Here is a 72,089-nt window from a genome sequence, read left to right on the forward strand (position 1 = left end):
CAATGAAGATGAGGTGTGCGAAGAATTCTTTCAAATTTCTTTGCTTTCTAGAATAGATTATTGTGAAGAACCTTTACGTGACATTTTTGACAACCCAATATTCATTGATGATCATGAAGATTGTTTATCCGTTTGGGAAGACAAATTCATCTTCGAAGAATTCAAGGAGGACATCACAGAAGAAGTCTCATCTGAATGTGGGGACTCCATAGTTGTCAACAATAACCTCGCATATGTCATTAGTAAACTCATCTTGAAGGACAATATGGAGATAAAAGAGTCTATTTCAGATAAAATTGAATATAATAAGGATCAACAAGAAAATCATTTTGGCAAGAAGTTAGAAATTGAGAAATAAATTTCTCATGACGAGCCTTTAGAGCGTTCAATTATCTATTTTGTTCCTAAATATGAGTTGACCACATTAGATATTTTGCGTATGAAAGTCCTGAAACTTTTTTTGGTGTCATCCTAAGTTAGAAGTTCTAGAACTTGTAAATTTTGAAATTTCTAAAGCTTTATGTTGCAAAACTCAGGTAATTCCCCATCTTAGCCATTTAAATTTTTTGAATATGCATGGCCATTCTATTTCTCTATTGCCTGAAATTATAAATTGCAAACATAATTATTCTCACACATATTTAATTTTTTTTGCATTGCATAATTCATTTTTTTTCCTAGAAATAGAGTCTCCTTTGATTTTACTTTGAATTTTTATAGGGATTCTAGAGATTTGCATAAGAAGAACGAGGCTCTGAAGATGAAGCCTTTCGACCCCAGAGGGGAAGATAAAAAGCATCCAAATCATCAATTTAGTAAAGATGAATTGGATCTAAATCCAACTCATGAGACTCGATCAAGGATGTGATACCTTACATATCCAATGACATGTAGGACTATTCGAGTCCAATTGGATCTCCTAGATCCATTATGCTTGTTAAATTTTAATTTCTGATATTTTTTGCTTTTACCTTCTTAGAAATCGCATTGTTATTTTCGATTCCATTTTGGCAAAGTTAGGAATCATATTAAATATTTCTTTTTATTTTATTTTATTTTTATTTTTTACAACTTTTATGTTGAATCCAAAGTAATATATATGTAAAGATCCAATTTAAGTATTGGATCTTATAACAAGATCCAATACCACTACCTAGATCCATATTGGTGTCCTAGAGTTGGACCAATATGGACTTGGGTCAATAAAACTCAAAGCTTCACCTAACCAGCCACATCAGCCCATCCTCATTGGGCGTGATTGAGGTGCGGCCCAGATGGCCCAGTTAATACAAAAGGGTGTTGTGTCATTGGGCCAACTTGAGCTACAATCAAATTTGGGACTTGTTTAAAATAAGCTCTATCATTGGCCTCAAGAGAGGCTACCTCTCATGTGGCCAATGAGAGAACTTGCTCTCTTTTGAGCCCCTTAAATTCTAGTAGGAAAGTTGGTGAGGAGTCTTTTGTCTATTCTTTAAAAAAAATGTTGGAAAAGAAGGAAGAGAAACCACCACGAGGGTGATGAGAGGAAAAACATGAGCTTAATTGGATGTTGGTGTGTGAAAGCTTGTGAAACTAGTGCTTGTGACTGAACATGTGAGGGTTGTGGGTAAGAGAGAAAAGCTTGTGCATGAAATTTGAGTGTGAGAGCTTGTGTGGGTGTGTGAGAGACAACTAGTGGCCTAAATCTAGTCTTGTCAAAGAGCATTTGGATCGTGTGTGAGACCTTGGAGAGGTCATGAGAAGGTAGTGATGTCCTTGTTTTGGTCACTGAATAAAAAAAAACTGTGAAAGTGAAGTTCAAACCAGTGTGGTCTTAACCTTGTGTTGTTACTGAATTGAGGGTCATGAAAGGCGTTGTTCGCTGCTATTACCATTTCCATCATTTGGCTGCTTTCCTTTCTTCGATATTGATATTCTATCTTGAATCATGTTTTTTTTAGAAACCTTGTTTGTACTCTGATATTGTTTGTCATATTCATGTTGTTATAGATTTGTTGTCATTAGACTTTGTTTGAATGTGATCTGAGTCACGAAAATGCTTAATATATTTTTTGACAGAGTTCGGTAATGTGCTATGTTCTCCTAAATAGCTAAACAGAAAATTATAAATTTTAGCTTATTGGAAAGCTAACGTCCAGGTGAAGAACTTTCATGATTATCATTTTTGTTGAATCCATTTTGTTACTAGTTTAAAATGTCTAGCAATCCCTATTACTTGAATGTTATCTAAGTTTCTGAATTGCTTACTACATTTCCTAACTGAGTCCAATGTTTGAATCATAACTTGATCCATACTATTTTGTTTATCGATTTCTTTTATGTTCTGGAAAGATAACATCTGAATGAACAACCTTCATGTTTTGGAAAATTAGTGAATCATATGTTTACTATTTCAAAAGTTAGCTTGTTTATTGCATGTTAAATTACCAAATCGTTATTTAATTTAGTTTAGCACATAAAATACCTCCATGTATATTGGAAATAACTCCCTATGGTTTTACCTAAAGATTCCAATCTTTGGTTCATTGTAAAGATAAGACAATTTCCCATAACTTTCATGTTTTGAGTTTTTCGAAACGTTGTCATTTGTGGGTTCAAAATCCCTCCTAAAATTGACAGATTGTCCATCAGTTAGACATCTGGCAACCTATCTGTCTTGTCCGTGAGTTCTGACCATAACTCTATCAAACCGACATTGTGTCCTTTATAAACCCCTTTGTTCTGGGTCTGTTAGGATTTTAATTCCAACTTTTGAGTCTGAAGTCCGCTGAACACAAACTTCACCAAATCATTCTATTTGACTCCCGCGAGTTGGACTCGTTCGTCGAAATATAGGCTTCCGCGCATTGAGATCCCTTTGGATCTCAGATTGTAGATCGGCTTTGTTGTTGACTCCGCATCAAAAAAGGGGGCAAACTTAGCAATATGATTTATTTTTAGTTTTTTTTAGAGTTACATGTTTTTTATTTGATTTTATAGTGTTATGCCATGGAAGATAGTGTTTGATATGGTTCATATTACTGTTTAATTTTTTAGTATTGAATAGAATGTATTTTGATACCACTTTTACTAGGCTTTCATTGTTATTGAAAATAATTTATTGCTTTTTAATCATTCTATATTTTTTTTTTTTACTTATTTGCATTATTTTGGGGGAATTTTTTGAGATCAATTTATGTTTTACATTCCTATTCAAAATAAGTTAACTATATTGGGGTTTCATGTGTATGTATGTATATAACATATACATATGTGTTTGTGTATATTGTGTTGTATCACTTAGCAATATTGTTTAGTTTTGTTATGCTTTTAATATTGAAATAGAAGTGTAAACTTGTGGTTGCATATGTGTGTCATGTATATACATAGTGTGTGGGTGTGCATGAATTGGGGTTGTCATATGTGTCCATCTTGTGTGTGTACATGTGTGGATTATGATATATTCTTATATATAATCTAATTTTGGTATTTTTTTAATTTGTGAATATGTAATGATTGATTAATGAGATTCTTTATGTAAGTCTCCAGCACTCATGTGTGTGTCTGATATATACATGTGTGTGTGATGAGACATGGTAATATTATTTATTTTTTGGTATGCTTTTAGAATAACATATTTTTCATTCTATTGTATTCCTTTTTAATGTAAATATATGGCAAATGATGAAGTGTGATATGATGGTAAACAAATTATTATATCTTTTGAACAAGTTAACCTTCAAATGTCATAATTTTTACAACATCCCTCCACACAACAAAGTAATGGAGATATGGTTGAAGAGGTTGTTCCAATTGATAAGGAAACAAGTAGAGATGGTGCCCCTATTGCATAAAGAACTAGGTCAGGGAGACCAACCCAAGATAATGTAGTGTTGAGAGAATAAGCTAATTGTAAGGCTGAGTAAACGAGTGGTGGTAGCGTCACACCAAAGACTAGAACCCTAAGATTGGTAGTTTGGGAGGATTCTAAAATTAAAAGTACAAAAAATAAAATGAATGCTATAAGGAAAGAACAAGTAATACACAAGTATTGTGAAAAAGTTTTTATTCATGGCAAAGGAGGGTCTACTACTCAGTTTCAAAGGCATGCGAAAAAGTGTACAAAATATTCAATAGAAAAGAACAAGCAATCTATATTCATCTTCCTAGCGATGGTAAATATAAATGTAACCTCACTATTTACAAATATGATAAAAAATCCACAAGATATATTCTTGCTAAAATGATTACTTCTCATGAGTACCCATTTAGTATGGTCGAACATCAATGATTCAATCATTTTTGTCTTGTTTTAATTCCAAAATATGAAAAGATCTTGTGGAACTGTTAAAAATGAATGCATTAAGATGTTTAATGATGAAAAGAGATGTTGAAGGTGTAGTGGGAAGATTTCTCGACCTCCAATCAGAATCTTGGTTATTTATGTATTACAAAAAAAATATTATGGCTTTTGTTCCTCTTGAGTCACCCCATACCAGGGAAGTCATAGCTAATAGTAAAAGAGAATCTCTCATGGATTAAGACATATAACAGAAAATTTGTACCTTTACCCTTGATAATGCATCATCAAATGATATTGTTGTTAGATATCTAAGCACATTTTATTTTCTTTGAGAGATGCTTTATTTTTTGCTGGTAGGCTTTTTCACATGAGATGTGTCCATGGGATGAATTTATTGGTCTCAGATTTTACTCCATTTTGTCAGAGTAAGATCTCCCTAATGGGAGATCATTTTTTAAATATGTAAAAACGATCTTCTTTATATGCATGTATAATTCATCTCTGTAAAATTTTAACAATTTCTATGGTAGATTTCTATTTTTTTGCATTTAAACCCGAGACTCTGTCTATTTGCAATTTCAGGCGTTGCTCAGACTCATGATCAATTTTTTGCAATCATATCTCTCTAATGGGAGATCATTTTCCAGATATGTAAAAAGGAGTTTTTTTATTAGAATGTCTAGTTTATGCATGCCAATTTTCATGAATTTGAATTTCCTTTTCATCTGCCATTTAGATCAAAAACCAAAATCCTGTTATTTTGCTTTGTCAGGCTTTACACAGGTTTTGGGTCAACTTTATTGGATTGGATCTCCCCAATAAGAGATCATTTTTAAGATCTGTAAAAAGTATTTTTTTTCTTTGCATATCTAGTTTTCCTTTGCAATTTCTTATCAATTTCTATGGACATTTGATATTTGATTCTAGTAAAAAATCAGAACCCTATCATTTTGCCCCATTAAGCATTACTTAAATTTTATCTCATTTTGTTTAGATTAGCTCTCACTAATGAAAAATCATTTTCAAAATCTGTAAAAAAATTTTTTTACAATTGGTGTCTAGTTTATCCATGTCAAATTTTACAAACTTTCATATTCATTTGCTAATTCAATTCTGCTAAAACCGGGACTGGTGACAGAAATTCAAGTTCTGTAACAGAACTATTTCCTGAGATGGAATAGTGACTTCCTAAAGTCACCATTTCCAAACCAGAATCGATTTTTTATTTCTGTAAATTGAAGTTGTTTTTTGGTTAAATCAAGCAACTTTGACCACAAATTTAGAAAAAATTGAGTCGGTTTAGCCTCTGAAACACTAAAATTACAGAAACTTGTCAGCTAAAATCTAATTCTTTGTTTTAAAAATTAAGTCTCTAAGGTTTTAGTCATATCTCAAGTTTTGAAAATGATTTTGATATTCTGTAAAAAGGATATGTTTTTATGATGTGTTATGAATTCATGTATTCATTTTTAGCTCAATTTGAGTTGTTTTAGATCTTCATTCACCTGAAATGCTCTGATAGGTTTCCTTGTAAATCCAGATTTCACAATTTTCTGTTCTTATAGTATAAAAGACCCAAATTCAGGTTTTTCTTCAATCTTTTCTTGCATTTTTTAATTCTAGAGCATTTCTAAGGTTGTTAGGAGTCTCCATATCAATTTTTCTAAATTTTTATGGTCATTTGACCTCTTATTCATTACATTTTTAAAAACTGATTCTATGAAAACCTTGTTTCTTTGTTTAAATGAAGTTAAATTCAGCATTTTAACATTTTTAAATTCAATTTTCAAATATAATTCCTATATTTCATAAATTAGAAATGGTTTTTATCAAATTAAAATGCCTTAGATTTATTTTAAACAAATTTTAAAGTTTATTTGCTTTTTATTTAAATCATTTTCAATATATTTTCATAAAATCCTCAATTTCGAAGTTAAATTCAAGTTTTAAAATGAATTTAGATATTTCAAACATTAATTTCAAAAATTTGAAACCCAAAAACATATTTTCAATTTTTTTTTGCAAAGGTCATGCATCATTTGCATTTATTTTTAATTTTTCTTTATTTTTTGGGGCATAAAAGGCTAATTTTGGTTGTTTTCTTCAATTTTCCAATAATTGAAGAAAAATCCATAAAAGCCTACACTTATTTCTAACAAGTTCACACATTTGGCAGGAATTTTCATTTTGTTATTTTCTTTTCTAATTATTATATTAATTCAAGGGTTGTAATAAATCAATTAATGAGAAATTTATTTTATACTTAGTTTAGAATGAATGAGCATATAGTTTAATTTTAAATTTCCCTGATTAATTATGGTATTTTTATTTTTATTTTCAATTACATTATGGTGAAACACAAATGGCACATGCACCATTTTAATAGAGGATAAATAAAACTAAGTAAAGTTCATATTTGTGGTCATAGTCAGAATACAAATAATACTTAGAATTGTTATTCTTTATTAAATAAAATTTGACCTACACTCTTAGGTTATTTTCAAAAATCATCATGTTTTTGAAATTCATTCATTTTCTTCCTTTATTAGAGTTTAAATAAAGATTTAATCAAAGTATATTTGTGGCCATAGTCATGAATATATAAAAAAATTAATCTTGTTTAAATTTTATAAAGGCACAAAATTCTCTTTTAAATTTCAAATAATTTTAAATAAAATTCTTTCAAAAATTCTTTATAAAATAATGCATTCATCATTTAGGATAGAATTGCATCATTTCAATATTTTTCATTTTCAAAATTATTTAAAAATATTCTCAAATCCAAATTATTTTCTAAGTGATTTTTGAAATATTTTTCCAATTTTTTTTCAATTTTTTTTTCTTTTGTTCTAATTCATTTTTTAATCATTTTCAAGTTTATTTCAAACCATTTTCTATTTTATTTCAAATCATTTTCAAGGTTATTCCACTTTATTTTTAAAATATTTCTAAGTTTATTTCATTTTATTTTTAAAACTATTTCATTTTCAAATTCAAAGTCATTTTAAAATTCTAAGTTCAATTTCAAAGTTCAATTTCAAATTCTAAATTTTAATTTTGAAATTCAATTTCAAATTCTAATTTCAAATTTCAATTTTGAAGTTTAATTTCAAATTCTAAATTTCAATTTCAATTTCAAGTTTTAGTTCAATTTCCATTTTAAATTCAATTTCAAATCCCATTTTAGGATCAAATTTCAATTTCAATATCAACTTTAAATTTCATTTTCGAGTTCAATCTTAATTTCCAAAGTGATTTTCAAAGTTTAATTTTGAAATATGTTCAATGATTATTTCATTCAATTTTTCATATAATTTTCAAATTTATTTTTAATTATTTTTTATCATTTTTCCAAGTTATTTTCAATTCAATTTTCAAAGCAATTTCAGAGTAATTTTTTAATTCATTTCAAAATGATTTCAAAAATTTCTAAGTCAATTTCAAAACATTTCATTCACAAAGGTTTTCTAAATATTTTCTAAACCAATTTTGAAGTTCACTTGGAACACAATTTCAAAATATTTTTTTAAGTATTTTCAAAACAAAACAAATTTCTGAAGCATGCATCATATTTTTCAAAGTTAAAATCATAGCACAAGTATGATTCTATGTGGATTTAGGACTTAGAATAATTTCTTAGGTAAATTTAGGCAAAGTAAATGCATAAATTCAATCATTGCCCCTGGTAAAGGCACCAAGAACGGTTGAACCTCATACCGACGAGCAAGCCCCTTCTCCCAATTTTCCCGCATTTTCAAAAACAGAGGTGAGTTATTTTCAAAAATCTTTTTCAAAAGGTCAAGTGGACCTTGCAAGGGTTTTTCTTTCCTAAAAAGAAGAAAATTTTTTGCAACGATCACAGTATGGGAGACTCAACTAAACTTCTATATTCTCTTCCAAGATTATGGGTTAACAGAGTGCTCATCTTGAGCAGAATGCTCATTGTTTTGGTCTCTTAACTTGACATTTCCTCTATAAATTGTGTATGCGGAAAAAGTTGTTCATGGCTCATTGGTTTAGTTTCTGCGGGAATATTTTGCTGACTCTAAAAGAGAGTTACATCGTGCTAGCTCTAGATGAGAGTTACAACATTGAGCTAAGGTGCCCTTGTGAGGATGAGTGTCCAGGAAGACACTTTGAAGGACTGCTTTGGGGTGATATGCAAGAAGGCATCCCCCCACTTGAGGGCTAGTTTGGACCGTTGAAAAACTACAAGTTAGTACCTTAAGAGAATTGATATCCCTGTGGCACACATTTGTGGTTGTTCTTCTCTATGAGGACCATGAAGGGCTTGGAATTTCTCTTGTTGGGGTTGGAAGGCACCCCAACTATGAGCATAAAGATGACAAGTTTGTCATGTGGGCGAGAATGACCCGCTTGTGTATGAGACTGCACTGAGGTCTTATGAGTAAAGAATGCTCAATATTGATGGAGCAGAAGACCGATATCTAAGTGATCGGAGGCGCGTTAAGGAATGGGACTTGGCGTATTAAATATTGCATTGATGGTGGATGAAAACTGAAACAAGTTGAGTAGGGTAAAGAAAATAAGTAAACTAACGATAAATACAAAAGGAAACTGACATATCTGTTAAGATTGTGTTCTTACTTGCATTGGCATTGTCGAGTACGACAATGGTTTGGGTGGGGAAGAAAGTCATGAATCGATCATTCGGAATGAGACAGTTGCAGTGCTGATCTCTACTTAGTAAAAAATGCATCGAGTGTATGGACGTGCAGTGTGCACTAGCTTGATCGGTGACGTGTGGTGGTAGCATGGCACGTGATAGGCAACAATATCGTCGTTAGTGCATCATTGTATGGCGGCACATACATGGAGCGTTGTTTGGTTAAGTAGTGCCAGCAGATCATAGGATGTTGCCTTTAAAGATTTGGTTAAGAACCTCTCGACTTGTAGGAGTCCCACGGGTAACAGTTAGACGTACGAGAGTGTGTGTGGGTTAGGGTTAATTCCCACAGAAATCACCTAAGGTGATTGTAATTGAGTATAGTGACTCAGGGCTAGGCGAGTGAATGCCTGGGCACCGACAAATGAGTCTAGGTGATGCTCTTCATTATAGTGTTCAATCATCTTCGGATTGGGGGGCACAAGGTCTTATTCTTTCAGTAGTGAGGTTTTGTTATGGTGTGCGCATGGAGTTGCAATACACTACATGACACGCAAGGCTAAGGCAAGTTTATGCTATTTTCTAAAGTGATAGCTCGTATGGGACAACTATGCATTATGCAGTATGGACTAGATAAAATTCGCATTTGAAAATGCGCTTGATCAGCTTTCGCTAGGCAACTGAGCACGAGGTGGTGTGTAGGGTGAATAAAATGATTCAGCACATGACAAAGTGTTGGTACGCATCCTTTGGCAGTTAGGCTGGTCAGGTTGAACAGTATGGGGCATCGCGAGTTTGCAAAGCATTCTATGTCCGTGACAAATTAGTGCCGAGTGATTGAAAGGCTTGTTGTAGTAAGGAAGGACCATGACGCCACACTGGCATATGAAAAAAATAGGCCTATCACAAAATGAGTGACATTAACCTGGTGAATCGACTTACCTTTTTGAAAGAAATCATTAATGGCACGTGAGGTGTTTGTGCCGACAATGTCCCAAAAGTGGCGGTAAAAACATCCAGAGAATCCATTAGCGGCCAGAGCCTTGTCTCCACTAGAGTAGAGGAGAAGACCGCGAGCTTGATTTCATCATCAGCGACAAGTGCAAGCAAAATCAAGCTCATGGTGATTAACCAAATGGCCAGCTGCCAAAGTATGGAACATACCTCACACATTTTGGTCTCTAGCTGTGACATTTTTAAACAAGGATTTTGCTTCAAGACGCTATAACATGGCCTTGATATAGTACCCGGACATAGGTCCAATCGTCAAAACTATGTCTAACCTTTTGCATACACTAGCATGATTAATTTACTTCACCATATATGCAACGACCATTAGTAGTTTTATGAAGAGGATATAAAACAACAAGAGTAATGTAAAAAAGCTGCTTAGCTATCAACTATTTACAAAATGCAGACCAATGTTTGGGTTATTGCATTCAACCACTTGTTTTGATGCATTTCAAATACCTGTCTAAGATCCAAAATGATATTTTTGTCCTTTTTCTATAAAGCAACTCATTTTGTGTCATCTTATTGTCTTTGTTATACAAAACAATAACGAGGGCTTTTAGTCACTTTGTTTGACTAAACAAAGTTCAATTTAGGACCAAGCGTCTTTGAAGCATAAATTTTAAAGTAGATGGCCAAATGTAATTACTGAAAGCTTTTTATAAACTAGGCAGTTTTTTTTATAAATTACTCAAATGGCTCCTAAATGAAATATTCCCTTTCTTTTTACGAGTAAATAAATTTTTTTTTTACTCCAAAGGGCAACAATGAAAACTCAAAAGAATCACATTTTCCAAGATGTTGGAGGTTAACCCGAGGTCTCAATTTAACAGTTTTCAGAAAAAGTGCGGCCTATATCAGGAAATTCCAAAAAGTGTCTCTATTTTAGAATTATATGCAAAAGGTCTAAATGGAAATTTTCTTAACAAATTTCAAATCCACGGCAAGCTTCCCGCTCAATAAAATCGTAGATATGGCACTTGTAAAGCCTAATTTACAAGACATCTCTTGAGGCCAACTTTTGAGCCAATTAAGATTCGTTTCCCGTATCCATTTCACCTCCCGGTAACTATGAATGAAACATTGAAACCTTTTTACTACATACCTGATTGACTGTTATAACAAAAGCAAATGTATAACAACCTCCACAAATGGAATGCATGTTTTTATCCTAATTTAGCACAACAATTGGATAAAAATAAATCAGTTTCATATAAAGATGTTAATGGCTAATTTCCTAAATGTTATTAACAATAGTCCAAATATCAGAATATTACAATCCTCTGTAGCTGCTTACTTTGGAAGGAATATGCGGATGATTGCAAAGATAACTAGATGTTTGTTGGTTCCATAGTTAAAGAAGCAATGGTCCCTCCTAGAAAGGGAATGTGAATGTTCTTCCACATATGAGAGGAAAATGTGATGGATTTACTTTTAGCTGAATTTTTGTTTCACAAAAAATGAATAATGTTACAATAGTAAAGGCAGCCTATCTATCCTCTCAGACAGTCAAAAACTCAAAAATTTAGAACCCTTCATGACACAAAATGAGAAATAAGATGGTCCCACTAAGCAAACTATCTGCGGAAATGGATATTCACAACAGTCGGTTGCATGTAGGTTTGCTGAATGGAAATCACCAAGGGAAAGACCGGGTGGAACAAGAATGAACAGATCCTCTTAAGTCGATCATCTCCAGTGCCAGCCTCTGGACCTGTTATACAAGCAAAATTTCTGGTTCAATTCAGTCTTTGTTTAGTTGAAAAGTGGAACTCAAGCCATTGCAAGTTTTATGCTCCATGTCAGGCTATGGATAGTAATTGGTTCCACCACTATACGGAAATTGAAACTATGATACATCAAGCCAATTACCTGGTTTTATCTTGAACCTGAGAGAATTTGGAGGCCTCCTTAAGATAAACTTGATTGAATGCTCAGTCGATTGCCTATGACGGTCTGTCGCTGAAATCAACTGCAACATCACAAACAGCTCTGAACATACAATATGATAACACATTTGCTTCTATTTTGCTACATAAGGATGAAGAAATGGAATAAAAAAATCCTACCAATGAAAGATTTATGAAAGTGTAATTTATGCAACATTTGAGAAAGAGTATTTCACTATATGCACCTTCTCATCAAAGCGAAAAAGTGATTGATCAAAGTAAGGGGAAGGGCTTTGTGATTGGCAACTGAATGGTAATGAAGACAGCGTCTTCTTCACAAACTGCATGTGAAAAGGTAAAAACTGAACATGGCTCTTAAATGTGCCAAGCATAAATATATAACACTATGAGACAGTAAGGCATGAAATTATTTATCCAAGCATTTAAAAAGTAGGCCAATGAAACAACTAAATTAAAATCACTAACTAAATCATATAATAGATATCAAATGAGTAAGCCAAAATATGCTGTGAAACACAACTCCTTTCCATTTACAGTTATTAACCACAAGCACATATTTTTATGAAGAATTTCAAAGATCATAGCAATACAAGCCCAAAGCATGCTTACCAAGACCTGGGTAAATGTAAGCCACGATATAGCTAGTTGAGAGAAGTAAGCACCCACGTGCAGTTAGGGGAGGCCTCAAGCAGCTCATTAGTGCCCAAATATGTGAAACCATGATAAACCATGAAAAATGAGTAACTGAATAAGTCGGTATTTTGGTGACACTACCTCTATCCAGCATTTCAACATGCACCTAATTAACTTTTCTGTTAACATGAAAAAAACCATCTGGGTTGGTGCTAGACACTCAAAAATGGCCTAGCCCCCTTTATGAGATTTCAATTCCTATATTAAGGTTTATCCCCAATAGGATTTTAAACACTGTTAGTTACCAAACTGACAAGTGAGGTAAATAGTAAAATGGTCTGAGCTCCACCAATCAACTCTAGAATTCTAGCAGGATCAAAATACTAGAATTGTGTTCAACACCCTTGAAGTTAAACTTGATGGTCGATGCTTTGTTTACAATTTTATGTAGTATGGGCATAAAACACTGCTTTGAAGTATTTTCCATCCTTGAAAATGCCATTAAGTAGTGCTGATTGTAGAGCACTTATGAACTACACTACTATTATGTTGCATGTTATTTTATTGCATAAAACATTTAAGTAATCATGCGATCAAGTTGCTCTTTTCCACATATACAAAATGATTTAACAAGTGCACTTTCTGATTTCCCTTTTTGAAGGTGGTGCAGATGCTTTTTCACTGGGTTGATTGCATTATACAGTGGAATTGGAATTGAACCAAACCTTACATGTGTCATGAGCTTTCTTTCTCCAGCAATAAAATCATGAATTTTTTTAAAGCTTATTCTTCAATTTGGAATCCAAGGCATCACAAGCCCTCACTACACATCTTCCAATAAGCAACAAAGATACTTGTATTCTCGAATATAATTCCTTAAATTTCTTATGAAAAAATTACAGTCAGAACATTTTTTTTTTACCTTTAAACTTTGGCATCTATTACATGCATTGCAGAAGGTTGGATGACAAAAAACTGACCTTCTGGGGACAAGCTTGGGCGCTACTCACTAAAAGGTCGATTCAGCTTGTTTCTTTGATAAGCAAACTGTGCTGGCTCATTTATTTGAAGGAACCAAGCCAGAGACAAAGCTTAGGCTCATTTAAAAGCTCCATAAAGTTGTTTAACATGTCAAATTACACAATGTATTCATGTATAATACACACACACACACACACACACACACACACACACACACACACATACACGAGGAAAAGGTTATGCTGCAACAGTGATTGTGTCGTTGCAGAAAAAGGTCATGCTACAAAAGTGACTATGTCCTTGCAGAACAGAGTAAAGTAAGTCCTGGCACACTACCAACTCTTTTGCAAATGTGGAAAAATCCAATATCAGGAAAATACTGGGTGATGCATAAGGGTGGAAACCTGTTTTAGGTTGGCTGGTATACCTGGATGAATCTCATTATTTTGACAAATGCATATGGACTTCCTTTCTCATTGAGAGAGAGAGAGAGAGAGTTGCTTTCATATTTGTTTTCTTCAAATCTGTCACCTGGGTACAGGTACGGCATGGCAATTCCAAAAAATGTGGGTACGGGGACACGGTTATATATATATATATATATATATATATATATATATATATATATATATATATATATATATATCACATAAATATAAAACAACAACAACAACAACGCCTTCATCCCAAAACAAATGGGGTCGGCGATATGAACCAAAAAAGAAAATCATTCTGGGTCTTCCACATGAATCCTTCTCCTCCAATCATTTCTATGATTCTATCCAATGCCATGTCCTCGGTGAGGTTCAAAGCATTCATATCCTTTCCTATCATCTTCATCCAAGTCTTTCTAGACCTACCCCGACCTCTTTTAACTAATATATTTTCCCATTTCTCCATCCACATAAATATAAAACAAATTAAAAAAAATGAATATAATCTAAATATATATGTTATATCTAAAATATATATTATATACTGAAATATAATTATAAATTATAAATTGAATACAAACTTGCATGTATGGAGGGTAAAATGGCAGTTGACACGGGGACACACGTGTCGACATGGGTATGGAGGAAAAAATGGAGTGTCCAGATACCATAGCTTCAAATAGATGCTAAACATGAGCATAACTCATTTGACTTGCTCACAAAGATGATGGATAACCAATATACCAACAAATAAGATCTAGAGTTCATTTGCTTCAACACAATCAAGCATCTCTCTCTCTCTCTCTCTCTCTCTCTCTCTCTCTCTCTCTCTCTCTCTCTCTCTCTCTCTCTCACACACACACACACACACACACACACACAAACCCCCTTCTCAAATGGGCACAAACACAAATGTGCATTTAATACAAGTATGAGACAGCAATATGCAAATTTTTGAACATTACAACATGGAAACATGGATTTTTTATTATTTAGTTGATAAAAGATATTACTGGCATTTTAATTATAAAAATATATTAACTATTAAAAATGGTTAAAACTATTAAAATTTCTAAAATTAATTTTTTAATGTCACATATGAGTTGCATGTGCATATGTCATGCAGCACCCCATGGACACCTTATATAGCATGTCCCCATGAAATAAAGACACACACACACACACAATATTTTCATGAGATTTTCTTTAAATGATATTAAAGGCAAATTTTTTAGACTTTAAAAATCTCAGATATTTCACAATATACTATATGCTTCTTTTTACTATTTCAAACATAGAACTTTCTCAGATTCTCAGTTTGCTTTAAACCATGGTTGCCAGTTGAGGAAGCGAGAGCGGGAAGCGAGGCACTTTCAAAATTTTAGGAAGCGGGGAAGCGTGGGACCACTTAGGACCGATTCGGGAAGTGTCTCGGAAGCGTCTCGGAAGCGACCTAGGAAGCGTCTCGGAAGTGAGAGGGAAGCGAAAAAAATAAAAATAAAAAATAAAAAATAAAAAATAAAAAAATTTGAAAAAAACAGGGGAAGCGAGGGGAAGCGTGATGAGAAGCGCGCTTCCCATGGGAAGCGCGTCCCCCATTAAAGGGAAGCGCGCTTCCCAAAAAAGGGGGATGCTTCCCCCCACGCTTCGGAAGCGCGACGTTTCGTGCTTCCCCTTTTAGCTAGGCGCTTCTGGTAACCCTGCTTTAAACTATTGCATTTTCTACTTGTTTATATTATTGCACACGAATAATGTGCCTTCTGAATTTTTACAAAACTTTTGCAAAGTTATTTCTTAAAGCCAAACATTATCAATGATTTTCTTAAAGAAGTGACTGTTTTCCAGGTTACCTAAGTACTTGACCATGATATACATAAACATGGGGTTGATTAGGGTTCAAACCATAAATGAAAAAGTCATAACTTCAGATATGTCAGATGTATATATATAGAGACAGAGAGAGAAAGAGAAACAATCTTTTCAATGTTTGAAAAAAAAATCACTCCTATATCTGATTCAATGACATATGAAACTGTGTATGCTCCTGCTCCAGACAAAAATGCTGACAACCATAAACTATGGGTTGTAACCATAGTCACTGATATCACGATATTACCAGTATTTCAAGGTCGGCCAATATTTTCCTGATATTTTTACAATATTTTCAAAATAACACCAGAGTAAAAAAAGCATGATATTATTGTGAAATTTTCTCAAGATTTTCAAAAAATATCTTTTTTATATTTTTAAGTATTTGTTTTCTATTTTTGTTTTTTATACTTTAAAAACTTTTTTAATTATTTCTTTATATTTTTGCAAGAAAAATACTATAAAAGCTTTTATTTATTATCTTTTTTATTATTCGTTATATTAATTTAAAAAATTTAACTTCAGATATCTTTTCCAGTTTTTCTTGAGGAAAACAACTTTTTGATAAAAAAAACTCCCAAGAAAACACTTGCTGAGAATGATACTGATGACTGTGGGTGTAACATTTAGTTATCTACGATACACCCATAGCTTATGATTAGGAAGATGTAGCACAACCCATTCTTTTAATCTGGAGTGAGATCCTTTTATATTTAGAATTTAAGCAAAAGATTGCATTACGTAGTACAATATAAAGATTCAAAATTATTGGATCCAATGCAATTGAGAAAAGGGGGGTAGATGTATAGGAGGAAAAGTTCAATTACCATAGGAAGCAGATGTTCTTTAAGATTTGGCAACTAATGTGACAGTGCTAGTTTGCAAAACACTTGAGAGTTGTGACCTTCTTGGGAAGGTTTATAAGAAATCTTATTTATTTATAATTTTTCCCTACCTAAGCCCACTGTCAAGCGCGCCAAAGGGGTTTGGCGTAGTGGGATGGGGCCTAGGCCGCTAGGCAGGCGGTCTAGGTTCAAATCTCATGGGCATCACCCCTTGCACAAGCCAAAGCATGGCAACTCCCAGCGGGCAAGGGGTAAGCCCACAGAGTTTTACGCTGCCAGTATAGTGACCGCAAGTATGGCAGGCAGAGCCGCGCGGCTAGGTCTCTGTTCCTGGGGGCGGTTTCTCTATGTACAACAACAACAACAACAACTACGCCTTCATCCCAAAACAATTGGGGTCGGCGATATGAACCAAAAAAGAAAATCATTCTGGGTCTTCCACGTGAATCCTTCTCCTCCAATCATTTCTATCCAATGTCATGTCCTCGGTGAGATTCAAAGCATTCATATCCTTTTCTATCATCTCCATCCAAGTCTTCCTAGGCCTACCCCGACCTCTTTTAACTAATATATTTTTTCATTTCTCCATCCTTCTAACTGGAGCATCATTAGGCATGTCCAAACCACTGTAAGTGATTCTCTCTCATCTTATTTTCAATGGGTGCAACGCCTACCTTCTTACGCATCTCCCTGTTCCAAATCTTATCTTTTATTGTATTTTCACACATCCATCTAAGCATACGCATCTCAGCTATACTCATTTTTTGAATATGATGTCTCTTGGCAGCCCAACATTCCATACCATATAGCAAATCGGGCCTAATAGTCGTCCTATAAAACTTTCCCTTTAGCCGCAATGGCATTCTACGATCGCACAACACTCCAGTTGCACTTTTTCATTTCAACCACCTAACCTTTATCCTATGATTTACATCTCCATCAATTTCTCCATACTTTTGAATGATAGATCCCAAATATTTGAAACAATCATCCACCGGTATTTCTTGCTCACCAAGTTTCACTACACTCCCATCACTACTTCGTTGCTTACTAAACCAACATTTCATATATTTTGTATACTTACTCAACTTAAAACCTCTTGCTTCCAATGTCTGTCTCCATAATTCTAACTTAGCATTAACCTCAGCTCTAGACTCATCAATCAAAACAATATCATCAGCAAACAACATACACCACGACACATTTTCTTGAATTGATCTCGTAAGCTCATTCATCACTATAGCAAATAGGAAAGGGCTTAAAGCAGATCATTGATGTAACCCAACCGTTATAGGAAAATTGGTTGTCACCCCTCCACAAGTGCGGACATTGGTTACTACTCCTTCATACATATCTTTAATTATACTAATGTACTTGAGAGAAACACCTTTCTTCATCATTGTCCACCAGAGAACGTCCCTAGGTACTCTATCGTATGCTTTCTCCAAATCAATAAAAACCATATGCAAATCTTTGTTCCTCTCTCTATATCTCTCAATAAGTTGTCTAAAAAGATGTATAGCTTCTATAGTTGATCTTCCACGCATAAAACCAAATTGATTCTCTGATATCATGACAACCTTCCTCAACCTAGACTCAATCACCCTCTCCCAAAGTTTCATAGTATGACTCATGAGTTTTATACCACGATAGTTTGTGCAATCTTGTATATCACCCTTATTCTTATATAGAGGCACCAAAGTACTCTACTTCCACTCATTAGGAGTCTTATTTGTCCGCCAAATCTTGTTAAAAAGATTTGTCAACCATTTTAAACCTTTCTCTCCCAAGCATTTCCAAACCTCGATAGGTATACCATCTCAGCCAACTGTCCTTCTTGATTTTATTTTCTTCAAAGCCTCTGCAATTTCTTTCTTTTGAATCTTGTGCATAAAGTCACGATTCATCTCATGAAAAGGAATGGAGAAGTCTCCAAGATCCTGAGCATAACTTTCATTAAATAGCTTATCAAAATAATCTTTCCATCTCTCCTTAATCTCTTCATCTTTAACTAAAACCCTTTGTGTTTCATCTTTGATACATCTAACCATACCCAGATCCCTCGATTTCCTATCTCTCATCTTTGCAAGCCTATAAATATCCTTCTCGCCCTCTTTGGTATACAACTTGTCATAAACCTCCTTATATAACTTATCCCTCGCGTTTCGAACTACTTTTTTAGATTCTTTCTTTGCTATCATATATTTCTCCAAATTCTCATTATCACGACTCTTACTTAGATTTCTATAACACTCTTTTAACCTTAATAGCTAATTTGACATCCTCGTTCCACCATAATGTATCCTTACCTAGCGGTGCACCGCCTTTAGACTCACCCAATACCTCCTTAGCCACTTTTCTCATGCCACCCGCTATCTTATTCCACATTGATTCTAAATCATCCTCGAGACACCAATCAGCTGCCTTAACTACCTGCTCTACAAACATTCCTTGTTTAGCTCCTTTCAGTGCCCACCACTTAATTCTAGGATCTATCCTATGTCTATCCCTTTTGCGGCATTGTCTAATTCTAAGATCTAAAATTAAGACTCTATTTTGTGTAGCTACACTTTCTCCCGGTATAACCTTACAATCTATGCAACAACCCCTATCTTTCTTTCTAAGTAGGAAAAAAATCTATCTGACTCGTATTAACCCCACTTTTAAATGTCACTAGGTGAGACTCCCTCTTCCTAAACCAAGTGTTTGCTAAGATCATATCATAGGACAGACCAAAATCTAAAATCCTTTCTCCACTTTCGTTTCTTTCTCCTATATCATAGCCTCCATGGATACTCTTAAATCCATCCCTACTAAGGTCACCGCCGATGAAAAGCTTTTCTCCATAAGATATCCCTTGTACTACTCCATCTAAATCTTCCCAAAATTGACGCTTAATGGAATCATCTAAACCTACTTGAGGTGCATAAACACTAATAATATTAATAATATTCATACCTAATACTAATTTAATAAGTAAGATCCTATCACCCTTCCTACGGACCTCAACTACATTATCTATAAACTCACAACTCATAACAATCCCTACTCCATTCCTATTCCTATTTATTCCTGTATATCAAATCTTATATCCTTATGGTTCTATCACTTTTGCTTTCTCACCTACCCATTTGGTCTCTTGTAGACATAAAATATCAATATTTCTCCTACACATAACATCTACTAACTCTACCAACTTACCAGTTATAAATAGTAAGTGATGAACCCTATAATTGTATGCCAAAAATAAAAGCCCACTGCCAAGCTTTTATTTGTTTCACATTTAATCTTGTTGCAAAACCTTTGGATAAAATCTAACAAAAAATAAAAATAAAAGAGGATGCTAGATATGGATTTAATTATTACAGATTTGTAACTTTTGTAATGCATACTAGATATAATTTTACTATCAATAAATGAATTTATATTGCATTACATAGTACAATATAAAAATTCAAGTGATATCAGATCCAATGCCACGGAGAAAAGCTGGGTTCCTATATAATAGGAGGAAGCTCCAATTACCTGAAGAGAAAAACATTGTTTAAGATTTGGTAACTAATGTGACAGTGTAGTTTGCACAACACTTGAGGGTTGTGACCTAGTTGGTGTCAGATTTCACTAGAATCTGTCACACGTGAAAAGAGAGATGAAAGAGAAAGGAGGAGCTGCGGATCATGACCTAAAACATGTATATATATATTCTTCGTTTACAGTATGGGTCGGGTCTGATATATTATCCAGACCCGGAATACAAAATAACAAATATAAGTAAAGAATACATAGACAAATAGACTTTTTCACCCCCCCTCAAGTTGATCATGGTTTTGAACCATGAACAACTTGCCTTTAAGTGTCCAAAAATGATCCTTGGTCAAGCCTTTTGTGAATATGTCTGCAACTTGTCTCTCTGTGTTAACAAATTCGAGCTCGATCTCTTTTTCTTTAACCTTTTGTCTCACAAAATGTTGATTTATCTCAATGTGCTTGGCACGACTGTGATGAACCGGATTGAATGACATGTTGAGAGCACTTTTATTACCGCACAACAAGACAAACTGAGATATCACTTCTCCCACTTCAATTAGCAAATGCCTGACCCATGTGACTTCAGCAGTAGCGGCAGCCATAGATCTGTACTCAGCCTCAGTACTTGATCTAGCAATGGCCTTTTGTTTTTTACTGCTCCAGGATACTAAGTTTCTTTCAATAAAAATGCAATATCCTGATGTAGACCTTCGTTCATCTGGATCCCCTGCCCAGTTTGCATCACAATATACAGTGATCTCGTGCATGTCCTTGCCAGATGGTTTTGGAGAATATATCAATTCATCCCCAACTATTCCTTTCAGATATCTGAGTATCCTTTTAACAACCTCCATATGCCCAGTACGCGGTTCATGCATGAACTGGGACACCTGATTGATTGAATAAACAATATCAAGTCGAGTGAATGTGAGATACTGTAACATCCCTATTAGGCTACGGTGCCTAGTGGGATCCTCACACAAGTCTCCAGCATGAGCACTCAGTTTTTGGTGAAGAATACTTGGAGTCCCTAGAGGTTTACAATCCTTCATACCTCCTTTGGTTAGAACGTCCATCGTATACTTGTGTTGGGTGAGAGTCAACCCACCAGCTCGGCTATCAACTTCAACTCCAAGAAAATAACGCAGGGCACCAAGGTCTTTCATTTTGAATCTCTGACTCAGTAGTTTCTTTACTTCTTTGATATGATTCTCAGAGTTTCCTGTGATGACAATATCATCAACATAAATTAGCAATAAGGTGATCACATTTTGCCCTCTAAAGATGAACAATGAGTGATCTAGTAGGGAGTGAGAAAAGTCATGCTTCTAAATCTCAAGAGAGAAGCTATCAAACAAAGAGCGAGATGATTGCTTTAAGCCATAAATAGCCCTTTTTAGTCTGCATACATTTGTCTTACAATCTTCCTCATAGTATCCAGGTGGTTGTTTCATGTAAACTTCCTCCTTCAAACCAGGGTTACCGGAAGCGCCTAGCTAAAAGGGGAAGTACGCTTCCCCGAAGCGCGCTTCGGAAGCGCGGAACGTCGCGCTTCCGAAGCGTGGGGGGAAGCGTCCCCCTTTTTTGGGAAGCGCGTTTCCCTTTAATGGGGGACGCGTTTCCCTTTAATGGGGGACGCGCTTCCCTTTAATGGGAAGCGCGCTTCCCATCACGCTTCCCCCACGCTTCCCCCTCGCTTCCCCCACGCTTCCCCCTCGCTTCCCCTGTTTTTTTTAAATTTTTTGTATTTTTTATTTTTTATTTTTATTTTTTTCGCTTCCCCCTCGCTTCCGAGACGCTTCCTAGGTCGCTTCCGAGACGCTTCCTAGGTCGCTTCCGAGACACTTCCCGAATCGCTCCTAAGTGGTCCCACGCTTTCCCGCTTCCTAAAATTTTGAAAGTGCCTCGCTTCCCGCTCCCGCTTCCCGTATCGCTTCCCGCTCCCGCTTCCTCAACTGGCAACCATGCTTCAAACCTCCATGCAAAAATGCATTCTTAACATCAAGCTGACTCAGTGTCCATCCATGTTCAACAGCTAAGGAAAGAATGATTAGAATTGTTCTCATTCTCACCACTAGACTAAAAGTCTCATCATAGTCTTGTCCTGCTTCTTGTGTGAAACCCTTTGCCACGAGTCTTGCCTTGTATCGTTCAATGGTCCCATCTGGTGTATATTTTATTTTGTATACCCATTTGCATCCTACCACATTTCTGTCAGGCGGTCCGAGAACAATTTATCAGGTTCCACATTCATGCAAGGCTTGCATCTCATCATTCAATGCTTCTACCCATTTCTTAGAGGTGGCTGCCTAGTAGTACATAATAGGTTCATCTTCCTTGTTGAGAGCAGTAAAAAAGAGTTGAAAATCCATGAAGAAATTATTGCAGCTGACACACCTATCAATAGGATGCCGCATGCAACTGGATCTCCTGACGTCAAGGGTGTGTGAGGAGGTTGGTATAGCCTCTTGAGCCCGATTTAGGAGTCATGAACAAGGCGTTCTCTGTCTGGTGTAGAAAATGCCCTTATACCTTCCTGATTCCAATGGTGGTGCTGCTTCACAATTCTGCGATTCTGATGTCCCAACGATCTTGGGACTCTCTTCTTCATGTTGCACATAGTCCGAATGACATTCTTCAATCGAACTATCAAAGAGCTCTGAATTCAACCAAGGGTAATAAACTTCAACTGAGGTAGAGGACATATCACATGTGCCAATTTTATGATCGAAGTTCAGCTCGTCAAAGACAATATTTCTTGAGATTTTGATGCGTCTGCTAATGGGATCATAACATCTGTATCCTTTGTAGTCATCTGCATATCCCACAAATCTACACTTCTGAGCCTTATCCTGAAACTTGTTTCTTAAAGACTGATCAATATGCACATAACAAACACATCCAAAAACACGTAAGTCATGATAATCAGGATGAATTCCAAAAAGGCAATGATAAGGAGACTTTTTTCTAAAACAACCATGGGCAGTCTATTTATCACATGTACAGCAGAATGAAAGGCTTCTATCTACAGATTAATGGGAAGATGACCGTCATGAAGCATACTCATCGCACTTTCAACAATATGCCTATGTTTGAGTTCAGCAATCCCATTCTGTTATGGCATGTGTGGGCAGGACACTCTTCTTCCTATCCCATTATTTTGAAGAAAAGAAATGAAGTCACTGGATGTGAACTCCCTTCCTCCATCACATTGGAAAAATTGAATGGACTCGGAAAATTGATTTTTTACTAAGGACAGAAAGTTCTGAAACAAAAGAAAAACTTCAGACTTATTTTTCATGAAGTATATCAAGGTGTATCGAGAGTAACTGTCAACAAAAATTAGATAGTACTTGCTTCCAGATCCAGAGATGACTGGAGCAGGCCCCTCATACATCAGAACATATTAACTCAAAAGGCTTTGAAGCTCTCTTATTAATGGAACGAAAAGATAATACATGACTTGCATAAAAGACAACTAGAACACTTTTGACTTCTCTCTAACACGTTGAGACTTTCTTTTGGAATGAGATTATTAGAAACAAGTTTCTCAATAAAATGACTCCCACAATGTCCTAAACGACTGTGCTATAGAGAAGGCTCATTATATTCAAAAATACTAAGAACATTTTCAGAAAGACATAACTATAATGGAGACTTCAAATCCGAGTGAGCAGGACAGGCCGAATGACATGTATCTTCTTGAAAGACATACATATTGCCTTGTCTCTTTCCTTCAACGAATGTTTCCCTCGTGTGAAGGTCCTTGACCTGCACAGAGAAGGGAGTAAATTCGACTGAAGCATGATTATCATCAACAAGTTTAGAAACAGAGAATATTTTTCTTGATATTGGGATCATAAAGGACATTAGAGAGTTTAAGAGTAGAATGTGACATGGGGATGATAGACTTTCCAATGTGAGTAACAGGGTGATAAGATCCATCTCCAATGACAATTTTACTTTTGTCAAAATAGGGAATAGGTTTGAAAAGTTTACCTGCATTACCGGTCACGTGAGTTGCTGCCCCATAGTCAACGAACAAAGTTCCCTGTTCATTCTGCCTTAGATTTTCCTTTATTTTCAGGATTATGCCAACAATTCTCCTTGATATGCCCCATTTTGTTGCAAAAGAAGCATGTGGGAATGGGTCTTGATCCCTGAGTAACGGTGGGAGTGGGAAGTAATTCACGTCCCTCGTGTCCATTTTGCTCTTGTCCTCCTCGCCCTCATCCTCGACCATAAGTCATTCATGTGGCAAAGACCTCTTGGGTATTCATATGAGTGCAATTATCCTCAGAAAAGCCTTTCATAGTCATTTCATACTGAATTAATTTAGCCTGAAGCCCATCAAAGGTGGGGAGAGCATGCAAACACAGTAACGAAGTAACAATCATGTTATATTCTGATCTCAATCCACTCAAGGTTTGCTGCACCATATCACTGTCGCTCACTGCCTATCCTATAACCGCAAGTTGATTTGTGATAGTCTTCATCTTGTTTAGATACTCCATGATAGTCATGGAGTCTTTTCTCAGTAGCTGAAATTCTCTCTTGAGAAAAACCATTCTTGCCTGAAAAACTTGTGAATATGTCTGAACCAGTCTTTCCCAAAGTTGCATGGTTGTGCAATTATCAGGAATTGCAATAAGTACCTCTTGAGAGAGTGTAGAGGTAATATACGCGACCATTGACTGATCTTTCTTTTCCCAATTGAGATATTCTGCATTTTTTACATAAACAATTAAGATTGCCCATTTATCATCCTTCTCTTCTCGCGCAACAAATTCCAGTGGAGTTGAAGTGGTTTCATCCAGATGACCTAAGAGACCTTGACTCCTTATAAAAGGAATGATCTCTCTTTTCTAAATCAAGAAGTTTGAGGTGGTCAATTTTTTAGAAACAAGCTGATTGAGAAAACTCGAAGAGAGACCAGATTGGGAAGAATGGGAGGAGTCCATAGCTTAAAAGTTAACAAGGTATTCACGAGATGCGCAGTCCACTGCTTGAGAAACTTGTTGGTTGTCCCTTCTTGCCTTTGTCCTTTTTTTGTTGTGATAAATGCAAGAAAGGGAGCAGAACAGCTCACGCTGAACAGACTTTAATAAATCACAAATGAGAACTAGGCTAGTTCAAGAACAAAGGGTTTCATGAATATGGGATTTGACAACAGATGTATTTCATGCACAACGATTTGTAGGCACAACGATTTATAGGCACAATGATTTGTAGACAGCGATTTGTAGGTATAACGATTTGTAGGCACAACGATTTGTAGGCATAACAATTTGTAGGCACAACGATTTGTAGACACAGCGATTTGCGTGATTCAGCAATCAAGAAACATGGTATCCCAGACCTGATACTGATGGATGATCAGATCCGATTGTTTCAGACAAGGTTTGGTAGAAATAGGAATTGCGAGACCAAGAATATTCACAATCAGATCTGAGTATTTCAGATCTGACAGAATGAGGAAGTGCGAGACGAAGAATATGCACGATCAAGAAAATTTGGGATCTGACGCAAGGATTGAATATTTTAGATCTGACGCATGTACACGATCAGATCTGAATATTCAATACAAACAGTGAGACGAGAATAGAAAGAAGAACTGAAGCCTTTCAGGTCTAACGCAGATTCACGTCAAATCTGAATATTCAGGCACGAAGAATAGTAGAGGAATAAATGAAAGAAAGGAAAAAAAGATGGAAGAAAACTGTGGAAGAAGAAAACCTCTTGATTGGATGGAGGTCGATCTCTTAGGTCAGACCTTTTGGAAGCAGCTTCGAAGCCCTAGATAGATCTCTACTCTGATACCATGTCAGATTTCACTAGGATCTGTCACATATGAAAAAAAAAGATGAAAGGGAAAGGAGGAGTTGCAGCTGTCAAGACTTCCAATACTGAAATCGTGACCTAAAACATGTATATATATCCTTCGTTTACAGTATGGGTTGGTCTGATATATTATTCAGACCCGAAATACAAAATAACAAATACAAGTAAAGAATACATAGACAAATAGACTTTTTCAGTTGGGAAGGTCTATAAGGCAATCTTGTTTGTTTGTGTTTCCTTAACCATCCACACTGCCAACCTCTTATTTACTTCACACTTAACTTTGTAGGTGAAACCATTGGATGAAATCTATCAAAAAAATAAAAACAGAAAGAAAAAGACATCACTAGACGTGGATCTAATTATTACATCATTGTTACCTCTAGAGCATACTAGAAATAATTTCATTGTGTCAGTAAATGACTCAATTGACTAGATGGTACCCACTTATATTACCATCACCATACTAATCCACATAAAATTTGGTAACCTTTAACAGTTGATGTTCTAATAATGACTGATGATAAACTTGGATGTATAATGTCAAACAGCAGTAGTCCCTCTGAAAACGTTCAGAATTTCTTTTCCTTTGTGATTTAAGGGAATGAATTAAAAAAAGAACATAATCTCAAAATATACCTGCGAAAAGCCACTTGTGTTCCCTTTCAAGCTGTTAAGTTGATCAAGAGCATACAGGTTATTAGAGTGAGATGATATAAAATTCATGTGCAGCGGATTTTTTGAGTTTGCACAAAAGTGATCAGCATACTTCTCGAATAAATAGTAAAGTTCATCTGCAGAATTTTGCTGATAAGAAAGAGAAGTCAGCCCCTGCAAGTTCCATCATATCCAAATAGCAAATACAAAATACAGCATACCTGGTAAAATGCAATTATCTCAGTTGTTTCCATATTATATACAGCAAAGAATGCAGGATGATGCTCAACATTTCTAGAAACCTACAATTGCAAAAGGATACAATGAAAAGAATGAGAACTTGAAGTATGCTCCCATAAAAAGTGATAATAGCCATATCAAACTCCATTCCCAAGAAAAAATTCAACACAGAGATTTTCGATGGATGAAAAAAATGCATACCCCTCCATCTACGCTACCAAATTTGATCAGCAGGTGATGGCGATCTAAGAACTGCACCTGATAAAAGCAAACAAAACTTAATAATAGCTTCAAGGACATATACCAAGAGTATTTTGTATTACATAATAGCACAATATGGAGAAACAATGAATAAGAATTCCAAAACAAAGTAATGAGATAAAATAATTCTTGGTTCTCGGGAAGTCAGAAATATGTATATGACTAAGCAACAAAATCATTGCTTCAAAAATGTTGAAAGAAAATTTTCAAATGTAACAACAAACCAAAAGAATCATCAGTGTACCTTCCAAATGATTAAGTCAACATAATCTTGAAAATGAAAATAAAACTTCTTCTTCAGGTGTTGAACCCTCTGAGAAACAAATAAATCATCACATAAAATTAGATCCAGCATTTTAGAAGTCTGCAATACCAAACTGGACCATAGAGATTCCAGTGTAATACATATTAATATAACCAGTAAACATAGGCAAACCTTGACAGCAGCTTAAAAAAATCAACACATAAGTAAATAGCACGAGTTCAGAATCTAGCATTCACAAACTTGACCAACTGAACTTCACAAGGTGAAAAGAAGCATTATCTCAGAATTATAGATTGAGCAAATAAAGCAGAAAAGAAATAAATCACATTCAGCTGAGAAGAGATGATTCATAAACATTCCCTTTCACCCTATATTTACATTTTCAAACCACATTACCTTATTTTCACTAAAATAACTAAATAAAACCTGAGATTGTTCAATCCAAGTATAAATCATGGGATGTAAACTCATTTTTACAGTGACCAAGCTCACGTATCATCACATAGGCTGTGTCACATGCATAAATGTGGAAGACATGCATGGAAATATGTTCATATATTTAACTATGTGTGTACATGTACGTGGAAAGGGGAAGCATCAAATCTTTATGTGTCAAAGCCAAACCTTGGATAGCCTGATACAAAGAATTAAAGAAAGAAAATAGAGATGGATCCCCTCGCTGTAACAGAGACCCCCAAAACTTAATCCTTAGGAGGTGACACTGTTTTATCCCCAATACAATAACGAAATTACAACAATAAAGCAAGATTAAGCATATTGTAATAAAATATGACCAGTGACCAAATATTATAATGATGGCCTTGGATGTTAATACTCTCTCTCACCCCTATCAAACTGAGTATGTACTGTCATCATCAAGAGATTTAACTCTAACAATAGAATGCTGGAAAAATTAAAAGTTCTAGTCACAATATAGGCAACTTGAAGCCCTGTACTAATGATCATAAATGCACATCTTTAATTTCTTGTCTTTTTTTCAAACTAAATGCTTGTTTATCTAAACATGCTTCATTTTATTACGCTGCATTGTATTCAATGAAATAAAAATAGCACTACAATTTCACATTGTAATAAAGATTTCTCAATAAGTTGATGTAGAGAGGTGAGGAAATGTCATGTCCAAGTGACCTCCATTACTACTGATGCCATGGCTCAATATTCAGCTTTTGTGCTTGACCTTGACACTATACTTTGTTTCATTCAGTGTTACTTCAATAGATCAGTCACCTATATCGTTCAAGGTATTTTATCGGCAAGGGTATTTCTCGAAGAGATTTTCAAAAGTTGTAAAATTTCAGGAAAATATTGGGAAAAACTGAGTTTTAAAAAATTTAAAAATATGAAAAATAATAAGCATAAGAAAATAATAGGTATTCTTGGAAAAATATAAGGAAATAACTTGGATCAAGTTATTTTCTTATATTTGGATCAATTTATTTCCTTATATTTTAGATCCAGTTAATATTTCTATTCTCTCATTCCTATTTCAGATACTCTCCTCCTCTTATCTTGTTTCTTTGCTTCTTACCCTCTCGTGTATGCTGATATTAAGATTCCCAATCATTCACTATTGTTTCTTTCTTAAAATTGTTTCTTATCTTGTCTTCTTCAAGTCGTCCTACATATTTTGGGTATTTTTCTTTGAGTTTCCCCCTAAATATCTTTCTCTTATTCAACTTTCGTCTCTTGTTGATAAACATAGATTTTTTTGTCTTATCTCGTCACACAGATTGATTGGTTACATTGTTCACGGGTATACCTTTTCTTTATCGGGCATCTAGTTTGCTTCTGGATTGTTTTTAGGTCATCGGACCAAAGATCGAGTTGTTGTTCTCTTTTGTTGAAGTCATGAAGGATCTGCAAAAAAAAAGATGCAGATCAGGTTGTCAATCAATTTTTTATATATCCATTTATTTTGCTTTACTCTTGAGATTTGGAATTTAGGGGGTTATGTTTAGTTTAGTTTTGTGCTCGTGTTTTTTGAATTCTACCCATGATTGTTGCTCAAACTTTCATTCATGTAGTTTTCTACCTTAACAGCTTCCTTTATCTTCCAATGGATCCAAATTCTTCCCAATCTGTCATTTCATCAAACATATTGAACCAACTTGTTTCTGAAAAGCTGAATAATTCCAACTTTCTTAATTGGAAGAGGTAGATTACTCCTTTCATCAACAGCCAAGATCTTCGTAGATCGGTATCCATTCCGCAGACTTTATTAGGAAGAGAAAGATGATAAAGGGGTTGTATTGTCTACAAAAATTATTCAAAACCCTGAATTTGTTAGTTGGATGAAGTGAGATCAAGTGTTGATAGCATATATTACTTCTATCTTTTCTCAAGAGATATTGATTGGGATTCCTGATGTCTGCACAACGTTGAATTTATGGACTACACTTGTACAGACCTACTCCCAGATTTCAAAAGCCAAGGTGATGTATTTGAAGAGGGAATTTCAACTTCTAAGAAAGGATCCATCTATGTCGATCCCGGAATATTTCAACAAAATCAAGAACATCAACCATCAGCTAGCATTGGTTGGATATAAAGTGCAAGCTAAGAATAAGGTTCAACAAGCATTGTCGGGATTGGGTCCCGAATTTTATGTGATCGCCACCACATTGTAGTATCTTCCAAAACTGACGTCTATATTGCTCCATTATGAGATGTCAACAAAGGGAGTGCCTGAGGATTTTGAGAAGCCAAAATACAAATTCTAATGAAGTGCTAGTTACCGGTACCACTTCAAGTTGCGGACAAGGAGGGTACCGAGGAGGCCGTGGCCGTGGCCGTGGACATGGCAATTAGAGTGGACATGACCTGCCCACTCCTAACATGCCTGCTTCTACAAATGTGAATTCTAATAGAAGCACCCCTACTTGTTATATATGCAAGAAATCAGAGCATGTGAGAGCCAACTCTTGGTTCAAAGATGATCCTAGGTACAATCAGTAAGCACAGAAAAAAGGGCAAGAACGCAATCAAAGTCACAATAAAGGGCAGAACTGTAATATCTCATAATTTTTTCATGATTTTTAAGCCAAAAAAATATAATTTTTAAATTTAATATCTATATTTAATTTGGTAAAATCGTGAAAATATTCAAATATGAGATGACGTCAACATGGGTTTGGACCAGGGTTACCGGAACCGCCTAGCTAAAAGGGGAAGCGCGCTTCCCCGAAGCGCGCTTCGGAAGCGCGAAACGTCGCGCTTCCGAAGCGTGGGGGGAAGCGTCTCCCTTTTTTGGGAAGCGCGCTTCCCTTTAATGGGGGACGTGCTTCCCTTTAATGGGAAGCGCGCTGAAGCGCGCTTCCCATCACGCTTCCCCCTCGCTTCCCCCACGCTTCCCCTGTTTTTTTCAAATTTTTTTGTATTTTTTATTTTTATTTTTTCGCTTCCCCCTCGCTTCCGAGACGCTTCCTAGGTCGCTTCCGAGACGCTTCCTAGGTCGTTTCCGAGACGCTTCCCGAATCGCTCCTAAGTGGTCCCACGCTTCCCCGCTTCCTAAAATTTTGAAAATGCCTCGCTTCCCGCTCCCGCTTCCCGTATCGCTTCCCGCTCCCGCTTCCTCAACTGGCAACCATGGTTTGGACTTGGTCCAGAGCCCATTGATAAGATCTGAAAATGTTAAGAAAAATATGTGAAATTAATTGTTTTTAACCTTTAAATTTGAGCGAAATTCAAATTAATTCAGGTTAAATTCAAGCGAAATTCGAAAGCGAAATTGAGCAAAAACCATAGTTAGATCCGTTTTGGAACGTAGATCTCATAGGAGATCTGTTTTCTCAAAATCGGATAACGGTTGGTTAGATCTCATGGGAGATATGTTTTCTCGAGATTAGATAACCGTTGGTTCAAAAAATACATTTTTCTAAAATGACCAGCTTCTATTTTTTAGTCTTTTTTATTATTTGGATCGAACTAGACTCGCTCCAATGGACCCATGTTAATATGGATCTGGACCCAATCCAAGATCCATATCGACTAGGATCCAATCCCGGTTGAGATCCAATTGGTTTGGATATGGATATGGATTTGAATCATGAATCCAATATGGATCCATAATCCATCCATGTCATTCTAAAACTAAAATGAATTTAAAGATTTAAAAACAAACATTTTATTTTAAAGACTAAGGATGAGGTATAATTCTACCAGGGGTAGAACTCTACCCCATATGGATGTTTAGAAGGGGGCGTCCCACCTAGAATATTCCATAAGAAAAAAGCATATAAAATAAAATATAAAATATATTAGAAAAAAATCTAGAAGGATAGGATTTGTTAGAAGAAGAGTTCTACCAGGGGTAGAACTCTACCCCTAAAGGACTAGAAGGGGGTGTCACCCCACTCTGAAAATCTTATTGAAATTATAAAAAGATGTTGAAACCCCTCTCTCTCTCTCTCTAGAACTCGATTTCTAGAGAGAGAGAGGGAAAGAAAAAGGAAGAAGAGGGAAAATCATGAGATAGGGAAAGAAAAGAAAAGAGAAAAAAGAAAAAAGAGAGAAAAAGAGAATAAGCATCCAACGATTTTTTCTCCTTTCTTTAGCTTTTCGTAAGATCGAATCAAGGAATGGGTTTTTCTCTAAATCTGAATGGAAAAAGAGTTGGTGTAAATCAATTCGAGCATAGGTTTAGAGAGAAAAAAGGAAAATCTGATCACAAATATATATATATATATATTTCAGATTTGCCAATTTCATGAATTTGATCAAAAATAAAATTTATTTTCAGATTGTTGATTTCATGAATCTAATCAAAAATAAAATATATTTTCAGATTGTCGATTTCATGAATCTGATCAGAAATCCATGTACCTTTCAGTCTGCCGACCATGTATGAAACTTGATTTATATGCTTATTTATTAGTCCGCCAATTCTTGTGTTACGAATATGATATATATATCGGCAGATTCATGCTATGAATCTGATATATATATATATATATATGTGTGTGTGTGTGTGTGTGTGTGTGTGTGTGTGTCTGTCAATACATGCTTATGAATCTGGTATATATATATCAGTTGATTCATGTTTGAATCTGATATATATGTTAGCCGATTTATGCTATTAATCTGATATATATATCAGTTGATTCATATTACGAATCTGATATATATATCAGCCGATTCATGCTATGAATCTAATATATATATCAACTGATTAATGTTATGAATCTGATATATATGTCGGTCAATTCATGTTTATAAATCTGATATATATAAGTCAGTTTACCGATACATGTGTTCAAATCTGATAATGCGTATGTTAATTCCAGCTAGCTGATCATGCGAATGAACCTGAGCATGCATGTGTTCATTTTCAGATAGTCCACCACGTGATTGAAATATGAGCATGCATATGTTTATTTTCTGCAGTCAGCTAAATCATGTACATGAATCTGATTGCATATATGTATTTCTGCAGTCAGCTATCATGTACATGAATCTGATTGCAGTTATGTATTTTCTACAATAAGCTGATCATTAACATGAATCTGACTAGAATGTATATATATTGCAATCAGCTGATCATATGCATGAATCCAACCAGAATGTATATATATTGCAATCAGCTGATCATGTACATGAATCTGACCAGAATATATATTGCAGTTAGCTGATTATATACATAAATCTGCAGTTTACTATCATACACATGAATATGATTATAAATGGATGTTTGCATGGCTGTTGATCATATGCATAAACCCGATCTTGTGTCGATTGTTTACATGATTGCTAATCATATGCATAAATTTGATCATGAATAGTGTGGTCTGCAAGCTTTCTATATGCATGTGTTTGTGCTTGGCTAAATGCGCATTTTTTTTGTATGAATATGCATTGTGAACATAAATTGTGAAACCATATGCGTTTTATGTTTACTGAAATTTTGTAATGGCATGAATCACTTTTTGAGACTATGTTAATGGTTATGTGTGAACCACTGTGGGCATACGTAAGCCAGGAGTAGGTGTTGTTAATGTGTTACTGAATTGTTTATGCATTGCAAAATAATTTATAGAAATTATTGGTTTTCTAAAATTAATTATATTGATAAATTGTGAAGGTCAGGGCTCGAAATTGTTATTGCATGTGAATTTGCAAAACGGTTCTTATGTAAAGAACTTGAAATTGATTTAAATGTTAAGAAAGACCAAAATAGTGTAATTATGCTCTTCTATGATGTCCCTTGTATAGTGTGAAAATCTTGGATAATGGTCGTGGGGAACCATGAGGATAATAAAACTTCGTGTGTAATGTGTTCTCAGAACCCGATGTGAGGTTCACGTTCCTGGTTACGGTTTTAGGGAGCTTTCAGAAACTTTGTCTGGAGGTGGTGTTGTTGACTCAGCTGTAGTAATTGGTATACCAAGGATTCTTGATATGGGTCGAGGAACAAGTGTGAAACTCAGTAAATAACATACAAATTGTGTGTTAAGGTATAACTGAAAACTACCTTAAATCTCGGTAATTTTGTCTGTTTGGAGTATCCACGGGTTTAAGGAAAAGTGAAAATTAAATTTGTGCATTTAATAAGAACATGCATGCAAAAGCAACTCTGATAAATAACTTAAGAAGTTATTCTTACATGTGCATTAAATCATGCATCCATTACTGTTTAACATTAGTTTCATGCAGTTCTGAATATTTGATTTGGCATGATTTGTTGAATATTTGAATGATAAGCTATTTTTTGTAATTTATTGCTTGTGATTTCCTCTTAAATTTATGTTGTTTTCTTTACTGTTGGATTTTTAGAGGAATTCGTACGAGGACTTCAATTCTTACCCATTTTCTAAAACTATTTTTCAGGCAAAAGAGCTCAGTGATGTGTAAGACTGGTTGGTTGGAGGACTCGATGCTTATGACTTGGTGCTTGGGTTCTGACTTTTGTGCGAGATGTGATTGAGTCAATTTTTATTTTGGACTTTTAACTTATTGATTTAATTAATAAAGTTCAATTCATTATTTTAATTGGCTCTATGCATGGAATGGTTATATTAAATCTATGATATACCTGAGGTCTTTGGGAGGTTTTCTGCAATTGTTTTAAAAAAAAACATTTTCACTCATTTTCAAGGGTCAGTTGGGATCATTACAAGAACAACGGATCTTAGAGTAGACCGAACGAGGCGTTATTGTTGGCGATGTTGGCAGGATTAAGTTTTAGGCAGAAAGGCCAAGGGGTTTGGTACATTGACTTGGGTGCAACCAGCCATGTTATTATTGGCGACGCAAGTGAGTTTTCTAAGTTAGTTCCTTACTCTGGTAGAAGTAATATTGTTACTGGAAATAATAATCACCATCCCATCACTCACACTGAAAAAGTTTAAATTCCATTGACCAGTTCCAATTTCATTGAGTTGTCTAATGTTCTTCGTGCTCCTAATATCAAGAATAATTTGTTTGTTTTCAAACTTGTAGATGATACAAATTTTTACATTAAATTTATTCCCTCTTTTGTGTATCTCAAGAACATCTAAACGAAGAAGATAAAATGAAGTAATAACAAACTCAATCAATTGCCACCAACGGCTACAAGAGAACATAAATACACAAAAAACACTAATAGATTAAATACAATCTCACAATAGAGACAAACACCAAATACAAATCACAAAAGAGCTAAAAAGTATAAATTGTATTGGATCACAAATATGTTTTGAAAAGCATAAATTACAATATGGAGAATGATTCTACTTATAGAGCTAAAATATTTAGTCATTGGGCTGCCTCCATCAGTAATATTTATGACTGACTGTAGTCCAACGACTAGTTGGACTGCCACAAGAGTCATATTGACTAAAATAATAAAAGTAAACAAAAAAAGAAAAAAATACAAAATGACCCCTACTAAGCTGTCCCTATTACAACAGAAAAAATACCAAAATACCCCTGATATATATATATATATAATCATATTTTAACACTCTCTCTCAAACGTGCGGTGAGATCACTGAAAGTTTGCTAAGGAGAAAAAGGAATCACGATAAAGAAAGTGCTTTAGTAAAGAAATTTGCGATCTGAAATTCAGACAGTGCATATGGTAAATCAATAGTCTCCTTCAGGTGTTCTTCTCGAACGTAATGATAATCCATCTCGATGTGCTTCGTGTATTCATAAAATGTATGATTGTTGGTAATATATATGGCACTTTTGCTATCACAACATAGTTTTGACGATTCTGAGACATCAACTCCCATATCTTTAAGCAATGACCTTAGCCACACGACCTTGATTGTTGTTGTAGTTATTATATTGTATTCGACTTTCATGGAAGGCAACACCTTCTATTGTTTTTTATATTTCTAAGATATAAGAGAATCACCTAACACACAAAAAACCGTAGTTGAGTGTCGGTTATTAGGATGTCCTCCCCAATAAGAGTTAGTATATGAAATAAGATTTAATGATGAGGAAGAAGATAAGAAAAACCCTTTAGATATAGTATTTTTAATGCATCGGGCTATTCTCAACAAATCACTCGTGGACTGAAGTTGGTGCATGCTCAAATTGACTTGCAATATGAACTGCATGCGCAATATCCAGTCTAGTGATAGACAAATACGTTAGTGATCCAATAAGTTGTCCATAAGATATTGGGTCATCCAACAAAACTCCATCTTCAACTCTCATTTTAGCATTGATCACTTTTGGAGTGTTAGCATGCCTTTCATCTGTGATTACTGAATGAGCAACAATATTAGCTGAAAACTTCATCTAAGATAAGATGTATCCTCTTGGTGAATAAGATACTTCAATACCTAAGAAATATCTTAAAAAACCAATGTCAGGTATATCAAAAATTTTCTTAAGCATAAATTTAATTTATTAACTCTGTTTTTATCACTCCCAGTAATAATCATATCATCAACATATAAGAGTAGAATAACAAGCGTGGAACCTGTAGATCTTACAAAATGAGCAGTATTAGTATAACATGATTTATAACCAAGATCTAATATAGTTCTACTGAACCGATCATACCATGCTTTAGAGGTTTGTTTAAAGTTTAAACTCATATAAAGTTTTACAAAGGCGGAGAACCATACATTTCTCAATAGTTAGACCGGGGGAGAATCCATGTAGACTTCTTCATTCAAATTACCATTTAAAAAGGCATTCTTAGCATCTAACTCGTATATAAGTCAATTCCTAATGGATGCTACAACTAGGGTCCTAACAGTGGTCATCTATGTCACCTGGGTGCGGGTGCGGGTACGGGTACGAGTACGGGTACGGGTACGGGTATGAGTATGACATGGTAATTCCAAAAAAATGTGGGTAACACGACTATATATATAATATATTAAATATCACATAAATATAAAATAAATTCAAAATAAATTGAATATAATCAAAATATATATGCTATATATAAAATATATATTATATACTGAAAATATAAAGTTATAAATTGAAAATATAATTATAAATTAAATACAAACTTGTATATACAGAGGATAAAATGGTGTGTTCGAGTGTCAACGCGTGTCGACACGAGCTACTAGGGCAAAGGTCTTGTAACGCCCCAAAATTTTCAACTTGTAAATTTTGGAAACATTTAGAGAAAACCTTTCAAATTTCATGGGGGAATTATTGGAGAATCCTACTCAATTCAGAAGTATTGTGGGAACACTCCAGTATGCCACGTTTACATGCCCAGATATTGCCTTTGTTGTTAACAAAGCATGTCAGTTCATGCATGAGCCCACGGAGGACCATTGGGCCCATGTAAAGTGGATCCTAAGGTACCTCAAAGGGACTCTCAACTATGGGCTCCATATTAGACCAATGAACGACCACAAGCTTGTTGGATTCTCTCATGCAGATTGGGCTAGATGCCTAGATGATCATAAGTCCACCAGTGGTTACCTAATGTTTCTGGGAACCAATTTACTCTCGTGGAGGTCATCTAAACAACATATTGTTGATCGGTCTAGTACAGAAGCCGAATACAAGGTTGTTGTTGCTGGGACAAACTTAGAATTAATGTGGCTCAAACAGATCTTAAAGGATTTGGGGTTCAATTTATCTCAAGCTTTGGTGTTGTAGTGCGACAATTTAGGAGCAACGTACTTGGTTGTGAATCAAGTGTTTCATGCCAGAACGAAACACATTGAGATCGACTCTCACTTTGTCTGAGAGAAGGTTGCTTGTGGCGACTTGGAAGTCCAGTTCGTCCGATCCAAAAACCAAATTGAAGATATCCTTACCAAAGCCTTACCTAGACCAAAAATTCAATATTTTTGAGACAAGCTTAACCTTGAAGAGATTTGCTTGAGGGGGGGCATGTGAAGATAGATCAGATAAATGTGAAAGAAGACCCGGATCCAGACCTAGTTAAACTGAATCCTCGTCAGACTGCCCCTCACGTTAAGTTGGATCGCTAGGCAGGTCCACACGTTGAGCTGGACTTTAGACTTCATTAGATGTACTTTTTTTGTAATAGATTTGTCAACTACATGAAGGCAGTGGAAGTGAAGAGATTACCGATAAGTAGGGGTGGCAAAACCTGACACGACCCGCCAACCCGCCTCTTAGGCGGGTTCGGATTGGGCTTAAGCCAACCCGTTTAATAAATGGGTCGACCCGCCTAACCCATTTATTAAACGGGTCGGGTTCGGGTTGGGGGTATGCCAACCCGCCAACCCGGCTGACCCGTTTAATAAACGGGTTAGGCGGGCGGGTCAACCCGCCAACCCGTCTGCCAACCCGCCAACCCGACTCGTCAACCCGCCAACCCGTCGACCCGCCAAACCGACCCGTCAACCCGACCCGCCAACCTGACCCGCGAACCTGAGAACCCGTTTACCCGACCCAACCCATTTATTAAATGGGTTGGCGGGTCGTGTCGGGTTACCCGTTTATTAAACGAGCCGGGTTCGTGTTTGCCACAACCGACCCGTTTAATAAACGGGTCGGGTTCGGGTTGAGGTATGCTGACCCGCCAACCCAACAAGATTGCCACCCCTACCGATAAGCTTATATGGCTTTCTCAGTATCCTCATAATGATGCAAGAAGATATAAATCTTTTTTGATAAATGGGTTTAGGTTTCGTACAAAACAAAGAGAAGAAGGAATAAAAACTCAAAATAGTGTTGTTACTGCCAAACATTTAGTTATTCAAGTGCCCATGATAGAAGTCCTATAGTTGGTGATGTTACTTATTATAAAACCATTTTAGACATCATCGAAATAGAATATCATGTAGACTTAAGGTTTATTTTATTCAAATGTGAATGGTTCGATGTCTTCAGTCAACGTGTCAAGGGCATTAAACAAGATGATTTTGGTTTCACACTTGTGAATTCTAAATATAGATGCATGGAAGATGAACCTTTCGTATTTGCATCTTAGGCAGACTGGCAAATTGTTATTAGGATAAAGCCTAGAGATTTTTTTTAGATGACTAGACAACAAGCTGATGAAGATGACAACATATATGGTGATACTAGTGACAATTATATTGAAAATGAACCATACAACATTCAAATTTTAGAAAATATTGACGATGATGTCGATGTCCTGTGGGTTAGGACAGACATGCCTGAAATATCTATTCACGACACAACTGTCGCACTAACCCAGTCATTTACAGAAGAAAACAAATATAATAGAGGTAGGAGGTCTAATTTAGTCATAACGTTTATCTTTATCACTATTTATAATTGTTTTATATAATGTAAGATAGTGCATTATTTCCAAGTTATATCTCAGATCATTATGCATGCAATTTTAATGTATCAGTTGGTTTATGATTATTATGTTTATGTTAAATGTGACTATTTATGATTGTTTTATGAACAATAGATGCCTCCTAGACAATGAAATGTGCAAGGATCCAGTGCCCATGAATCTCAGATGAGTAATGTATTATGTATGTGCACCATAACCTTTTGCTAATTGAATTTTTTATTGTCTATCCATTGCCTAACATATTAAAATGTGTATATTGTCTATGTGATTGCGTGAGTTTGCGTGTTTCCAATTCTTTCACTTTCCATCACAGAGACTCTCTTTTATTACATAACATGCCACTAGCTTGCTTCCACTTGATCCAACCAGCACTAATCCTGCTAGTGACATCTTCAAATCCACCATCTTGTTGCATAACAACAATTCTAATGCTCTTAGGACAATCCAGTGACTTGTTACATAATGATGTATGTATTTTAGCATTTATTGTACAAGGTTTATTTTGGAAATTACCAAATCAAAATTATTCTTAACAAGCTGTGGATTGATTTCCTAACAAGATAATAAATCAACTTATATGCACTCTGTCACGCATGATAAAGAGGGTTAGGCATGATATATAACCCCTTGATTTTCATAAAGAAGAATTGAAAGGAAAGTTTGCAGTTACCCACGATTTTCATGAACAGTGTTTACAAGATTTCACCCATATTATGCATCATGGCCCCAAGTCATGCTGATTATCTGACAACCACAGTTTGTTTCTTACTCAAGTAATAAATTTCATGCAACTAGACATTATATCATTATACATTCTTATGAAAGGCCTATTCATATACTGCTATAGGCATTGCAAGGTTTTGTAGTACTGAGATGAAAAATATATACATGAATGATCTCCAGTTCTTTATAACAATGAACCAAATCAAATTCTCAGAAATACTTGCATAAACAAGCATTCAGTGCTCAAAATTCTTCATACAATAATAAATCATTTTGACCAAATGCTCCATTTGATGGTAATGAAAAGATACTATAACTCACAAAGACAATCCAAGTTTTATCCAGAATGCTTCTAAATTACATTTCCACCTTGTTATCAGAATGCAAAACTAAATTGCACAACAGATAAAGAATCAACAACCAACCAGAGTATGATCTGTTTCTTCATTCCATATTCCGCGAAAAATAAAAGAAAGCAAGCGCTGTTTGATACCACTCAAGAAAGCACCCCCTTGTGCTGACTGAAGATGTTGCAAGCCATTTTCGTTTTGAATATTAGAGCCCTCTTCCTGTTTACCTTTATCAAATGCAGCCAAACCCTAAAAAGAAATTCACACAACTATCACATTACTTACAATTCAAATGCAAAAGTCCAATATATTCATTAGGCAATGAAGTCTTCCTGATGGTTAAATCTTAATAATGCTTCAGAAACAAGAAAATTATTAAGCAACAGATAAAGCACCAGAAACATACAGTAACATGGTATAAAGTGAAGTGACATTGATATGTAAAACAATTAGACAGAGTATACAAATTCTGGAATATGTCAAGTTAACTGCATGACGCTCTACAAAGGCAAGCAAAGTAGCTGCGGTCACAAGAGCATGAGAAGAGCCATTTCTGTGGAGCTTTCCACATGAGAGTGAATTGGAGTATCCCTATGACACTGCCACAAAACCACTTAGACTTATAAATGCCATGCAGAAAAACTGAAAATTGGCAAAATGGCCCCACAATATTTTGGTAAGAATTTATAGGAAACAATGTCACCAAATGAGCGAGACAAAGATGCATGTATCTTCTGCTTCCTTAGGCTAGAGGAAAATTAAGGCCGGCTTCATCACTCTCTTTCATGAGTATAATTCACAATTGAACTCTTCAACTTCCAAAGGTGGATCCTTCACATCTACGTGACTTTTCTTTTGTGGTGCTTTGCATGTCATGCCATCTTCGCACAACAAACATACATGTGTGCAAGCACATTTACGTTACTCATGTATTGAGGAACCTAAACTAGCACATTGGAGTCTTTGTGCACTTGTCATTATAGTCTTTGACCTTTATAGAATGGTTGTACTACATTTAAATTGTTCTCATGTTAGTGAAAAAGTCTGATATTGCTGCCTCACTCGGGTCCTTCCTCCTCTCTAACTCAAAATTTCATTTCATAGAAAACATTTTAATATATAATACTTTTACTGATTTGGGAAAAAAATTATCACATGCAATGTTGTAAAATGTCTCATAACTCATATTATAAATTTTTTAAATCGTAATGTAGAGCAAAAATCATTAATTTATACTTAAAACTTAAAAAAAAAATCAATAATTTTATAGTGCAAAAAGTAATGCTACTATCTAAAAAATAAAGCCAAAATATCACATAACAAACAATAACCAACCACATTAGACATCGAACACCCAACAACCAAAATAATGTTATTTAGTGACATAAAAGACTAATAAGAAAAAAAAAACAAATTATTCAATATTCTAAGGATCAAACAAATAAAGTAAACTAAGATTTTCAAACAATCAAAGAGTTTAAGTCTTAAGATTTAAACTTAAACTTTTACAAGCCAGACTTTCAAACAACAGAAGATCTCAACCAACCACAACTTACCGAAACATTCTAGCAATCTAATTTCCTAAATCTAACTCTAAACTCTAAACATCCAACTCCTTTATCCTAAGGTTAAATTAATGGACCTTCATCAGCCATTTCATCTTGGAATAAAAATGGCATTTGGCAATAGCTCTGCAGATAAAACCTCTGGTGGAAGCTATGCAACCCGTGTCCTTTCATCTGCTTCTCCTAAACTGGCAGATATTTCAACACAAACACTAAACTGGAATATAAGTACAGTGACATAGTGTGTAATATCTCATAAAAAAATCATAGGTTTTAATTTTATAAATGTAATTTTTACCTAAAATAATAATATTTTCGCTGTTTGGATTAATATAATATATAATATATTCATAATAGGGGCTGACACAACTTTGGATCCCGATATGGATCTTGGACTCGTTGGCCGAGATCCATGATCCATCTATGTTACGATAAATAAGTTTTAAAGATAATAATTATAATAATAACTATACTAATAAAGTTATATATATATATATATATTATATACATATATACTTTAGAATTTAGATAGGAAGGAACTTTTATTTCCTTAAAGAAATAGAATTCCTTCTATTCCAGAAATTAGAGAATGTCTCCTCCTTAGAGGAGGGATTCTATTTTATAAAAGGGTGTGACCCTCTCCCTCTCAAATCACGATTTTGAGAGAGGGGAGCAGCATTAGAAAGAGAGAAAGAGAAGGGGGCAGCGTTGGAAAGAGAAAGAGACAGGGTTGTATAGAGAGAGAGAGAGAGGAAGGGCTGCGATAGAGAGGGAGAAAAGGCTGCAGCCTGCTTGCCTCTTCACCATTGTCGTCTTCTTCCTCTTCTTCTTCACAAATCGCTAAGGTACAGGTCTCTCTCCCTTGGTCCGATAGGCGAGGAATCTAGCATGGGTCGAACATCTCATGGGTTTAAGAGCAGATTTTAAAACCAAAAATCTGTTTGAGAAGGAACGTTTTAGGATAGCAGGCTAGGTTGCTCAACTATTCCGATTTGTTTTTGTTATAACATGAATGGATCTGTGAGATAGCCTGTTCAGAAAATGTTTTTCATAAATCTGATTTCATAGACATATGAGTCTCCTTTTGGACTTAATGGTCTGTTAAAATTTGTGTATTAAGTGAATCATGTGGGCCATGCATGGTTATGAATTAAGAATAAAAGGGGTTGAATGAATCGTATGTATGTGTGGGATCTTTTTTTATATATAGCATGATCAATTATATATATATATAGCATGACCTATTTTTTTTGTATAGCACGAACTGTTTAGGCGTGCAGAAGTTTTAAATGCCTTGGACGGTGGTTGCGTTTCGGAAATTGTAATGGTTTAAACTGATCTTTGCTAGTTAAATTTTAATAGTGTGAACTGTTGTTGCATGTAGGTTTATTGACTGATGTTTGTGCGATTCTTCTGAACCTGTATTGAGATGTTTATAAGGGGTCAGGATTGGATCCTTTGGACTGTTTGGATTTGGGTTTTTGAACTAAACCCAAGGGTCTGATCCAACATTGCAATGGGGCGCTCGAGTAATTAGTGAAAACCGATTGAAAAACGAGTGCAACTATTGTCATACTATGATTTTATGGTTGTATTTTGTACAATTTATCATTGTTTCATGTGTTATTGTTTTTTTTAGATTTCTTTTGCTAATTTTTCCTGATTATTTTGGAATTTTTTTATTAAAAATTTATGATTTTTTACGATATGATACGTATTTTATTTTGAATCTAACCGATACCAGGTTACGATAAGATATGTACAACCTTGCACCAGAGAGTTAGTATAACCAATAAAATAGAATTTGGATGGACATGTTGAAAGATATGCATATCATAACAATGTTTATGTTCACCATATGATTAGACTAAAGATGGATATTGGCACCACTTCAAACAAAAGGCTAGATCCAAATTCATGTTCCCATCTTAGGTAAATGAAGCTTTAATGATATATATTATAAACCCTAACTCTTTTAATTCACTAAACGAAATCAGAAAACATTTGACTCAGCAAAAAAAGAAGTGAACATCAAGAAAACAATCACATTCTATGAAATATGCACTTGTATTAGAGGGAAAAACACATTGTTTTATCTACGGTCAATTTGGTGCTATTATCTAGAATTGTCACTAAAAAAGTTCTTCATAAAACTTACGCATTTCAAAAATAGTGGCTGGGAACTTATAAGTTTGAAGTTTATTCTGAATTTACTAGAAACTTTTAGTTCAGCTACTGGAACTCTAGATCAAGAGATAGGCATGAATCAGACAGCCATGCATTCCCCAAATTCATCTCCATTTTTCATATAAAGAAAATAACACCAAACTAAATTTGAAGAGATTAAAACTTAAGGTGATTATGATGTTAAATCAACAAGTATATTGTTAACTAAGGATACCAAATAATCAATTAGAACGGCATCAACAAGGATACCAATCTTTACTTGCCTGAGCATGAGAGCTGAGGAAAAGTTCATCATCTTCTCGACAAAATGACCCAATAGCTCGCACATCCACAAGGTTTCCACAGTCCCTAATCTGAAGAATGTGTATCGTCTGGTAACGGATTGAAACTATAGATAACAAATCATCATAGAGAAAAACCCCATTGCTGTGACTCAAGTTCACAAAATCATTATGGAAAACCCTCTCATCCAGTATGACTCCATCCTCCAATCTGATGCCATAAAAGAAAGATTGTAAGTGACACGAAATAGATTCAAGCATGCCAAAAAATAGTAAGAACCAGGAATCACAGCAATCTGCTGAAGAGTACAATTCAAATATCTAGAAGCTGAAAAGTTCATAAGAAACAACACTAACAAAGTAAATATGTGGCTAGGATCCCGCACAACAAGGAGAATGCTACTCCAAAACAAACCTCACAAGGTAAAATGTTATCTTCCCAATTGTCGGGATGCCACTAATTGCTCCTTCAGTAACAGGTGCATTATGGTTTTGAGCAGTTGAAGTTGCAAATAAACCAAATTGATTACTCTCCACGTAGAGAAAAAAGTCTTTGCAGATATGCTCATTGCTGGAAGCAATTTGTAAACTGTAGAGTTGTGTGAAAAAACTCTCAAATTTCTTAGCTTTTGGAGGCAGATCATGTGAATAACAGTCCTCTTCCTTGCAAGAAAATGATGGCCATGTTGGTCTATAAACAATCAGGTCTTGCTGATTCCTGCTGAAGCTTATCAGGTATAAGCCATCATCGGTGAACTTACGAAAACAAATGTCCGGACAGTCAACCTCATAAATGGTAAAACTTGGTACCAAATTTTCATAAAATTGCCTGGCACAGTGGACCTATGAGACAAAGAAGAACAGAAGGCATAAATTCCTTCCACTAAGAATTCTCACCATCGACCAATTTTCGTCATGTACAAAGGAAACCCATGCAAGTGAAGATAGATGAATGATATATATTTCAATGGCACAAGCTTTTAGAATTTTTCAACATACTTTGAAATGGTTCACAAATGTTAAGTCAATAATGCAGGAGGTAACATCAACACAATGTTAAGCTAGAGATTAAACTTCAAGATTCAGATATGAGTGTGCAATAAGCAAACAGCAACAAAATGCTTCTCTATTTGCATATTTCCAGTTTTTTATTTCTAAGTTTTGGAGTCAAAGGAAAAAAAAACACCAACTGCATATTTTGGCAATAGAATTGTTTAGTGATTTTACAATCACAAATTTGTTATGTTCCAAAGTGAAGCAGGAAGCACTGCAAGAAGCTTGAGCTGGGATACTATTTCCATTGTTCAATAGCTCATGAAGCAAAAGATACGCACCATGCACACACACACAGTGGCAACCTACATCACATAGGTATACGGTACAGGTATGAGTTATGACACAGGTACGAAGGGTATGACACGGGAATTTTTGAAAAAGATGAGTGTAGGTTTGAGAGATATATACATATATGAGGAATGTGTTCATCAAAACCCATTTCTGTTAGGACCTGCAAAAATCATAGTTGCAGAAGTTTTTTGCTTAATCTGAATCTACAGATGAGTAAATCATAGTTTACTCAGTAGAAAACATGTATTAGATTATTAGGTACTTTTCATGTTTAAATGTGTATGCTGAACTTGTTATCTTGCAATCATTTTGTTAAAATGTCTATCCAGAAGTATGCAATCATTTTGTTATCTTCCAGTGCTTCTTTGAACTTTCTATTTCACAAAACATGTGTACAGTGGAAATTTCATTTTTCCAAAAGAAAGACATCAACTAGAGAGGAACTAATAGGGAGCCAAGAAAATCAAATACAAAAGGAAAAAGAAGAAGAAAAGCAAAAGGGTTAGCATAAATTGGCATGTTATCCTATCCTATTATTTCCAAACCAGATAATATAGAAAACCTCTGATTTATCCCTACAAATCAGGAAAATGTAATACCAAATTCAATAAATAATAGTTTTCTTCCTTTCTTATTGAATATTCTACCATGCAGTAGAAACCACCATATCTAAATCTCGTACGCCTATTCCCTTAGTTTTGTGCATGATCAGAAGTCCAAAATAAATTTTGGGTATGTTTGTGTACCACAAATGAATGCTCTGTGGCATCACATGCTGTGAAGCCTTCATCCTTGGAAACTATGTCACATAGGTGCGAGTGCAGATGCGGGTACGGGTGCGGATGCGGATGCGATGCGGCAATGCAGCACTTTAAAAAAACTTGGGTGCGGGGGTGCAGGGAGGATATATATAGATAAAAATGGACTTGATTAGGGTTAACTGAATCTACTTTTGGATAGAAATGGACCTCAGTGTGGTTGACTTCACCTAACATAAAGGAAGTTGTGTCCAAGTGGCGCACCCGCTTGAGTGCGGGTGTGGTGCCCTGTTAGAAGAGTCCGTGTGACATAGCTTGGAAAGCAAATAAAAAAACCCCAAACCCACGAGAAACACTACCATGGAAAGGGAGTCCCCGTTGAAATCAGGGTTCTATTTCTGCAAGGAAGGAGATCCCAATATTTGCTTTGACATAGTCAGGCCCACATAAACACCTCGTAGCGAGTGCATTTCCATGGAGAGACCCTACTTCCCATGGCAAGCAAAACCACCCTTCAGCAATTTTTATGCAAGTAGGAATCCCTATCATATCAGTAACCCATATCCAATTACCAGCTATTGTTGCTTCTACACTCAATATTCAGATTTTCATTGCAATATTTTCAATTTAAGAATCCTTCACGCTCTAGAACTGGATGGTCTGAGCATAACTGGAAATTTCTAGCTACATGAGGAAGCTCGCTTCCTTCTTGCTTTGGAAGCAAGAAATTCCTCGCTTCCCTGAAAGGCGGAGAAGCTTTGGGGAATCCACTTCCGAAATATGGGTAATTTGATTCCCCTTAGTGGGAAGGTCGCTTCCTTTTCATTTACCAAATTGATTCCCTTTCGTTCCCTTAATGTTTCCCTCTCGCTCGCTTCCCCCTCACTTATGATGTTTTTCATATTAGAAAATTATATTTTTTTATAACAAGCTTGCATGTTGGTTTTATATTGTTTTATATTTGTATTCATGTGATTTTTTAATTGTTTTTTCATGTGCTTCATATTGCTTTCTATATGTTTCCTTTTCGCTTTTCATGCACTTGTATAATCGCTTCATAATCGTATATTGCTTCCTGCTTTATACCATTTTTTAGCACTCACTTCCTCGCTTCCGATTCACGCATCACTTTTCGTATCCATTTCATTTCCTAGTAACTGTAGTCTGAGCTTTTGTGTAATTTATTATCCACTCATACACTATAAAAAGAGAAACTTGTACCATACACAAAATTTTCAATGTTTTGTGCTTTTCATGGCTTTATGTCTAAGACTATTTATCACGCCTCATACTAACATTTCAATGCTTCTAGTGTTTGGGAGTTATGTCTACAAATTGTTATTACTTTGTTACCCTTTAACCAACTATACTTGTATTTATACACCCTGTAGAATGCCAACCAAACACAAGCATCACCACGCCCTACAACTAGTGTTGTAAGTATCGTACAATATGGTACGCTACATATCGTTACTTTTGGGTTTTGCGATACAATACACACTCGTATCATGATAGGAATGTGTATCATACTGGTATCGGGTGTATCGTACGATACACCCTTGTATCGTGTCGTAACATACTAGACAGGGTATAGCATACGATACACCTTTCGTGCACTTTAAAAAGGCCAAAAATTACTTTTTTATTTTGGGTTTTAAATACTTTTTTAGGGACGACTTCTCAATTTGTCTAGAGGTCATTAGATTAGAAGTGCATTTCTACCATTTTTTTACCCAAAAAAAAGTGGGTTAAGGTAAAAAAAAAGTGTATTTTCACAATTTTTCACTCAAGAAAATGGGTTAAGGTAAAAACTTTATTATGAGTAAAATTACAAAGTTACTCCAAAAAAGTTTTGCCTCGGGGGAGGCTGCCCCCCTACAACCCCTCGCCAATTTATTGTAAAGTTGGATCTGCGAAAATTAAAGATTTATATTATGGTAGAAATCAGACTCTGCACAACAATAAAGATGGCATAAAATGATCTGACATAGCAATAGGGCACTCAAGTAATGAGTGAAAACCAATTGAAAATCGAGCGCAAACTATTGTCATAATATTTTTGTTTATGTAATATGAAAGTACGAGTCTTGTGGTTGAGAGAAATCATACACCTTGGTTTGTCGGTTGTACTGCAGAAGGCGAGAGGAGACAAGAGGAGAGAGTGGCGGCAATGGATAACCTTTTTCTTCATCAGAGAATCGTGCCCTACATTCCTTCATATATATTTAATACATATTGGATCGGGTCTGTGATCCTTCAGTCCAGACCCAAGATGGATATACAGAGATACGGGTCCAGATCTGGACCCGTATGAACATATACTATCTTAATAGTCTCCTTTAAGTTGTGCATGGTTTTGTACCATGGATAACTTGTTCTTCAAAAACCAAAGGTGAATTCTGGTAAGCCCCTTAGTAAACAAATCTGTCACTAGTTCAGTCGTGGGAACATAGGCTGGTTCAACTTCTCTATCTTCGATTTTTTGCCGAATCAAGTATTGATCAATCTCTATATGCTTGGTACGACTGTGATGAATGGGGTTGAAGGCAATTTGTATGGCACTCTGATTATCACAAAAGAGATTGGTGGGCATAATAGATTCTCTGATCTCAGTCAAAAGACATCTCAGCCATGTAGCCTCTGTTGTGGCAGCCGCCATAGATCGGTACTCAACTTTTGTACTGGATCGTGCAACTGCACGCTGTTTTCTGCTACTCCATGCTATCAAGTTCCCATCAAGAAAAACACAATATCCAGAAACCGATCGCCTGTCATCTAGATCTCCAGCCCAATCTGCATCTATGTACACATCTAATCCATGTCGCTCCCCTTTGGACTTGGACTGATGGTAAACTAGACCATCTCCAAGAGTCCCTTTTAAATATCGAAGGATTCTCTTAACAGCATTCATGTGCTCTGTTCGTGGGTCATGCATGAATTGTGACACTTGATTCACTGCATACATGATGTCTGGTCTGGTGAAGGTGAGGTATTGAAGCATACCTACGAGACTACGATATTGCCTGTAGTCTTTATATGATTCCCCATCCTGAGAGCTGAGCTTGTGATTTAATACACTAGGAGTGGATAGTGGTTTACAATCTATCATGCCTGCCTTTTCCAACAAATCCAAGGTATATTAATGAAAGAGATTCATTTTGTCTATCCACTTCAACTCCCAAGAAATAACGCAAGACTCCCAAATCTTTCATCTTGAACAGTCGACTCAGTAAGGCCTTGGTAGCTTCTATGTGTTCATCTGAATTCCCATTAATAATAATATCATCCACATATATAAGAATCAAGGTACGTACCTAACTATCGCAAAAAATAAACAAAGAATGATCGAGATGAGAACAAATGAAACCATATTGTTGTACTTCAAGGAAAAAACTGTCAAACCATGAATGAGAAGTCTGCTTTAACCTATAGATGGCTCTTCGTAGTTTGCAAACATGTGTGTTGGGATTGTATTCTGCATAACCAGAGGGTTGCTCCATATACACCTCTTCTTTCAGACTACCATGCAAAAATGCATTTTTGACATCAAGCTGACTGAGAGTCCATCCATACTGAACCAACAAAGACAAAATTAATCGAATAGTTTCCATCTTAACCACAGGACTAAAGGTCTCATCGTAATCTTGCTCATATTCTTGAGTGAAACCTTTTGCCACCAACCTCTCCTTATAGCGTTCAATAGATCCATCAAGTTTATACTTTATTTTATAGACCCATTTAGACACTACAACATTTTTGTCTGATGGTCTGGGAACAATCTTCCAAGTCACACACTCATGTAAGGCTTTCATTTCCTCATTCATGGCTTCAACCCATTTGAGTGACATAGATGCTTGTGAAAAACTAATAGGTTCATCCTGCTTTTTAATTTGGGAGATGAACAGTTGTAAGTCTGTAGAGAAGTTGTTATAACTAACCCATTTTAAAATAGGATGACGAATCCTCTCAGGCCTTCTAGTTTGTCTTTGTTTCGCCGAACATATACAGCACCTTGGAACTTTGCAATATCTGAAATGTTAGGCATAGTGTCCTGCGTATTTGGCGACTCTTCCCTTTGCAAGTGCACATCAGGTTTATTATGTTCAGCCGATAGTGTATGACATGAAGAAGCATCGTGAGTAGTCATTTGATCGAACACCTAAGCAGCGAGCCACGACTGATAACCTTCATCATTCACGTTGCGTTCTTCTACCTTTTCTGAGCACTCAGTATGATTTTCATCAAACACAACATTCCGTAAAACTTTGATGTGATTAGTAGTGGGATCGTAGCAACGATAACCTTTGTACTGATCAGCATATTCAATGAACTTACACTTGCATGCCTTGTTCTAGAACTTGTCACGTTGGGAAAAGTCAATATGAACATAACATATGCATCCAAACACTCGCAGTCTCAGAATGAATCCCAAAGAGTGTAAAATAAGGAGATTGATTTGCAAGTAATTTCATTGGCAGTCGATTTATGACATACACGGCAGAATGAAAAGCTTCCGTCCACGAGCTTAAAGGAACATGAGTGTCATGTATCATGCTCAATGCACTTTCTACAATGTATCGGTGTTTTCTTTCCGCCATACCATTTTGTTGCGGTGTGTGAGGACAAGATATTCGATGACTTATTCCATTATCCTGGAGAAATTCAGTAAATTCCCTTGATAGATATTCTCCCCCATCGTCACATTGGAAATGTTGAATTTGAGATGAGAATTTATTACAAACTAGGGCACAAAATGAGCAAAAAAGCTTGAACACTTCAGATTTGTGTTTCATAAAGTAGATCTAAGTGTATCTAGAATAACTATCGATAAAAGTGACAATAACGGTTGCCCGATAAAGAGGATTGTGGGGCAGGTCCCCAAACATTAGAATAGACAATTTCAAAAGGTATAGAAGCTTTTTTATTTATTGATTGAAATGGAAGAATATGACTCTTACATAAATGGCAACTAGAACAAAGAGAAATATCATACTCAATACTCAAACTAGATTGTGGAACAAGTTCACTAGACACAAGTCTTTCAATGAATGAACGATTACAATGACCCAAACAACGATGCCAGATTTCCGACTTATTACACTGAGACAGACTAAAACAATCTTTGAATGACACTGGCTGAACTGACTGTGAATTTATTTGAGCAGCACAAACAGAAGGAGACTCATTGAGGACGTACATATTTCCATGTCGTTCTCCTTCAACGAGCGTCTTCGTCGTGAGAAGCTCCTTGACACATACAAAAGGAGTAAATTCGACAGAAGAATTAGTATCGTCGATAAGTTTAGAAACAAAAACAATATTTTTAACAATGCTAGGTGAGTGATAAACATCAAATAAACGAAGTGAAGAATTGGGAAGTGGAAGAGAAATGTTTCTAACATGAGATATAGGGTGGAGAACACCATCTCCAGTTTTAATACTAAATTTACCACGATAAGGGATAGGTTGTGAAATCTTACCAACATCACCTGTCACATGGTCAGCAGCTCTAGAGTCAATGTACCAAGTCCCCTGCTCAGATTGCTTAAAGCTCAACTCGGAAAGAGCAGAAATTAAGAGATTCTTCACATTCTCCTTTTCATCCCTTGCTTGTCCTCTAATGGAAGGCCCAGCACCATTAAATTTGCCTCTGTTTTGCGGATTATGCCAGAAATTTGTCTTAATGTGCCCCTTTTTATTACACTGAAAACATGTTGGTATATGTTTAGAAGATTGATTCCCTGGGAATGAATTGGGTGACACGTTAGGCGTGGGAAGTAGTCCACGACCTCCTTGATTTCCTCTTCCTTGTCCACGTCCACCTCCAAAACCTCCACGTCCTCGTCCTGTCACCATGCCTGTGACAAGAACCTCATGATTGCTAGAATTTAGAGCCAACTCATCACCTCTAATAGTGACTTCATACTGCAGTAGTTTCGTGCGCATATCATCAAAGTTAGGCAACGAAGAAAGACATAGAAGAGAGGTGACCAACATGTGATAGTCAGATCCAAGACCATCCAACGCCTGTTGAACTTTCTCTTTGTCAGGAATTACACAACCCACCATGGCTAATTGGTCTGTGATGCTCTTGACTTTGTTCATGTATTCTGTAACCGATAAATTTTCTTTCTTCAAGAGCTGAAACTCTCTCTTTAAATGCAGAATCCTAGCCTCTGAAATCTGTGAATAGGTCTATGCCAGTATTTGCCACAGTTCTCTATTTGAACATTCATCTGGAATGGCCACTAATAACTCTTGAGAGAGTGTAGAGGTAATGTAAGTCACAACCGCCTGATCTTTTCTTTTTCATGTTGCAAACTCTAGATTGCGAACTAGTTTATTAGAAACCTCCCCTTTATCGTCTCGCTCTTCCTGCAGGACAAACTCTGGTGGTGCATGATTCATTCCATCGAGGTATCCAAAGAGATCCAAACTACAAATAAAAGGCAAAATTTGCCTCTTTCCAGGTCAAGTAATTCGAGTTATTCAATTTCTCAGAAATGAGTTGACCAAGAAAACTGAACGGGGGCGAAGGGGAATCCATAAGAAATGATAAACACGGATTGACTCAATAAAAAGAATCCAAGGAAACAATAATAAGCAGGGAAGCCTTTGTTCAGCTGTGCAGCAAACCAACAATTGTCCGGTACCTTTTTTTTTCACGGACAGTCTGATTGCAGTCAGTCAGAAATAATTTGCGAAAACTTGATTTGAGCAATTTCGGATCTGATCTAAAATTTCGTTGATACAGAAACAAACCTTTGAACTTTAGGAGTCACACACATGAAAACAGTTTTTTTTTTGGAAGAATGATTTGTTCTAATCTGGTGTGAAATTACCAGATCTGAAATTTAAGAAACGAATAGAAGAATGGTCGGGACTTAGAAAATCGGGATGTGAAAATGGGAGTCACACACATGAAAGAAAATTTGATTTGCCGTAACCTAACCAGATCTAAATTGATCTGTCTTGAAACGATAAGATCTGATCTGGAATGATCAGATCCAACGTTAGGGAAAAGAGAGAAGATGATAGAAGAAACAGGGTGATTAAACAGAAAGAGAAATATGATCTGACACGATCAGATTTAAATTGACACTGAGGAGAGACAAGATGATCAAACGAGAAAGAAAAATTTTGATCAAATCGATTTTCAGGAAATAAAGGGAGAAGAAACTAGTTTAGAATCAAAGGAAGAAAGGAGAGAAAACCCGACCTGATCGATGGACCTCAAGCTGGCTCTGATACCATTAGAGAAATCACACACCTTGGTTTGTCGACTGTACTACAGAAGATGAGAGGAGACGAGAGGAGAGAGTGGCGGCAATGGGTAACCTTTTTCTTCATCAGAGAATCGTGCCCTACATTCCTTCATATATATTTAATACATATTGGATCGGGTCTGTGATCCTTCAGTCCAGACCTGAGATGGATATACAGAGATATGGGTCCAGATCTAGACCCGTATGAACATATACTATCTTAATAGTGGCATGTTCTTAATTGTAAGATATTTAATATTTTGCATTGTTCTTGTGAGATAATTGATGTTTGATGATGTCTTATGCAGCTCATAGAGACATAAATGCTACATATGTGATTTTATGGTTGTATTTTGTGTAATTCATCATTGTTTCATGTGATATGATTTTTTTAGATTTTTTGCTTTTTTTTATTTCTTGAAAATTTTTTATTAAAAATTTATGATATTTTACCATACGATATGATACGGTCTTAATTTGGGCCCGACCGATACGGGTAATGATATGATACTTACAACCTTGCCTAGAATAAATGGGCTTGTCTCTTTGTACCTTTTGTCTCCAAAGTGATGCATCCATATATTATACCTACTAGGCAATGCCCCCTTCATGTTTAAATGATTGATCATGAGGTTTTCCTCAACTTATCCTTTCTACTTGGTATTTACCATTACTAAACCCTGAAAGAACAAAAGATCAACCAGGGCTTCCAATTCTGCATTTATGTTGATAAGGAAACAGAAAAACCAATATCACAACAATGTCCATTGATTCTTATGAGTCACTTGACATGTTCACTTCATTTAGTGGATTTAGTCTTTTCCAGTATTTCCTCGACTTCTATCTCCTACTAATACCAATATTACAAGAATGTTCATTAATACAGATGAGTCACTTGACATCATCATTTAATTTAGTGAAGCAGCTTCCCACTTGCAGTAGGAGGAGGAGGAACATCAAACCAATCAAATCAAGTAAAAATGACACAGAAGTACTTGTTGATAGCAAAGGTGGATGGGAATGGTATACCATGGTAGAGATCCAAAGGAAGCTCAGAAAATTTCCAATAGAAAATAATTTCCATGTGTGACCTTCAACTCTGCTGGGATAGGCAACATTTGTAAAATTTCCTACACATATGAGACTGAACTCTTTTTTTCCCTACATTGTCACTACCAAAACCATAGTCACCATGGAATCTACTACTCGTCAGTCACCTCATACAACAAAATCCAATCAAAAACCCCAGTTTGCAAGTGACTAAACTCAATCTCACCATCACATAATTCTAGTGAGACCACCAAAAACATGCCATCCACACCATCTAACCACCTACTTTTTGGTTTTTTACCTAGCCACCTATTGCTACCCTCTTTAATGATAGAGAAATAGCCGCGCACAACACGTCTTAATTTCTACGCTAGTCCACCAAACAAAGTCAGATAAAGATCAAAGCATCACAAAACACAAAACAAGAGAAGTCATTCCTCCCCAAGTACAAACGAAATGCAAAGGAAAAAGAAGAGTGCTAAGAAACACACATTGAGCAATCAATCACTGGTCTCCGTACCAAAAACCAATCTTCACAATAAACACTTTATCATTCGGTTTCAAGTTATCGCATATTCTCCCAGTAAATCTCAAATGCAAAAGAAAACAAAAAAATACTAAGAAAATACACGTATAGCGATGAAGCACTAGTCTGAACAGTCAATGCCAAAAACCAATCTTCACAATTTATATACTAAGCGCTCTATGAATCCTTTTCAAGCTAATATATTGCACACCCATTAGTGAGAGAGAGAGAGAGAGGGTACGCTGGTGCCGGGCGAAGGGGTGGCAATCTGGCGGTGGAAAATCCTGGCGGCAATATTGTTGCTGCTCCTGAACATCAGTACGGGAGCAAACAGAAACACCCACTTCACCCCCAACTCCCACGCTTCACCTCCTTCACCCGACGACTACGAGCGGCTGTTCCCGCAAGAACGGGCATCACTCTCCCGATCCGGCCGCCACCCACCAACTAGAAACCTCTCTCTCTCTCTCTCTCTACAACCAGAAACTTCAGCTGCTTTTCTCTCTCTCTCTTAGGGGTGACGACGAGGCATCAGAAGTGAGAAGGGGACGCAACGCAGCAAAAGGAGAGGCCCAGAACTTGCCAAGCCGCTCTCTTCAGAGGGCGAGTCGTACGGACCGCACGACCTCCCCTTGTTTGCCTTTTCCCGTTCTTTCCAGTAGGTACGGGTGTAAAGTGTAAACGCTTCGGACCTCCACCGTAGAAAACCATACCGGGGTGCTACCACGATCACACAAGCCAAACTTGCTTCCTACCTGACAAAATAATATTTTTTTGTATTTTTTTCATTGAAAATTTTAAGAGAAGGGATGATGCATAGTTACATCGGTACTCAGGTCGCAAATGAGGCATACATGTACCAAATACCAATAAACTCGTGTTGAAAACTATAAATAGAAGTATCAAATGCTTAAATTACTCATCCGAATGACATGAATAACGCATATCTATTCTATTATAAACGAGTATCAAACTCATTTCTATTAACATTTATGCATCCAAACAACAATTTCATTTTATAAAGATGTTATTTTCATTAAGACTTTTAAATGCTATGATTTATACAAATTATTATAAGATAATGATTGATTAAATATGTATAATTAGCTATTCCAAATTGTAGGTATCGCTATAAAAATGTATGTTTTGCATAAACTTTTTATAAACTTGTACCAATTCTTTTAGAAATTGTATCAACATTTATTAAAAACTTGTATTAATATTTTATCAAAGACATCAATATGTGTTTCAAATAAAATTATACCTAAACTTTTTAAGTCATCACGTATCAATACCAGTGTTTTATACCAATAACCTTACCCATTTTTGGCAACTATAGTATGAAAGACAGAAAAAGGCAATAGAAACTCATGAGAATTTTGTTCTAATCAATAAATAACTCTTATAAGTTCATTGAAATCTCAACTTATTGGTTTGCCCCATCATTTTGTGATTTGAAGACATTACTTAGCCAATTCCATGTATCTAACAAATTCCATCTTGTAGGGGGGGAGGGATTGGGAACAGTATATTTTACTTCAAATCTAGATTTGAAACATACTTTTTTCGACATAGAAAGCTGGGGTTAGGCAGACCCCTACCAGTTATACAACCCTATGTCATTGGGATTCGAACTTGCAACGTCCCAACACAAGATGACGTGCAGTAACTGCTCCAGCCAGCTGAGTGGAGCCCAGTTGGTATTTGAAACATACGTCATTAAGCATAATTGAATCTGAAGACAAAATAATTTTCTTATAATACAATGCAATGTAGTTGGATTTTATCCGAATTTGAATTAGATGCATCCTAAAAGATCAATCCAAAGCCAAAAACGAATCGAGTAAGCAAGTTTGAATGCACATCTATATCTTATTTAAAGGATTTGAATTTGAAAATAATATGGCAGATTGAGATTGGATATTTTACTATATCTTATATGTTTGAACCTCTATTTCAAGTTTGCCTCTCTTTCACTAGTTGATTTGTGAAATGGTTTCCAAAAACTGAAAAAATATAGCGAAAAATAATATTGACTGCAATAATGGCACCTGTGAACTTGATTCTACATATTCCCAAAGATGACATACAAATGAATGCTTTTAATTTTGTTGGCTGATCTTAATAGACCGTGTTGGTTCTTTTATATGTATTGCATAACTTTTGATAAAAACTATGGATATTTGAATAAATAAGAACCTGATTATATTTATGAGCTATTATTTTAATATTATATATAATTATGATTTATGCAAAATTTTATCTCGATATTTACCAATTTTGGTTGCAGGATGAGTTCATCTAAAAACTGTAATATAGTGTTAATTTGGAGACTGGAAAACCTCAACCTCGTAACTTCAAATATACTGCAATTTGTTGTCTTACCTATCAAGTTTAGGGTATAAGCTCGACTAAGTTGAGGTGATGCATTGTATCTCATTTCTTTCTTGTAAGACATTTAAGAGACGGATCTACTCATGATGTCAATAGAGTAATCGCTAATAACCTAACACAAACTGTAAAACATACAAGACACATGCTTTGCAGTAGATTCAACCTTGTCTCAAGGTGCCAATTACGCATTTTGGTATGTGCTACGGTAGGTAACTATATCGAGAGTCAATGGTTGGTATTAACCACACTCACTAGTAGCTTTTAAGATATGCATAGTTGTGCAAACTTTGGTCTTAAATAATCAATGTATCATTTATTGATATCGTATGTCTATATACTGGGTGAGCAAAACTTTTTAATGCTTATCATAGTGGCTAGTGTGAGCTTATTGTATAATGGCCAATATTTTATTGCACTTTTCATTATAATTCAAGTTAATATATTAGTAAATATATATGTATTAAGTCAATGTATGCTTTGATAAACAAGTGCTTTATAAATATTATTTTTGAGACGTATAAATTTTGTATTCGGTAGACTTTGTTTTTTATATAATAAAATCTCTACATTTGTTTAGAATTTAAATTTCAAAAAAATGTTACATAATAAGGAAGGACCTTATCAAAACTGTGGTTGAGGTTAGCATTAATTATGACTCCTTTTTTTACCAAGTGATTGTAGTCTCAAAACTTTATAAATAAAAGACCTCGGTTAGAAAAGAGTTATTGGAATCAACATGAGTAGAGACAAGCCCAAGTCTGCCCCATTCAACTTTCTCTTAAACCTAGGGTGGACACAAAATCTTAAGATTGTTTCTATTGGATGATTGTTCAAGTTAATCTAACCTTGTCTCATATTTTTCTTTTCAAACAACATGCATTCATGAGCTTTGGTAGTTGAAAGGTATGCTTTTTCTCTTTCACTTTGGTTGTTGTTAAATTTTTTTTTTAAATATTTCATGTTTAAATTCAAGGATAGATCATTACTATAAATTTAGTTTAGATCATGTCTCAAAATCAGATAGCACTTAACATAGTCATATTACACAAATGTGATAGCTCTATAACTATATATGAGAGCCATACACTTTTTAATGTGTTGAAAAGCTTACTTAATCATCTAAATTATGTATTTTTAGACCAAAAGCAAATTCCTTCTCCTTTATTGTTGAAATTGCACTACAATCAGGTAGTCTATATTTGGTTAAATTTAGTTATCTATTTAAGTAAGTTTGATTTTATTTGTGATCTTAATTGGCAACCATGTTGATGATCATTGAATGATTTGATTTAATGATTATCAATGATAATCACATGTTTTTTTAATATAAATGTTTTAAACAATATAGAAAGCTTCATGTATGAGTTTAAAATATTGATACGAGCATAAATATTTTATCTTCCATATTCAATTGATATGTCATATTGATCATGCATAAAAAATAAGTAAATTCTCCTACCAATAGAATTGTTTTTCATAAAATTAAGGCGATGTGATTGTTTATTGCAAAAATAAAGTGATCCTATGATTAAAGTTATAGGCAGAATTGAATCATATATGAATATGTGGCACTTAATCAATAATGTATGCAATATAAGATCTGAATTTGTAAGCCACACAGGTTATCTTAAGTGTCTTGAGCTGTCAGCGACGCGCACCCACACCCACACCCTATCATGTTCATTGCTAGCAGGGAGGGTGTTGTGTGTTCTCCCCCGAAGATGCATTGTTTTCTATAGTGCGTATTCGAGGGTCCAAATGAGCACCACGTATATAAGCACATGGGGCTCGTATCCCCATGTGTGTCAGCATCACTTAGCATCGGATTATGGTGCGATTGCAAAGACTTAAGTACCCTTTCTTGCCATGAAACGACTGTTCGAGAAAAGGACAAAAATGTCCTCCATCCAGAAAAGGGAGGATGATCTTAACTCTTCAAAAAGTCTAAACATTTCATTTTTGCCCTAAGCAGTAAACTCTTATACTGCCAGCAGATCACCTTTTGATAACGCACCATCTGCTGTAATAGGAACTCCCTTTGATGATGCAACCTTTACCATTGTCTGTTGTCGCCAGAGCAGCCTTTGTTGTCGTCTTGAGTCTAGGTTCTCACCTTGGTTTTTAGCTTGTATTATAACACATTGTCGGCTTCTCATTCCTGCCTTGTGTTACAAAACATTCTCGGGTCAGTTCCTACTTCGTGGAGCTAACTATAAATCGATTGACTAGTTTGATCATTGGTGGGCATTATAGGGGCATTTGTCAGCCATCTCTTTTTACAGTCTTCTCTTCTTTTTCGTTTTTGTTAGGCAATATGGAAAAAAGCAATGACGCACAAACATTCCAACAAGTACCATTAAGGCATCGTGAGTACCTTTCTATGTCATCATACTATTGTTGAAGAACGTATGTCATCGTGAGTGCCATTAAGGCATTGTTTTGTTATTGCAGGTGGATCTTATCTTTTCGATGGTTTGAAAATTAAAGATATTTGTAAGACGCTGGGACCTGTTGACAAGAATGCTTGTTTACATATACAAGGAAGGGCCTCTACCCCATCCGGTATCGTCCATTCACTCAATATATGCAATGTATCGCAAATTGTGGTTATAGTAACGTACTACTGATTTGTGAGATATTGTTTTATTTGTTAATATCGATTTATAAGCTACTATGTTGAATTTTCGTATCAATTTGTAATATATTTTGCGATATGTATATCGATTTGTAAGATATTATATGTTTTGTAGTGTCGATTTGTAAGCTATTATGTTAAATTGCCATATCGATTTGTAAGATATTTATAGAAAGAATCTTAAAATGTGTGTGTGCAGAAATACATTGTTACGCGCTTGCGGTGGCAATTTTCGTATTCAAATCGCTGCTCATTTAGCGATTTCTATTGAAATCGCTTCACAGCGTCGTAGATATAATTATATCACTGCCACGTGAATCGCTCTCGTCAACACACATATACGACAAATCATTTCTTTTATTGGCATGGTAAATAACAACTCAATGCATAGTATAAGCAAATAATAAATCGTTGTTGCTTTTATACTATGATTTATTCAATCGTTTCTTTGACTTACTTAACCTTATCGGTATCCATTGTTATATGCATCTGAAATAAATCATAGTAAACGTATACGCTAGCTAACGCAAATTGATATCTTGCTTATGACAGTGGTGAGCTTATCATCTGGTTGCAGTAAAGATGATCTATCTCAATCATTGAAAAGTTATGGAGAAGTGAACATTTATACTAATGACGCACCTGAAGAAGTGAACATGTGCACTAATGATGCACATGATAAGACAGGTGCAGGCAATGGATTCACTCTTGACTTGAATGTTCCAACAGAAGAAATGCAATTCGATAATAAGGTAGACGATTATGACAATACACTTGATAAATGTGCAGGCACTGGGAATGTACATGATAGTACACTTGACTTTGTTCCCATAGAAGGAATGCAGTTTAATAATAAGAAAGTTGCATATAAATTTTACAATGATTATGCCTTAAAACTTGGGTTCAGTGTTAGAAGGTATTCTTGGTCAAAAAATACACAGGGTGTCGTGGTAAGAAAGACATATGTTTGTTCTAAGGAAGGTTGGAAGAAGTCAAGTGGAAATCCAACAAAGAGCAAGTCGGATTCAAGATGTGGATGTCCAGCGAGAATGGTATTAAGAAGACTTCTGAATGAGAAATATGTAGTTCATACTTTCATCAATGATTATAACCATGATTTAGCAGCTCCATTTATGACTCCTATGTTAAGGTTACATTATAAAATAACTGAAGCGCATGCTGTAATTGCTGAAATAGTTGATAGCGCCGACATTGCACCAAGACATATAATTTTTGCACGCACATAGATGGTGGTCGCGAGAATGTGTCATTCACACTTATGGATCTAATAAATCACTTGAGAAGGAAGATGACAAATAACATGAAGAATAGAGAAATATGTTCTTTGGTTGATTACTTACAGAAGAAATCAAACAAACTTTTTGCTTTTTCTTCCTTTTTCTCTTCCGGCTTGATCTTCCTTCTTCTTCTTCCTTGTATACCAAAGCAAGCACAAATATTCTGCATGATATACAGGGAGTGATACTGATGACCATCTATTTGATCTATTCCTACTTCCATACCCTCCATCGTTTGTAAACCATCCTTCGCAGTTGGAAAAATATCTCCATAATCTTCGATATACTTCATGACAAATATGCTAGTAAGCTAGATCTTCTCTACCTATTAGGATCCTTACCTTGTGCAGCTTGTTTAGTTCTGCCTCAAAGCTTTCTACACTATCAAGCTGGATTTTATGTGCACCTGGATTGCACTCGAAGCACATCACTATTTAGACATGAGGGTGATGTTGATGATGATGTTTGTTTTCTTTGATGATGATGGTCATGTATTGTATCTAAGCCAAACCATTGGTCATAATATATTGTAACTAAATACTCATATTTTTTGTAAATGAATGTGGTCGTAAATCATGTTGATTTGTAGTTATGAAGTTACCGCAACAATGACATGTATTTGTTTGTCTTTATGAATGATGTCGATTTGTATTTATGAAGTTACCTCAATTTATAGTTTACTAAGTCTAAACATCATGTTGATTTGTTTATTGTTTTTTTTCTGCCTTTTATGAATCAGTCATTATGTAAATTTTGATATGACATATCGTTTATGTAGACAACGCTCATAAAAGCAAATCGCGATAGGACAACAAAGGATTTATACACTTATAGATTATCAAGTTACACAAAAGAATTATAGAATTACAACAAAGAATTACAGAATTACAATAAATAATTATTTGGACATCGATTTGTATGTATGAGATTATTGTGACAACGATATATCTTTGTTTGTATTTGTGAATGATATCAATATGTAATATCGCGATTTACTCATATTCGGTCTCAAGTTGTAAATCCTATTATGAACGAAATAATGAAATCGATTTTTACTTTAGTAAGTCTAAACCTATCGCGATAGAACAGATCATTCACATAGACAAAGCTCATCAACACAAATCGTGATAGGACAAATCCCTAAACCCTAAACCCTAATCGCCCATAAAAGCGATTAGGAAATATCGTTGACATAGACATAGCCCATAAAAGCAAATCGTGATAGCACGTAGCCTTTATACGTATAAATCATTTCAACTTTTTATCAATCATTGTGTAAATCGTGATAGGAAGTCCGTAAAAGCGAACATATCATTCACATAGACAAAGCTCAAATAGGCAAATCACAATAGGATATTCAAACAAATTTGCTGGGATGGGATGAATTCGATTGAATTGATGGGTTTAAGTGGGGGAGTGATTGGATTGGGTTGGTTGTGAGACCCATTTAGCTCTCATCAAATCCAAACATAATCTAAACTACTATGCATATATAGAGAGAGATACACATTTACATATATATATTTTAAGTAGGATCCATTTGGAATTTAGATAGATCCAAAACTTAAACCCTAAACCCTAACGCCTAAACTATAAACCTTAAACCCTAAATCCTAAACCCTAAAACCTAAAACCTAACTCCCTAACACACTAAACCCTAAACCCTAAACCCTAAACCGCAAACCTCAAACCTCAAACCTCAAACCCTAAACCTTAAACCCTAAACCCTTAACCGCGAACCCCAAACCCTGAACCCTAAAACCCAAACCCTAAACTCTAAACCGTAAACCCTATACCCTGAACCTGAAACCCTAAACCCTAAATGATACATCTTTGTTTGTCTTTGTAAATGATATTGATATATAATATAGTGATTTACTCATATCGATTTACAACTGTTACTGCAACATTGATATGTCTTTGTTTGTATTTGTGAATGATATCGACATGTAATATTGCGATTTACTCATATCGGTTTGCAACTGTTACTAAAATATTGTGAACAAAATAGTGAAATCGATTTTCAATTGCTACTTAAATCAGTCTCAAGTTGTAAATCGATTTGTAGTTATGAAGTTACCTCGATTTATATTTACTAAGTCTAAACATCATGTCGGTTTGTGTACACGTGCATAAAACCCTAGTATATGTAAAACCCTAATATAGATCTATGTAAAACCCTATTCTATGTAAAACCCTACCCTACCCGACCCGACCTGACCTGTGGTCCATGTATAAAATCCTAATCTATTTAACAACTCTTCCTCTTTTCTCCGACAACGCAACTTCTTCTTCTTCTTTTTTCTCCTCCGCTTTCATCTTTATTCTTCTTCTTCTTCTTTGTATACTGGATCAAGCACAGATATTCTGCATGATAGACATGGAGTGATGCTGATAACCATCTATTTGATCTATTTCTACTGTCGTACCCTCCATTGTTCGCAAATCATCCTTCGTAGTTGAAAAAATATCTACCTAATCTTCGATATACTTCATGACAAATATGCTACAGTCGTGTGAGCTTCATCTTTTCCATTGGTTCACATAGAAAAGAAAACTAACAACTGAAATTATCACTATGTGTTGCAAAAAAAACTTGCAAAGAGATAAGGACCTCCATTGGTAGATAGATTTGTCTTCTATCATTCCCAGTGACTAGTGAAGGCCACTCAGTAAACTAAAGGTGTTTTTCATACTTCTCTCTAAGGTGACTACCATCCTTCGCAGTTGAAAAAATATCCGCCTAATCTTCGATATACTTCATGACAAATATGCTAGTCGTGCAAGCTGCATCTTCTCTGCCTGTTCCAATCCATACCTTTGATATACTTCAGTTCTGCCTCAAAGCTTTCTGCACTAGCAAGTTGGATTTTATGCCCACCTGGATTGTAATCGAATCACATCACTATTTTGATATAGAGCTGATGCTAATGATAATGTATGTTTTCTTTTCTGATGATGGTCATGTATTGTATCTAAGCCAAAACATTGGTCATAATGTATTGTAACTAAATACTCATATATTTTGTAAATGATTGTGGTTGTAAATCACGTCGATTTGTAGTTATGAAGTTGCTGCGACAATGATATATCTTTGTTTGTCTTTGTAAACGATGTCGATTTTTATTTATGAAGTTACGTCAATTTATATTTATGAAGTTACCTCGATTTATAGTTTACTAAGTCTAAACATTGTATTGATTTGTTTATTGTTTTTTCTTTTCGCCTTTTATGAATCAGTCATTGTGTAAATCGCGATATGACATATCGTTCGCGTAGACAATGCTCGTAAAAGAAAATCGTGATAGGACAACAAACCCTAAACCCTAATCCCTACAACATAAAAACCTAAACCCTAAACCCTAAACCCTAAACCCTAAATCCTAAATTCTATAAAAAATGGGTGTATAGATCATGATAGAACACCTATAAAAAACAAATCGAGATCTCTTATAGAACTGGTTTCAAGCCAAACCGTATCAAGCAAATCGTGATAGCATGTAGCCTTTATATGTACAAATCGTTTCAGCCTTTTATCAATGTTTGTGCAAATCGTTTCAGCCTTTTATCAATCAATGTGTAAATCGCGATAGAAACATAGCTCGTAAAAGCAAATCATAATTTTCAGAGTACATAATGTTAAACGTTTGTTCAATTTTTATTTACGAAGGCCGATCATTACAACGATTTGTTTAGTAGCATTTGTGTGCTACACTTATTAAAATAGATTTATACACTTATAGAATGTCACCTTATAGAAAAGAATTATAGAATTACAATAAAAAATTATAGAATCTCAACAAATAATTATCAGGATGTCGATTTGTATTTATGAAGTTACTGTGACAACGATATGACTTTGTTTGTTTTTTGTGAATGATATCAATATGTTTGTAAAACCTAATATAGATCTGTGTAAAACCTTATTCTATGCAAAACCCTACCCGACCCAACCCCACCCGTTGTGCAGGTCTAAAACCATAATCTATTTAACCTATCTTCCTCTTTGCTGCGGCAGCACAACTTTTTCTTTTTCTTCTTCTTCTTCTTTTTTCTCCTCTGCCTTTGTCTTCTTCTTTTCCTTCTTCTTCTTCTTCTTCTTCTTCTTTGTATTTTTCTTTCTTCTTTGTTCTTCTGTGTTCCTTCTACCTGTGCTTGATAGATGGGGTTTGATGCTGATACCATAGTTTCACGCCATGAGGAAAGATCTGTATAATCTTTGATGATGATTATGGTGGTTATCTTCTGTGTATACATCGATATATTCATGACACATATGACTATGGTGTATTTATCATAAAAGTATATCGAAGCTTACGCAGAATATAATGACCATAATCATCCTCAATCGTTGTCGTCATACCGAAACAAGCATTCTGCATGATAGACAGGGGGTGATGCTGATGACCATCTATTTGATCTATTCCTACTGCCAGACCCTCCACCGTTCTCAAACCATCCTTCGTAGTTAAAAAAATATTTGTCTAATCTTTGATATATTTCATGACAAATATGCTACAGTCGTGTGGGCTCCATCTTCTTTGTTTGTTGGAATCCATACCATATGCAGCTTCGTCAGCTCTGCCTCAAAGTTTTTTGCACTAGCAAGCTGGATTTCATGCGCACCTGGATTGCATTTGAAGCACATCACTATTTGGATGTGGGGGTGATGCTAATGCTGATGTATGTTTTCTTTGATGATGATGGTCATGTATTGTATCTAAGCAAACCATCGATCATGATGTATCATTGAAGTTACCTCAATTTGTACTTTACTATGTCTAAACATCATGTTGATTTGTTTATTATTTTTCCTTTCTGCCTTTTATGAATCAGTCATTGTGTAAATCGCGAAAGGACATATTGTTTACATAGACAAAACTCATAAAAGTAATTCGTGATAGGATAATTGGTATCAAACAAATTATAATAGCATATATCGTTACAGTGAAATCGATTTGCAACTAAGTCTCAATTTGTAGTTTACTAAGTCTAAACATCGTGTCAATTTGTTTATTATTTTTCTTTTCCGCCTTTTATGAATCAACCATTGTGTAAATCGCGATAAAACATATTGTTCACATAGACAACGTATAAAAGCAAATTGTGATAGAAAAAATATTATTATATTATGAAACTTAAAGAATTATGGTTCTAAGTCGATTTGTATTTATCAAGTTACCTAGATTTGTACTTCACTAATAAACATCATGTTGATTTTTTTTTCTTTCTACTTTTCGCCTTTTATCAGTCATTGTGTAAATCGCGATAAGATAAATCGTTGTACATATACTGTATCTGAATCGTTATACCAGATATTGACCCAGAATGATTTACATAATGACGTCTGTATCGTTGAAGTTAACTTGATTTGTTCTTTACTAAGTCTAAACATCATATCGATTTGTTTATTTTTCTTTTCTTCCATTTATGAATCAGTCATTGTGTAAATCGTGATGGAATGTATCATTCGCTTAGACAAAGCTCATAAAGGCAAATCACAATAGGATATTCAAACATATTTGGTTTGATTATTTGATGATTTTTGGTGGGATGGTTGTACAGATTGTGATGGAACACCCTTTATAAAAAACAAATCATGATCTCTTATAGAACTGGTTGCAAGACAATCAGAATCAAGCAAATTGTGATAGTATATAGTCTTTATACGTAGAAATCATTTCAGCCTTTTATCAATGTTTGTATAAATCGTGATATGAAGACAACTTGTAAAAGCATTTCATAATTTGTGCAGTACACAACGCTAAATGCTTCTTCAAATTTTTTTATGAAGGCCGAACATTACAATGATTTGTTTAATGGCACTTGTGTGTTACGCTTATTAAAAAAAGAATTATACATTTATTTCTATCATGTTACAAAAAAGAATTATAGAATTACAACAAATAAATATTGGGATAAAAAAATCATATAATATTTATTCAGTGGCACTTGACGACTTAGATGGAATGTGACATACAAATTGTCTCTTTCTTTTTCTTGGTGGACTCTCTTTCCTCGGTGGTCTTTTGGTTCCCTCGATCTTATTATAAACACTGGTCATCATCTCTACCAGTGCATCATATTGTGACCGCATATGTCTCCCCAAATTCCTCACCTGCTTTTGTAACTCCTTATTCTCCCTCTCCAACATCTCCAACCTTGTGGCGGAGACTACCTTCTTTTTTGTGAGCTGCGTTCACTCCTCATCGTGTACTGCAACTGAGGGAATCATTGTTGTAGCCAGAGGAACATGATAGAGCTATTTTCTATGCTGGAAGATGACATGATGGGGGACAGAAGGGACACATGGGTTCCCAACATTTCCACGTTGCTTATTCTCAATCTCCATATTTTGATGCATGGGTTCCCAATATTTTTTGAAATAGTTGGGGTCATATTGTCGTTCTTTATAATCATATGCTATGGCATGAACACCTCCTTTGTTCTAACTATCTAATTGTTCCCTGAAGCATTCATGCCAATTCACGTTCTTGACCCCATAACTATTCATCTTCTTTCTCACTTCCATAGGCTGCTTGGGGTAGACTGTCATAAGTCAGCTTATAGGAGAACTCGACTACCATGCTGCAACTCAGCTTCATAATTGCTAAATAGCTAAATATCGCAGCCAGACAGTCTCGCAACCTGAGCAACAACCTCTTGGTCCTCGTCCTCCCTATCTCCATACGGTCTCCATACAACCTATATATTGGAGATTATAGTTTAGGTATAGACATAATTATTCATGCTAATGAATGCTAAATATTAAAATGATTTATACTAATAAATTTTACATATTACGATTGTTACTAATGAGAGCTTTGTATTAAAATGATTTGCACTAATGAATGTACATATTACAATGATTTACAATAACGAATGTTAAATGCTAAAACGATAATGCTTTGTACTAACCAAGAAAAAAATCTTGCAATGATCATTATTTGTGAATGCTAATGATTACAACGATTTACACGTGTTAATGATTTATACTAAGGAATACAAAATCCTGCAACGATTATTACTTAAGAATACTAACAATTACAACAATTTACTCTAATAAAAGTTAAATGCTAAAGCGATAACGATTTGTACTAAGAAACAAAAAATTTGTCAATGATCATTACTTAAGAATATTAAACATTATAACGATTTGTACTAACAAAGACAAAATCCTGCAATGATGATTACTTAAGAATACTAAACATTTCAATGATTTATACTAATAAATGCTAAATACTGAAATGATTGTAAATGATTATAAATCATTTACCTCATTTAATTGCAGACCATCTAAAACGAACTTAGCATTATCATCCTTGACATTTATTCTAGCCCACCGACCGATCTTTGAAAAACCACAAATCGCAAGGCCACACTGAGGATGCAAGGCGACAATATGCTCCCACAACCAGGCCTATAAAATCAATATATTAGTAAGACTATAACCTTCAACGATCTTAGTCTACAACTACAAAATATGTAATAAATAATTACCTGGACAAATGGCCAAAGCCCTACGACAGTTTTTGTACCCTTACTCGCATGGTAAAATTGACTGTACAAGTGTGCAAGCATAGCAGCACCCCATGCATAGTTGTCGACTTTATCTAAGTCTTCCAAGAATTGCAGCCACTGGTAACTTATCCTCGAACTAGATAAATCAGAAAATAAAGTAAGTCCAAAAAAATAAAGAAGGAAGTCACCCAACTCTTGGTCAGCTCTTTTAGATGCACATGTAGCGGACCGACCTTCTCATTTATTACGAAAAGAATAAACTTTCATCGATGTGGAATTGCTTCCACCAGAAAGACATTGACTCTAGTCCTCTATCGACATTCCTAGAAGGGTCGTGCACTTGTCCCTTGTATTATAGTTTGAATCCCGTAATAGGACAACACTTTCATGGCACTTAAGGCCCGTAATCTGCACTACATCTTCTAGGGTCATGGTTATCTCAAAAGAATCAAACTAGAATGTGTTGGTCTTATGATTTCACTTATTTACCAAGTGGATCATGGTGTTCCAGCACGTTTCAAAATAATGTTAGTCCAGAAGGCCGCCGAAGTGCATATTTCGTAATCGATCCTTTTGATATTCGCTCAACTGTCCATACCATGACAAAATTATAGGCCACTGACACCGCCCTCTAAGCTTTTTACCTGGTGCTCTACTTCTCTTTCGACCTCCCTGTAACACAAAATAGCATATTATTCGTATCAAATCAAACATAGTCTCATTTATACTTCTACAGGTCATTGTACACAATAATCACTATAAATAATAATCGTTGCATACTCGCTATCACAATAATTGCTATACATAATAATCGCTATTACAGTAATCGCTATACATAATCATACCTATAACAATAAATTATTCACAGTAATCACTATACATAGTAATCGCTATACATAATAATACCTATTATAGTAAATTGTTCACAATAATCGCTATCACAGTAATCGCTATACATAGTAATCGCTATCACATTAATCACTATACATAGTAATCACTATCATAGTAATTGCTATAAATAATAATAACTATCACAATAAATCATGACAGACAAGATCGATTTACGTACCTTGGTCACACTTTTGTCCTCTTCATCCCCTCCCTTCATCCTCTGCCTTTTTTCTTCCTTCCTTCGCCTCCCTCCTCTGCTTTTCAATTTCTTCCTTCCTTTCTATTTCTCCTCCTACTTTTTTCTTTTCCTTTCCTTCTCTTCCTCCTCCTGCTTCTTCCTTTCCATTTCCTTCTCTTCCTTCTGTTTTTTTCTTTCCCTTTCCTTCTCTTCCTTCTGCTTCTTCCTTTCTTTTTTCTTATCTTCCTCATCCTCCTTCTTCTTCCTTTGCCTTTCCTTCTCTTCCTCATCCTCCTTCCTTTGCCTTTCCTTATCTTCCTTGTCCTCCTTCTCCTTCCTTGACCTTTCCTTCTCTTCCTCATCCTAATGCTTCTTCCTTTGCCTTTTCTCTTCCATCTTCATTATTTGTCTTTCATTCTCTTTCTCTTCCTCTTTCTTCTTCAATTGTCTTTCCTTCTCTTCCTCCTCCTCCTTATTCTTTCTTTGTCTTTCCCTCTCCTCCTCCTCCTTTTTCATTTGCCTTTGCTTTTCATTCTCCTCCTCTTTCTTCCTTTGCCTTTCCCTCTCATCCTCCTCCTCCTTCTTCATTTGCCTTTTCTTCCTTTGCTTTTCATTCTCCTCCTCCTTCTTCCTTTGCTTTTCATTCTTCTCCTCCTTCTTCCTTTGTTTTTCCTTCTCTTCATCATCCTTCTTCTTCTTCTTCATCTTTAGTTCTTTCTCATGCTTCCTTTGCTCTTCAACCTCAATGTCTGATGGATAATGCTCCGCATTATACAATTCCAATGCTTTGTCCTTGTCTTTATTATTCTCAATCTTCATTATATTTTTGTACCTTTCATAATGCTTATATAGATGGGACTGACGGATAATTTCTCTAATAGTCATCCCATTGAACGTTGGGGGATTTCTTGTCTGACGAGCTTTAGACATTGTTAACCTGCATAACACATAAATTTAACCACATCATTATATGTTGCAACTGCCTCCCCAAGTATATAATAATACAAATTATCTCATTCATTAAGCAATCACCAATATTACAAATCATCACAATATTTGGCTTCACCAGTAAACATTGTTGTAAGATTTAGCAAACTTAAGTATAAATTAAGGTAACTTCATAAATACACATCACTACTGCTTTAAATGTATAAATCATTGCTGCTTTAAACTTATAAATCATTATAGAAATCACAACCTTCATAAGTACATATCATTGTAATATTTGGGCTTCATACGTAAACATTGTTGTATGATTTATCAAACTTAAGTACAAATTATGGTAATTTCATTAAATTGTTACTGCTTCAAACATATAAATCATTGTTGCTTCATAAGAACAAATCATGCTAACTATTTTTTAACACCCAGAAGGTGGATAGGTACAAATCGATTTGTTTCAATATGAAAATAAGTGTTATTTAGCATGAATAGTATAATCAATTGTAAGATTTAGCATTCAGATTTATAAATCAGTTTGTTTGCATAATGAAACCCTACATGAAACTCACTGAAATAATACAAGTTTTGGTAATCTGACAGTGGAGGAGAAACACCCAGAAGGTAGACGCAACCGATGGTGGCAACGATGCTACAACTGCACAGACAACGGCAAAGAATGCTCTGGCAGCAGCAAACGAAGACAAAGGGTGCTCTAACGATAGCAGATGATGATAAGGGTTGCTTCAACGACAACAGACGATGACAAATGGTGCTTTGGCAGCAGTAGATGATAGCAAAGGGTGCTCCTGTGGCAGTAGACGATGGCAAAGAAGAGTTTGGTGGCAGTAGACGACGACAAAGGGTGCATCATCAAAGGGAGCTCTTGTTACAACAAATGATGCAAAAGTTTATTGCTTATGGCAAAAAAGGAATGTTTAAACTTTGAAGAGTTAACATCATCCTTGACTTTCTGGATGGAGGACATTTTTGTTCTTTTCTCAAACCGTCATTTCATGGTGAGAAAGGGTACTTAAGTCTTTGCAATTGCACCAAACTCTGACGC

The 72,089-nt window shown here is 35.4% G+C and overlaps 1 protein-coding gene across 2 annotated transcripts; it reads right to left on the reverse strand.

Annotated features, from left to right (window-relative positions):
• Positions 1 to 11,108: 11,108 nt before the first annotated feature.
• DET1 (light-mediated development protein 1 / deetiolated1 (DET1)) lies at positions 11,109 to 55,681 on the reverse strand. 2 transcript variants are annotated; one of them, XM_089999268.1, is made up of 11 exons: positions 55,409 to 55,681; positions 44,637 to 45,064; positions 44,204 to 44,432; positions 40,264 to 40,437; positions 27,364 to 27,432; positions 27,060 to 27,116; positions 26,840 to 26,920; positions 26,601 to 26,768; positions 12,055 to 12,150; positions 11,793 to 11,892; positions 11,109 to 11,634 (listed from the first exon to the last, which is right to left on the reverse strand). In XM_089999268.1, exons 1-11 carry the CDS (start codon positions 55,481 to 55,483, stop codon positions 11,498 to 11,500), a joined length of 1,614 nt encoding a protein of 537 aa, XP_089855394.1. In that variant the 5' UTR covers positions 55,484 to 55,681; the 3' UTR covers positions 11,109 to 11,497. The 2 variants fall into 2 exon arrangements, with proteins under 2 accessions (XP_089855394.1, XP_089855395.1); XM_089999269.1 differs by lacking the exon at positions 12,055 to 12,150 and having other exon boundaries at positions 11,353 to 11,634; positions 55,409 to 55,679.
• Between the last annotated feature and the right edge of the window lie 16,408 nt (positions 55,682 to 72,089).

The sequence above is a fragment of the Nuphar pumila genome, chromosome 3 (assembly GCF_984573655.1).
Source record: "Nuphar pumila chromosome 3, dmNupPumi1.hap1.1, whole genome shotgun sequence".
In the NCBI taxonomy this organism is placed as follows: Eukaryota; Viridiplantae; Streptophyta; class Magnoliopsida; order Nymphaeales; family Nymphaeaceae; genus Nuphar; species Nuphar pumila.

What these genes read in the sequence shown, in the direction of transcription:
- DET1 (XM_089999268.1), bottom strand. Translation starts at nt 55,483, where the DNA reads ATGTTCAGGAGCAGCAACAATATTGCCGCCAGGATTTTCCACCGCCAG. An exon ending in CCCCTTCGCCCGGCACCAGC is followed by an intron (nt 45,065 to 55,408) that starts GTACCCTCTCTC and finishes TTTGTCTCATAG; the next exon opens with GTCCACTGTGCCAGGCAATT. An exon ending in ACACAAGTGGCTTTTCGCAG is followed by an intron (nt 12,151 to 26,600) that starts GTATATTTTGAG and finishes TTTCACATGCAG; the next exon opens with TTTGTGAAGAAGACGCTGTC.